Below are 72,089 nucleotides of genomic sequence, written 5' to 3' on the forward strand. Positions count from 1 at the left end.
TTAGCATATAATGGGATTTTGTAGCACCTTTGAAACCAAGGGCCTTATCATTTGAGAAAATAAAGCCAAAACAGATCGATAGAATTACAGCTTTCTCCTTACCTTTCCACATGCTGTTAAAGTACTTCCATTCTCTTCCTGAGGGAGACAGTCATAGAAATGTGTCATGCTTGGAAAATCCGTTTGGCAAAAGGCACACTTTTACAACCATCTCCCTCAGGAAGGAGACCAAAAATGCCATGACAGCATGTTGGAGAGGCAAGGAGAAAGCCACAACTCTGCCAATCCATTTCGGCTTTCTTTTTTCATGTAATACAGCCCTAAGGATGCATTTGCCCTGTAGAAATAATGCAGTTTGATACCATTTTAACTGCCATGGCTCAATCCTACAGACTCCTGGGATTTGTAGTTTGAGGCACCAGCAGTCTTTGGCAGAAAAGATTAAAGACTTTGTAAAAACGAGGATTCCATAGACTGGAACTACAGCACTTAAAGTGGTGTCAAACTACATTATTTCTACAGTATGAATGAACCTTAACTGGGTGAAAGAAGTTGTAGCATAAGCTTTCATAGACTTAGATCCAAAACACACTGCTAAAATAATCCAATTTGAGACCGCTTTAACTGCCCTGGCTCAGTGCTAAGGAATCCTGGCAATTGTAATTTAATGTGGCCCCCAGAGCTCTCTGACAGAGAAGGCTAAATGTTTCACAAAACTGTTGTTCCTAGAATTTCCTATCATTAAGCTAAGGTAGCCAAAACGATCTCAAAGTGGATTATTTCTGCACAAAAGGGCCTTTCTGGGCTGGTGCGCAGGTAAGGCATTTATTAAACCAGAAAGCAAACCAGACATTCAGTGTAAACTTTGGTTTACTTTATTAAATGAGAAACTAAACCAATGGTTTGCCCCAAAAAACCTGGCAAAATTCGAGCCAGCACATCCTAAAGGGAGTGGGAAATCTTTTAAATTTGTTTATCTTGTTCAGAAAAAGGAGATGAAGAGGTACCCTACTGGAGCTGCATATGGACTGCAAGTTGAACTTTGCCTAAGAGATTTCCCTGTGTTTATTCCACTGCCAGGTTGTTTCTATGAGACTCGGATGTCTGGACAATTTCAGTTCATGGTGGTAGTCACTTCTGGCTGTTGTACCCTAAAGCAAATGACAACAGTTGAACAGTAAGTTACATTCAATTTTTCAGTACATTAAGGGTGAGGAATGGGTGGCCCTCCAGTTTGTTTGACTGCTGCTTCCATCTGCCCTGACATTGCCAATAGGAAGAGATGATGAGATTTGCAATCAAACACATCCCCCATCTCTGCAGTACACATGACTTAGTTGGAGCCAGACCTAGACTTAGAATTTTAGAATGGAATGGAAGGGGCCAGGAATGAGTTAGGAACGAATAGGGGATGTATTTTACCACACACACAAGTCCCTCACTTGTTCTGTTCCGTTCCCCATCCGTTCCCCATGCGTTCCAGAGGGGGCAATTTTTTGAGAACTGTTCAAAACAGTTCTCAAAAATCGCCCCCTCTGGGGACGGATTGGGAATGGAAGAGAGGGGAACGGAACAAATGAGGGACGTGTGTGCAGTAAAATGCGTCCCCCACTCGTTCCGTTCCCTTCCTGGCTCCTTTGGGACCGTTCTCATCACGTCCCAGGAGCCCTATGAGATAAAATTCATACTTAGAGTAGGCCCACTGAAATCATGGGGCTTATATTAGTCTTGACTAACTTAAATCCCATTGATTTGGATGAATCTACAATTAAGTAATGAGGTCATACTGATTTCAGTGAGTCTGTGTTAAATAGGATGAACACTGAATCCAACCCTGTATGTGAAGTGGTGGAGCAAAGTGTGTCTCTCATTATTAATGGTGGTGGTGGTGGTTTTATTTCATTATATGGAGAGGCGCTTTCAGAGAATGGTGCTGAGGGATTCCTATCTGACCACTTAGGCATTGGCTTGTGGAGTCCCTCAGGATTCAGTTTTGTCTACTATGATATTTAATATCTATGTGAAACTGCTGCCTAGATGAGGTCAAACAAATTAAGGCTTACTCCAGACAGGATAGAGGTGTTCCTGGTCAGCCAAAACATGATCCAAGAACAGGAATTCATCCTATTTAGATGGGGTAACACTCCCCCAAAAATGCAGATTCGAAGGTTGGAGGTTCTCCTGGATTTACCTGAATAAACAACTTGCAAAGATCTTCTCCTGCACTAGTCCTGCAAATTATCTGCCAGTTCTTGAACTGGACTGCAAAATCAGTTCCAGATTTTCCAACCCCAAAGCTATGATTATTGTGGAGTAGTTTTAGTTCATTTTACCTCCCTTTTGTAAGAAAGTGTCGTGGGATTTTTTAAATTCCTTCTATTGCATGGAAAGAATAACTAGAGGGAGCACTGATAAGATAGGGAGAAGATCATTTACTTCAAGATTTACATATTAGTTTCCTGCTAATCTTTACAGTAATCCTTTGGCTCTTAGCGTTATCTCGATAACAATCTTGACATAATTAGTAACTCCATAGTTTTGCCCAACAAACAGTGCATACCATTTCATTTTATTGACCCCAGATCCAATCACTTGATAGAACTATTTTGATCAATCAGAGTCTGCGAAGGAATTGATTATTTTATTGCCATACCATTAAGGCCTTCAGATCTAATGTTTTTTATGTATTGACATGCGTAACAGTACATGCCTACGTACTGGCTCTCTGGATTTTGCTTCACAAAACAAAATTGGGGGTCTAGCAGTAGCTTGAAAAAGTTGTGGAGTGCTGAGAGTTAAGGGGAGAGGTGTCATCTTTAAATACCATTTGGTACTGTCCTAGCTCTTTGTCCCAGGATTCATTACTATGTGTAGTTTGATCCCTGCAAACTCACTAGTGATTCATTCAAGCCACAGTCTCCACCTCTGTACCTGCTTTAGCTGCAAGCCTCATGGCCAAAACATCTGGCCCCTTTGTGGGTCTTCCCCTACATTTTTGTACCATCCAGACTAAGGGTTGGGAAACATGTATCCCTCGAGATGTTGTTGAACCATAACTATCAGCAACCCTGACCAGCACACAGCTAATGGGGGAATGCTGGGAACTGCAGTCCAACAACACCTTGACACCCCTGACCTTAAAGGAAGAAGAGTTCTGGAGAACTCAGAAGCTTACACTTTTTTTTTTTTTTTTTTTTTTTTTTTTGGTATTTTGGTTGGTTCTAATAAATCCATTGCCTAACTGCAGATTATGCCCCCTCCCCTTTTTATGGGCAATCTTTAATTTTGTTTCTTTTGAGTGTATACAGAGCTTGAAAAAAGCAATATTTTTGGATTAAGGTAGCAACAATTCTTGGGACACAGTAAAGACAAAAGGCCCGATATCTTACATCAGCGGCTACAATGTGTGATCTTATAATGACATAGCTATGTTGCTGACACAATATGCAACCATGCTATGAAATTGCAACAATGCACAATGAGGCAATGTGCAAGATGTCCCATTAAGAAAGGGGGGTCCCATTGTGCATCAGGACATGTTGTGCACCCGAACGCAATTCACAGTGATGCAAGTTGTGCAGTGGGATATACTGAACAATGGGATACATTGTTGTTCTCAGGACCATTCTGCAACAGCCATGTTGCAGACTCTCCTTGTCCAATGGTCCTTATTATATAGCTGCATGTTTTCTCTCCTCCTAAAAATATGAACATTGTGCAATAGTGTGATTCAACTTTACATGGTTGTAACTTGGTTTACAATGGCATAACTTCTCAACCGGATGTCATCCTTACAAGTTTTATTCAGCATCACCTTTTGTGGATTACTGCATTCCAGGAAATGCCATACTGCAGAAGAGCTTAAGCCAAATAAAACTTGTCAACATGTTCATTGACAGAAAGCTTCCATCAACAAGCCCATCTGACAATTAAAGTGTTATTCTATTTTGGGGAACCAAAGTCTCTGTTGTTTTAGCTGAAGTAGTTTAACATGGGCATAGACTGAGGATCAACATGAGTCAGGTTGATCTGCACAGTTCCATGTCCTCTCTCTGTCCTGGCAGTTTTCAAGCCTGTAGAGGGGGCACTACTGCTTACTGGTGGGGAAGAGACAGACAAGGGAATCAGTTCTGATGATGAAGATGCATCTGGTTTGGTCTGTGGTGGGAATGATAAGGAAGGCACACCCACAAATAAAGTGCCTCTCCTTATCTATGCACTGCAGATCAAATCAGGTGCATCTTCATTGTCAGATTTATTTATTTATTTATTTATTTATTTATTTATTTATTTATTTATGGTATTTATACCCCGCCCTTCAGCCCTAAAGGCTCTCAATTATTACTATTTTTAATTAGATGGTTTCCTGCCCTCAGGCTTACAATCTAAAAAGACATGACACAAAAGGAGAAGGGGATGGTGCTGGGGAAGGGGATCAAGTCCAGTAGTTATTCTCTCCCTCTGAGGGAGAGACCATAGCAGATGGACTGGAGGGAGGGCCCTTCTTCTTGCTCTGGCTACACCTGATGGAGTTGGGCCTGCCTTTTCACTCCCTCCAGGCTGGATGGTGTCAGATGGCACGGAGGGAGGACTTGCCTCCATTCTTCATCACTTACCAGTGTGAGCAGCAGGAGGGATCTTCTGAGGTCTTAAAAGCTGCTAGGAAGGAGCTTTTGGATAATGCACAAAAACTACAAATTAAATATCTCCATGTGACACAATTAAAAATGAGCATCTGCACACTTAAGTCATACCTTCATGTATAGATATCAAGTAGGGTTGCCAAATCTCAGAGCCTTGCCTGACTCTCAGGACTTGGACCCTTTTCTTCATTCTTCAGAGCAAGAAGAAGGAAGCTCAACTTGAGGGGATGTCTTAAATTGTGTATATTTTCCTTTTTTTTTAACTTGTGTTTTTTTTTAATTGAATGACATACCCTGAGCAACTGTCCTTGATACTTAATATATCGTGGTTAATGACATCAGGGCCTACCCTCTGTGACATCCTTTGGGTCCCTTATTAGCTCTCAGAGTTTTATCCTGAAATCCTAGAGCTTGGAATAGTACTAACTTGGCAACATTGTATGTAGCTTAACAAGGTTCCATTCCTAGTCCACAGAAGTAATTTTTCCAAGCTCTGATTCTGCAGTCCAAACAGCTTGGTATCTTACCCCCTTAGAATGAAATACCATGGTGGCTATAGCTCCAAAGAACCAGAAAGATCTTAGGGCTCTTTCACACATCATAGCACTATGATTCCACTTCAACTGCCTTGGCTGCATTTTATGGAATTCTGGGACTTCCAGTTTGGGGAGGCAGTAGAGCTTTCCAACTGAAATTTCTAGATGCTTTCCCCTAAACAGCAGATACCAGGATTGTCAGATGCATCCATGACAGTTAAAGCCCAGAAGAAACACAAAGAGTATATCTATACTGCTTGCTTATTGCATTTAGTTACCACTACAGTTGTCATGACTCTGTCCTACAAAATCCTGTGACATGAAGTTTGATGAGGTAATTGAATTCTCTGCTACTGAATTCTGGTGCACATCCCTGAACTGTAGCACTAAGTAACCAAGCACCAAATTTCAAATCCAAGGATTCCATTGTACAGAGCCATGACAGTTAAAATGATATCAAACTGCTGTAAGTGTAGTGCAGATACAGTCCATGAGTCACAAATTCCACCACCTGAGCAACCCTAGTCCAGAGCATTGTTGCACCAAAGGGAATTGTGGTTGGTAAAATAATATTGATTTGTCATAGGAACCCTACCTAGGTATGCGTATACATCTTCAAATCCCAAACTGTTTCCACAGCAACCCAGTTGTTGTCAATGTAACAAAGGAGATATATTGCAGAGTCTTTCCATCCTTCAGACACTTGATTACATGTTATCTGCCAGAGGGTAGATTTTTTTAAAAGAAAGAAAGAAACACAGAGAAATATTTTATACTGACTGTCACAGGAATGAAGAAGGAATATTTTTTACAGCAATAAGGCTGGGAATAGATGGACTCAAACTGGGAACTTTAATGCAAACACTTCCAGTCTCCATAGAATAACATCTGATTGTTAAGATCTCAAAAAGGCCCTTTGCAATTAGAGAACCAGTTTGTAAAATGATGCACAATATTTTTATTGATCCCCCACGCCTGGTATTTCTTATAAAGTGGAAGGTACTAACATGATCCAAGCTGACAACCAGATAAGAAAGAAAGATTAACTGATAAAATATTGAGGCTTAATTGTGCTCCATGTTTGACTGTTTTATGATGCTGTCTTGACTTGACCTTCCCTTTGAGACAGTGATATAAAACCAAGTAAATATAATTATCATCCTAAACACAGTTTTGCTGTGTTTAGGATGCACCGAGTAATCAGAAATACCATCTTCAGTCTAGCATTCCATTTTTAGCTGTAACCAGTCTGAGGGCCTCAGGAAACCAAAAAGCTTGGTAAACATGATTGTGAGTACAAGTCCCACAATCTGCCAGCCAGGATGGTTTCCAGCCAATTCAGCTAGTAGATTCTTCCAGCCACTGGATGCTGGAGGCTGTGGTCCAAAAACATTTCCCAGGATTTCAGTTGCATGTTTTGAAAGCAATCCCCACCTACAACAGATGGTTTGCTGAGGCATATGATCACTGAAATCTGGATGCCCATTTTAACTAGCATACCCTTTTCTGGGTTATGTGGGGGCAGATATAAACAAATATTGCCCTGAAACCAAGAATTGGGTTGCAACCACCAGTCCTGGATGGGATCACACTCTCCTCCAGTGACTGTGTTTGCAGTCTGGGGGTGCTCCTTGACTCGTCGCTCTTGATGACAAATCAGGTGAATGTGACGGTCAGGAGCGCCTGTTATCAGCTTCGGCTGATACGCCAGCTGCGCCCTTTTCTGGAAATAAGGGATCTCGAGACTGTTGTGCATGTGCTGGTAACCTCACGCCTTGACTTCTGTAATGCGCTCTACATGGGGCTACCCTTGTGCCTGGTTCAGAAACTACAGCTGGTTCAAAATATGGCAGCCAGGCTTGTGTCAGGAACATCTAGAAGGGACCACATCACTCTGGTTCTGAGGTCCCTACACTGGCTGCCTATTGGTTTCCGGGCCCAGTACAAGGTGTTGGTTATTACCTTTAAAGCCCTAAATGGCTTGGGTCCAAGCTATCTCAGAGACCGCCTCTTCTCATACAATCCTCCCCACGCTCTCCGGTCCTCTGGGAGGAACTTGTTGCAGCCTCAAAAATTGAGGCTTGTGGCGACCTCCTGGAGGGCTTTTTCTGCTGTCGCCCCCAGGCTCTGGAACGACCTGCCGGATGAGATCCGTCAATTAACATCTTTGGACAGCTTCAAAAAGGTTGTCAAGATGGATCTCTTCAGGCAGGCCTTCCCAGACTAAAATATCCCGGCCTCAGGATCTTAGGATCTCCCCCCTCCTCATTAATGTCTCCAAAGCCCCCTTTTCTTTTCTTTAGAACTGAAGTTGCAGTGGTTTATCGGTTGGTGTTATTTTGTTTAATTTATTGTTGTTTTAACTAGTTATTGTGGTTTTAAATTTAGACATGCAGTTTAATAACTTTTTAAGGGGGAGGTAAATATATTGTTTTTATGCTGTATGTTATTTTAATGTTGTAAACCGCCCATATTGGTTCGCCACAGGGCGGTATATAAATAAATTATTATTATTATTATTATTATTATTATTATTATTATATTGCAAACACAATGGAGAGAGTGTGCAGTTTGACACCGCTTTAACTGCCATGGTTCCATACTATGTAATTCCAGGATTTCTAGTTCTGTGAGATATTTCACCTTCTCTATCAGAGAGCTCTGGTCTGGTGTCACAACAAACTACAAATCCCAGAATTCCATAGCATGGAGCCATGCCAATTAAAGTGGTGTTAAACTGCATTATTTCTTCAGTGCAGATTAGACCTAAATCACAGTTTTCATTTTAGAGATAGTGAGAGCACAGCAATCCAATAAATTATATGTTAAATTCAACACATAGCCAGTCTCTCAGTGATTCCATACATCCAGTAAGATGCCAGTGCAGGACTTATATAGCAACTTTAGAGGCAAAGCCCTAAATAAAAGAAACAAAATAGGTGGAAATGCATTTTAGAAATTCCACTGTCTAGAAAGCATTTATCCTTTTGCCTCCACATCCCCCATACATGAATGAAAATCCTACTACTTTATTCAAGGTGGAAAAGGCCTACTCTATATTCCTGACAACTGTAGCAGCCCTTTTTCCAACTCTCCTTCTCTTTTTGCACTATTAAGAAAAGCCCCTTCTTTGGGGTTTCTGTAATTCATAGGGGATACACTAGCATAGCTTTTTCCCATTTTTTACACTTTTTACACATTCATAGGGGTTACACTAGCATACACTAGCATAGCTTTTTAAGATATGCTTCCATCCCATACGCAAGGCTGATGCAGCACCTTTCCTTGACAGGACTATGGGATACATTTTGTATTCTATGGATGAGGGTTCTTTTCAATCAGGGTGGCTTCTTCTAAATCAGGGTAGGTAATCACATAACCTTCCAGATGTCATTGGATGTCATATTTCAGCATCGTAAAACCAATACCAAGGAGTGCTGAGAAAATGTAGTGAAACAACGTTTGGAAGGCTCTGTGATTCCCATGATGTTTGAAGAATGGATTCAGATTCCTATTGGAGCTAAGACAAATTAGAAGGCATGGGGAGCTTAATGCAGTATGGAGCACTTTCTATTAACTAGATTTAGATTTTTTTGTGGGGAGAGGGGCATGTAGGAGAAGAGAGACAGCAAGCAAAGCTTCCCAATCCATGATCACATGGCCTCTGAAGAAGAGTTTTTTTCAGCTTTTCTGGTACTTAAAAATAAATCTGTCTAATTGACTGGAAGCAGAACATCACTTTCATGGTGCTCTTTCATCCTTGAAATTTATTTTTTTAAGCTTGTGAGTGGGAGTACATTTTCATCTGCCTCATAGGACTTTTTCACACAGGAAGAATGTATCACCATCCCAAAAGAAAAGAAAGTGGGAACAATTTGGAATGCATGCAATTACGTACTACCTCATCACACACAAAGACGAAAATAACATCCATCCAAAGGAGAAAGCAGTGCCAATGTGAATGAGTTTATTACATGAGTACATACCAATCGACTTTCTATTGCGAATTTACATGTCTGCGCCTACACAGGGAGAACAGGATTGCATCTGGAAGATTTTGCAGTACTGGTCCCAAGGAGCCACCCCTGAGTTAGAGATGGACAGAAATAAGGAGAAGCAGGATACATGTTCAGCCTTCTCTAATTCCTTCAGAAAGAGCTTTTTTTCCTCTGGGCAGCCAGGGAGTGGGAAGAAAAGTCGCAGGAGGGAAAATCGCAGCAAAGGATCTTGGGGTCTGCTTCTAACATTTCGTGGCAGTGAATTTCTGACTTTCTGCATGGGTTAATGCTGCGTTAATGCTCAATTAGCCTGATGTTGTCTGAAAACAATCCCCCTTTTGCAGGATATTCCCTTATTTAAACCCCGTTTAGCCACAGGATTTGGGTGCTTCCCTCCCATGTGATAAAGTCCATAGACAGAGAATGGGAGAGAGGGAAAGAGAAAACAAGGAGAGAGAAAGAAACAGTCTGCTATTCCAACCAGGAGGTTAGAGCAACTAGTGGCCATGCATTTCAGCTTGGAACATCACAGCCTCTTTTATTTGTCCCTGTTTGGCAATGAGCTACCATCACCTTTGGACAAAAGGGAGAATTTTGAATTTATAGACTAAAAATATTTAATGCCACATGGCCTCAATTTAGAGGATAACACCTGGACCTTACCACACAGGGGCTTCCTGGAACAGAATGAGAACAGAATGGAAGGGGCCAGGAACGAGTGGGGGGAGCTTTTTACTGTACACAGAAGTCCCTCACTTGTTCAGACCAGTTCTCAAAAATCTCCTCCTCTGGGACAGACTGGGAAGGAAACGGAACAGAACGAGTGAGGGACTTCTGTGTGCAGTAAAATGTGTCCCCCACTCATTCCCACTCCTTCCTGGCCCTTTCCGTTCCATTCTCATTCCGTTCTGGGGAGCCTGTGTGGTAAGGTCCACCAACATCCACTACGAATGCTGTTAACACTGATGTTTATCACACTATGCTCTTAAAGCGGTACTATTCCAGTGTGACTCCTCTAGCTGCCTCCTGTTGCATGCTGGGATTGGCAGTTTTAAGGAGGGGTATTTAGAATTCTCAGGCAGAGAAGTTCAGCTCCTTAAAACTGCCAATCCCAGCATGCAACAGGAGGCTGCTAGAGGAGTCACACTGGAATAGTACCTCTTTAAGAGCATAGTGTGATAAACATCACTGTGTTCTAAACTGCCACCTAGTATACAGCCCAGTTTCATCCCTGGCAATTGAAGAAGGTGGAAGCCAAAACGTTTTGTTCTTGATATTTATTTTTAAGTTCTGTTTTTTTACTGATTCAGTACATAAATACATCTCCAGTGTTTAACTCCATCCTTCTAGAATCCAGCATAAACCCGGGAGAAGTGCTGTTGGTTGGTTTTTTGGTTTTTTTTAACTTTCACAGACTGATTTTTTCTGTTCTTCTGGTCATTTTCAATAAAATAATATTAAAGACTTTATACATTGTTTATGCTTCCCTATGTGCACTAATACAAGTGTGTGTGTGTGTGTGTGTGTGTGTGTCTTCCAGTTACCTGTCAACTTATGGTGACTCTATGAACTTCATAGGGTTTTTACAGTTAATTAATAATGGCCAGCATCCTGTTACTGACATATGCAAGGGCACCTTATGCTTGCCTATGTATTTTTGTTATTGTTGTTAGGGAGTCTGATATTTTCTTCCTTCCTTCTCAACATCCAAAGCCCCCAAACTCACTGTTACACTGCAATAACCCCTCTCTATTAACTGTTACACTGCTGGGGGAGAGCAGAGAGGGCTGGAGATACATTCCTATAAACAAAGTGTACTGCTGCAGCTGCACTGAAAAAATAGTCCAGTTTGACACCACTTTAACTGCCATGGCTCAGTGCTATAGAATTCTGGGATTTGTAGATTTGTAAGATATTTAGCTTTCTCTGTCAGAGAGCTTTAGTGCACAACAAACTACTAATTCATAGGATGAAGCCATGGCATATAAAGTGGTGTCAAACTGGATTATTTCTGCAGATGCAGCCTTAGAAAATACAATTTACCAATTTCATCATGTTTAAGAAAAGAAAAGAAAATAGAACAGTAGTATCCATCTAAAATCAGGCAAAAAGAACACTGGATCATGCCATTGATATGAAATTTACATACACTCTAACAGGCCCAATTCAGCAGAGACAGTCCTGTTGTACCATTTTTTCGGGTGTCGCAGTTTCTGCCTCTTCTTCCCACCTTCCCCTTTTGTTCTCAACTTACTTCAGCTGCTGCCAACTATGTTGAAAGTGCAAAAATAGTTAAAAAAAATAACTCAGCATGGGATAAAGGAAAAGTGAGGTTGACATCTTGGTCTTCCCAGTAGACTCAGGCAAAAGCAAACTGCTGCAGTATCTCTTACTTGTGTGTTCGCCCTCATTAATAAATTTTGCCATCTTGATCATATTCTGATGCTGTTTGGCCACACATGTCCCAATTTTTATCTGTGTGAAATGTTGGAGAGTACGAATTTAGGACTGAAGCATCTATGTGCATGAATAAAATCAGCAGTCTATAAGCCAACTAGAAAAAGAGAAGACATTCTGATAGTTTTCACATGGCACTAAGGAAATCCCCATTCACTGTGACCACAGATTTATGTCCATTTCCCTTCCTGTCTGGTTCTTCCAAAAAGGGAATGACTGATCTGGGGGGAAAAAATCAAACCAAAGTAAGCAGCATAGATAGATGGTCCCAGCAGAAAAATTGTTTCAGACAGACATATTATAAACCTTTTCCTTACATACAGAAAGCCCGGATGTCTTGCTTATTGCAGATTTGCCGCCATCTCAAAGGTTGAAAGACTCCCACCATTAAAAAATGAATAAATCCAAAACCTAAGACAAAATGATGGAAATAAATAAACTGGAATAGGGTTTCCCCCACTTACTCATCAGTCACTTTCTTTCCTTACTGATTTCCCAGCCTCTCCCCTCCTGAAATGGTGTGATACATCCTAAAAGACAGCTGTAATTGTAGTTTAAATGGTTTTAATTCTATGCATAGTGTAATTGCTTGGAATAAAACTTTTTGTTAGTATAGTATGTTATTACTTGGACTCATTCCCACTACCTTTTATTTGGTTTGACCTGGTTCAAACGACCCTGGTTCCCACTTATATCAATTCGCTGAAGCGATTCGGTGAGGGGGAGTATGCATCAGACCCATTTAACCCGTGTCTTTTTTACATTGATTTTTTCCACATCGTTTTCAGCAAATCGATTCAACCCAAGTGTGAACTACAAGCGGATCAGAATCGATTCAAATTTGCCCTTCGGCCATCTGGAGCCAAATGATTTTGAATCAATTCATTCGTAAATGCAAACCACAAGTGGGTTATTTTAATGCCAGAAAATTCCAGAAAATGTGATTATGACAAATGTAGTGGGAACCACGCTCTGATGTCAAATCAATCTATCAATTCGAATCACACACAATTTTAGCGGCCAGCATTTAATAAGAATCTCTAGGTCCTCTAGTATGACACTATGGTCAACATCCAGCAGAGTTGCACTGTAGGACCTGAGATTCCTAGAGACAACATAGTAATCCAATTTGTGAATAATCAAATCCGCAAAAGTCAAAGCTGCAAATGTGGAGGGCAAGCTGTATAAATTGCATTGAGTCCCAGCTTGGAAGAAAGGCAATAAAGGGATGGATGGATGAAACTCCCCAGTCTAATCATTCTCCACTTCCTCCACCCCACACACACACACACACACACACACCCCTCCCAAATATTCAGATATTATGTTTTGAAATAGAAGGCAGAAGTCAAAATCTCATGCCATCATATTTTATTGTTTCTGTTCTGTTAGTCATGATAATAAATATGTGTTCTGAGTAGTGATTAACAACATCCTTCTGGGATCTAGAACAGACTTGTCTGAAATAATGTGTAATCTTTAAAAAATTCTTTCCTTCTCTTTCTCTCAATTTATATACTATCCAATTGTCAAATACTCTTTGGGCAATTTATATACATATTAAAAACAAATCACCAGTGAGTCTATAGCAAACCTGCTTGCTATATAGTTATGGTCATAATAATTAAGGTTTTTTCCTCCTCTTCTGCTCATGGATGAGATGATTTACTAGCCATTTCTTTGTCCCATATAAACTGGAGAAAAAAATCAATTACACATTGTGCTTGTATAATGTTCAATTATCCTTCATTCTTTGTCATTGTATAAAAAAACTAACAGTGTTTTGAGATCTATAGCGAGAAGGAACCTTTCAGGGAAGTAAATGATAAAGAATAAGAAGATGAAGAAGTGACTGATGGAGGGAAAATTTCCGTTTAAGTTGAAACTCCAGGATTTTCTGGTGTGTACTCACAAATTCCCCCTTTTCTCAGCCCTCTGGTTAGAAGAGATAGGGGAGAAATTAACTGGTACAGAAAACATATGAGCACTGATAAATCAAGCATAAATGACTGGCACAACAGAGGCAGTATCACTGTGATATGGCCAGAGGCAAGGAAAGCCCCCTGTTTGAGTTCCTTAAGGTATGCACCTATTCTTGGAGGGCAGGACTTCCTCTGGAAAGCACCCAACTCTACAGTGGTGGCTGGTAAACTCCAGGGCTGCTGGGGCAGTTGTGTGTGAGAGCAGATTAAACCTCTCAACCTCGTTTTCATGCACAATGTACACTGTTCCTGTATGCCTACCCTTTTATGGGTGAGGAGTATGCATGCATGCAGCATCTGCGTGAACCTTTTTCTCCAAGTGAATGATCATATCCATTCTTTCTCCCTCAAGGAAACGTTTGCACTTACCCAGTCCTGTACTGAACTTCATTCCTGACTTGACATTTTACAAAGAGACAACAGATACCCAACTTCCAGCAAGGGGTCTGCCCTAAAGGCGGTGTGTGTGTCTATTTATTTAATACATATTTGGGAGAGGAGAGAGGGAGGGAGAATTAGGATAATAATAGCAATGAATAATGAATAAAAACAACAACATTTATTTAGGGTGCGGTACAGACTGCTCAAAGGGGCGGCCTGCACCCACTGCTTTTCTCGCTGGATTGGGGCCAGGGCAGCCTCACCGGCAGCCCTACAGCCTTAATCCGCCGTTTTTCTGGATGATGGAGAAGCAGCAAAATGCCGTTTCACTGTGGTGCAGAAAAGGGGTGTCCTTGGGGCTTCATGCTTTGGCAGGAAACCCAGAGCTAGGAAGCTGCCTTCCAGTGAGCCGGAATACAATGGTCCCTCCACATTTGCTGGGTTTAGGGACATAGGACCCCCGTGAAAGTTGAAAAACTGCAAATAAAACCCACTACTTTTTTAACTGGCAAGAACACTTCTCTAGGAATCTCTAGGTCTCCCAGCAAAACTCTGTGGTCAACATCTGCTAGAATTTGACCACAGAATCATGCTGGATGACCTACAAATGCCTAGAAAAGTGTTTTCTGTAGGAATCTCTAGGTCGTCCGGTGCAACTCTGTGTTCAATTTTCTGCAAAATTTCTCTGGAGGACGTAGCATTTCCTAGAGAGAACATATTAATCAAATCCGCAAATAATCAAAGCCATAAAAGTCAAAGCCGCACATGTGGAGGGCTGACTGTAGTATGAAATGTGTATGTACAAGCTATGCCCTGTATGCTCTGATGTAAGATTTCAGTCACTTATTGTTCCACTATCACTAAATTTATTTTCTAGTTCACTATTTTTACTAGCTAGAGAATTCTGGGATTTGTGCTTTCCCAATGTGATCTTTTTTCCCAAATTGTAGAAAAGTGTTTCCATGCTGTGAGTGTTTTTAAATAGAATGATAGAATCATAGAATCGTAGAGTTGGAAGAGACCACAAGGGCCATCCAGTCCAACCCCTGCCATGCAGGAAATCACAATCAAAGCATCCCCGACAGATGGCCATCCAGCCTCTGCTTGAAGACCTCCAAGGAAGGAGACTCCACTACACTCCGGGGGAGTGTGTTCCACTGTCGAACAGCCCTTACTGTCATCATGCTGTGCAAATATATCACTGAATCATGCTGTGCAAGCATATCACTGAAAATATTCCACTGATAAAGCACCATGACGCTGTTCCTGTAAAAAATGCAGAAGTTTGGGGGTGGGAAAAGGAAACTGCTACCTTCAAAACTGGTGATGCATCCCAAAGTACAGGAATACTGGAAAAATGCATATTTTCAAGGATTACTTAAATGATAAGAGGCAAACAATAAGGACAACAGACTTGCTCAAATTTTATTACTCCAGCTGAGCTCATTTCCATGATGCACATTATTTTGTTGTTGCTTAACCTCCTATCTGAGAAAACATCAGCTCCTTTATCTCTTGCATTATGAGTGTGTTACATGTGATCTGGCCAAAAGGGGCCATCTGCAACTGGGGAAGGCCAAATTAAGCAGCAGATGTGCCTTCCATTGACAAGGGAGCCTGCAGCTTTAAGTAATAATAGATCAAAGAATGCAAAGGAAATAGCAACTGTCGATTCAGGTTGTGGCTTTCATGCCTTCACCGTAGAAACAGCTAACTAATCTATATCTTGGAGATGGTTCACTTGGAGTGTGTACTGAGAAAAATTTTATGTGGTTTTTGTTTTGTAAGAATTTGAATCACACAGATGAGTCTATAATCAGTTTGTGTGCCTGTATCTCTATAATTTACCAGCAAGTTGGACACTGGGGTAGTCAGAACGTGCAAACAATTAGTTTTTATTGTATTCCTTCAAGTCATTTCTGACTTATGGCAATACTAAAGCAAACCTATCATGGGGTTTTCTTGGCAAGTTAGGGTTTGTTGTTGTTGTTGTTTGCTATTGCCATCCTCTGAGATGGGGAGATTGTGATTTATCTAAGGTCACCCAATTGGTTTCCATGGCTGATCAGGAATTCACACTCTTCTCTCCAGTCATAATCCAACACTCAAACCACTACACCATGCTGGAGCTCTTACTTGTAATTAATTCAGTTTACTGGGATCTGAAATGTAATTCCATTACAATATAACGTATTGTAAGAAGGGATAAAGCCACTCAGCTTGCAGTGTAACTGCAACTTATAAATTCACTTAGGCGGGCTACAGACCGCTGAAAAGCGGCGGCCTGCACCCGCCCCTTTCCCAGCTGGATTAGGGCCTCAGCAGCCAGAGCGGCAGCCACTGAGGCCCCAATCTGCCGCTTTCCAGGCTGCGGGGAAGCGGCAAAAGGCCCCTTTCCCGCAGCCTGGATGGGGTGTCCTTGGGGCTTCAAGCCCCAAGGACACCCCGTGGCAGCAGAGAGGAGGAGAAAGGGGCCACTTGGCTGAAGGCTGTGCCGTCTGAAGGCGCAGCCGTCTGAAGGCTGCGCCCAGTGACGCAAACGGAAAAGGAGCTCTGTTTCAGAGCTCCTTTTGCGGCTGGGGAAGGGGCGCACTATTCACCCTGGCACGGGTCATGTCCATACTGCCCCGTATAGAGGCGACTCGGTCGTGACGTCGTAATGGCAGCGGCCGTGTGGAACGGCCGCCACCATTTTGTGCGCGCTCTGTGCGTGCTAGGGTTGGGGGCGTCCAGAAAGGACGCCCCTTTCTAACCCTAGCACGCATGGAGCACGCACTTTAAGGCCCGTCTGTAACGGGCCATAGGTAGTTATAGGAATGTGCCTCACTAAATGAACCAGAGGAACATCACATAATTCCTATGCTGGTTTATACTCTGCTTGAGGCTGTTGAATGAATGAAAAAAAATCAGCTAAATTATTTTTAAGATACTAAAAGTATCTCTTTCAATTACTATTGAAAATGGGAAATAACTACTTTGTAAAATTTGTAACTATAACAGAAATTAATTAAATTGGCAGGGGTGGTCTCTGGAATGATAACTAACTAATGTATTCTTATCTATTATTTGGCTATGTGTTAGTGTTATAATTACAGGTTGAGTCTCCCTTATCTGAAATGATTGGGATGAGAGGTATTTTGGATTTTTGATATTTTTTGGATTTTGGAATACCTGTTTTAATATATATTTACATAATAAGATATTCTGGAGATGGAATGCAAGTCTAAACATGAAATTAATTGATGTTTCATATACACATACATATAGCCTAAAGGTAATTTTATACAATATTTTTAAAATAAGTTTGTGCATGAAACAAGGTTTGTATATATTGAACAGAAAGCAAAGATGACACTGTCTCAGCTACCGATGAAAAAAGTTTTGGTTTTTGGAATATTTCGTATTTTGGAATTCCAGATAATGAATAAGAGAGACTCAGCCTGTAATTGGTTTAAAAAAATAATTTTCCAGGCTCTGGAAGTATTATCTTTGACCTCCACAGTGGCTATTTTGCTTGGTTGTTGCTGCTGTTTCCTTCCCTTACTTTAGGAGAACAGGACACAGTGGAATATTCATACACCTAGGTCTTTCTACTGGAACAATTCAAAAGGTTGTTTATGGCCTATAGAGGCTTATATTGCTCATGTTCAAGTTTTCTGAGGGACTTGCATTCTCTTGTATGAGCCTGTCTGTGTTTTGAGATCTTCTGGGGAGGCCTATCTCACTGTTCTACCACCTTTCCAGGTACGCCTAGTGGCAACACAGGAGAGAACCTTCCTGATGGCTTCTCCCAGGCCCTAGAACTTCCTTCCTAGAGAGGTTTGACTAGTACCCTCCTTGCTATCATTCTGGTGAGAAGTGAAAACTTTTTTATTTCATCAGGCCTTTGAAGACTGGATGCTCAAAGGGAACAGGCTTTGCATCATGTGCACTATTATCTATTGGTTGTTTTCTTTTTAATAGTATGGGTGGCATACTGTGGAGCAATACTAAACTTGAACATTCATAATTGTTCGGTATTAATGCCTACAATCTATGGCACTGTTGCCACAATCGCAAATGTCCCCCCAAATGTACCTTAAAAACTATAGCTATCCCATGTGATAAAGGTCTGTTCTGCTGCTGTTCAGAGCACTGCAGAATGATGTTTGCAGCCCCTTCCTACCAACAAGCTGTCGTGCTGCAAGCAAAGGCAGTATCTTTGCCACAACTCCTCACTACAAAAGGAATATTGCTATCTCTTCATTACTTCCACCACATTATTTGTACCATGTTATTTCCTGCTCTGAAAAGGTAGGTGATTTTCTTTCCCCATGGTGGCTTATTATGTATCCAAATTTAAAAGAAATTGACCATAAATGGTGGACTTCTATGAACTTCTATGAACTTTTGAAGCTGGAGGCAGAATGGCTTTTCCCCTTAGGGGTACAGGTTTTTTATTTATATTTTTTAAAACATATAGACACTTGTGTGTCCTTGGGATCCACTGGGGGTTCTCGAATCAAGTCCAGCAGATACCAAGGACACACACGTGTCTATATGTTTAAAAAAAATCTCATGCAAAAAAAAAAAAATCCTCACACTTATTTCTGCGCAGAAATATTTCCTGAAACATTTGAAAATGTGTGAGCATTGGGCAAGAAATTTTGCAGAAATATTTATTTTCTCAGCAGAGAGGAGAAAGGAGTAGAGATCATTCATCCTCGCTTGTGAGAACAGAACTAATTATTTATATCCCTACTATTATTCATATAACAGTATAATGCTGTAAAATTCTCTCCCTATAGTATTACTCTGTTAGTCATTCATAGTGTTTCAAAATTAGACTTTTGTTATGCAAGCATACATGATTTTACAAAGGTTCCAGAGGTGTATTGTCAGCACACAATTATAGCACTTTGGTATCAATTTAACTGTCTTGTTTTCATCCTATGGAATCCTGGGATATGTAGTTTGGTGAGGTACTTAAATATCTCTGCTAGAAGGTTCTCTTAGTATAGTATTCAGGAGTGAACTTGAGTAGTGTCCTCAGTATTTGGTCTTCCAGATACTTTTGACTTCATCTCCCAGAAGTTCTAGTCAGTATGGCCAATATTCAAGAATTCTGGGAGCTTAAGTCTCAAACACAGAATATAGACCCAATGGACAACTCCTAGGATCCTAAGAGATGGAGCCATGATAATCAAAGTAGTATTAAGCTGGGGCATAAAACTGTGGATGCTCCTCAAATGACATTCCATTTGTAATGCTCTTGTGCTTGCCTGTGGGAAGATAGTAAGGAGGGTGCCAGTCTAGCCTCTCTGCTAAGGGAGTTCCAAAGTCTGGGAGCACCTACAGAGAAGGCCTTCTCCCATGTTCCCATCAAATGTACTTTTAAGATAGTCGGACAAAGTGAAAGGTCTCTCCAGAAGGTTTCAAAACACATGCAGAAATTTTGCCTTATGAGAAGAAGATTGGGGTTGAGAATCCCACGTTTTCCTATTAAGGTATGGTTCCTCCCCCAAGTTGGACAAATGAAGAAGCAGGCAACCTATCACTTCATCATCTCACCATTTGCAGAGTGTGTAACACACCATTCCTGAGTAAGCTTACTTGTAAGACTTCCAAGTAGGTCTTTTCAGGATCACACCTTCAGTGAGCTTTTCTGGTAAACTGTCAGGAAGCAGATGGAACACATTAAAAGCTCAAAACTAGATACACATTGCTGTTTCCATGTGAGATGTCAATGGAAAACAAAATATCTGGATCCATGGGGGGGGGGGGGCACATTGTTATGGGGTAAGGGAAGAAGAGCAGATCAAAGGAGATTTCTGTCCTCTTTCATCTTCCTTCTCCCAGTTCCAACACATGCCTCCTCCTGGCTCTATGGAGCCATCTGTCTCTACATATAGTCAGAAGCTGACCTTCAACCAAATGACCACCAGGTGAGGAGCATGTCTGCTGCTATCCCTCTGGTTTTTGTTTTTTTTAAAATTAAAATATCTACCTTTTTTTGTATTGGCTTTGTAGCCCATTTCAGAACTTTGCCAATACATCATACACACACGTGATTTATCCCTCTTTATGTAAAATATTGAACATTTCCATATGTATTTGAGCTGGATGGATCTGGAAGCCTATCCAAGCATTAACACAACATTTGCCAAACAGGTCAAGGGTTGTCAGTTTTACAAGCGAAGAACAGTTTACACTGTTTCTTTCTTCAGCTGTTGAGTAGATAGTTCAGCAGACAGTCTGCAATAGCCTCCACCTAACCATGGCATTCTGGCAACAAGAAAACCAGCAGCCTCAGCTGCTCCCCTGCAAAATCAGGTCAGCATGGCTGCCCTTCCAAGCCCTAGGCCTGTTACAGACTGCCAGAATAAAGCTGCTTCGAGTCTCTTTGGAGGTATGCTATTTAAATGATGCATGGGTCCTAAGAGTCCAGAGGTCGCGCCAAAGCCACACTCCATTCCTAAGCACTGGAGTGCAGCTTTGGTGCAGCTTCCGGATTCTTAGGACCCATGCATCATTTAAATAGCATACCTCCAAAGAGACTCGAAGCAGCTTTATTTTGGCAGTCTGTAACAGGCCTTAGTCTTCTTCTGATTTCTTAACTTCAGTCTCCATCTTGATTAATGATTTAGTCAAGGTATGGGAAATCTTTAACTATTTCACTGTCTTTATCATCTACTTTACAGTTACATAAATCATTTGTGATATTATTTTTGTTTTCCTAGTAGTTCAAGATTTCCCATACCTTGACTTGGAACTGTATCTGCATTTTGCTTTGGAAAGCCATGTCTTTGTGTTCCCCACTGGCTACCACTGGAAACTGATTGACTGATTAATTGGTAGATTGGTAGGTTTGAATCCCGCCTTGAATCCCATTTTGGGAGAAAAATGGAATATAAATCCAATAAATAAATAAATAAATAAATAAATAAATGGGTTTCTACCTACTTTTCTACACATACAAAGCAGAAGTAACACACTTTTGTGTCATTCTGGTTTCTCCTCATAAAGGTATTACCTAGAGACAAGGGTTGGACAGAGTGGCTATGTTGGCGGGATTCTGGAGTGTTGCCTCACACCGCATACATTTTCCAAGCTCTGCTTCTTCTACATTGTTTTTCCCAACAGCTACATTTGCAAGCAGCATTAAAGATCTAATGATCACTAGGGTGGTGTCCATATGGAGGAAAATAAATATATCCTACCCTATATGTTCAGATGATGTATGGGACCAAACTGAGTGGGGGAAAAGAGACCAATCTGGAGATAAAAAAATCCTTCCGCTTCAGATCAGGTCAGAAAATTTGGAGAATCCCCTGCATATGCAGACTGCATGCTGGTGTGGGGACAGGAGGAGGACTGTTGTCCAGCGGGTGAGTTGCTGACCTCTTCCTTCCTGTAACTTCCAACATCTCACCACAGCACTTTCACTTCCAAGTTTGTGTGGTTCCTCCAGTGTCATTCCTTTGCAGACATGCAAATTGATCACACAACATTATGTACACATTAGCACAACAGTACCATCAGTCCAGTGCACTAAAACTCAATAAGACGGGCTGTGGGAAAAGAGGGACAGTGCTATTGGTATCATCCTGTTCTGGGTGCCAGTTGTGCAGACAGCCCATGGATCCAAAAGCCTTAAGGGTAAGCTGGGCAGACATAGCCAAAGATATATATATATATATATATATATATATATATATCTTAGTTATTATCCAAGTAGGCCAACAAGAAAGGGTGGGTTAACTTGTTTCATTTTGTTCTTATTAGTCCTTCAATAGGCATTATTGCCTTTTCAGACCTTCTCAGATTCTATCCTGCCAGGACATGATTTTACTGGTAGACAAGTATAATAGCATCCAGTTGGCAACTGTAATTATCATGTGAAGGGCTATTGTGTGTGTATTTTAACCGTGAGTGCTTCCAGAGAAATTTACTTTCACTTTATGACCTGCCTTTTTGAATCTTCTTCACATGAGTGGCTGAAGGCCTCCGAAACCCTATGGACCATTTTGACCATATACACAGTAATTTCCTTCACCCAAATGGCTGGCACACCCTCTTCGTTCTCTCTTGATGAGGATTTCTCTCCCAGCTTCAGACAATTGTACACTTTCATATTTTGGAGGCAGCCAAGTTTCTTCTGCAGATTACGTCACTTTCTTTTCAGCAAAACACATCTGCTTCCACTTTCACAGTCTCTGTGCTTTTGCTTTGCCTGACTATATAAAAAAAGGGTGGGGGCTTTCCTTGATAAGCCTTCTTCAAAGCATTATATGGCTTCCATTCACCATCTCCTCCCTATTCAATCCCTTTTCCCAAAGCATTCCTTGTGATTGATGGCTTTCAAATTGCACACCCCACCTTTTATTATATCTTACTAGGGTCTGAGTTTTCAGTTCCATTCCTCCCTTCTTATAAACTAAGCCAGGATGACTCTCAGCTCGTCCTTATACTCTGGTGCAGAGCTTTGAAATGTTACATTTTTGGCCTCTTGACTCTCAGAATCTCCTAGCCAGCATGGGTTTCTTTCTTTCTTTATTATAATTATTGACCTTTATTTATAAAGCGCTGTAAATTTACACAGCACTGTACATACAGTCTTTTTAATTAGACAGTTCCCTGCCCTCAGGCTTACAATCTAAAAAGACACCACACAAAAGGAGAAGGGAGTAGTGGTGGGGAAGGGGATGAGGTCCAGGAGTTCCTCTCTACCTCCAAGGCCTGGACCAAGGCAGGTGGACTGGAGGGAGGGCTTGGCTTCATAATGGATGGTTAATCTTTATCCAGGGAGGCAAGCAACAATTATGCAAGGCCTGGGAACGCTTCTCTGAACAGGATGGTCTTCAACTCCGTTTTGAAGCTGGTTAAAGAAGTGATGGCTCTTGTTCGGGGGGAAGAAGGTTCCAGGAGTGAGGGGCAGTGAGTGAAAAGGGGCGAATCCGAGATGGGGCAGAGGAAATCCTGGGCTGGGACAGTAGACCTTGACTACCAGAACGGAGGGCCCTAGTGGGAAGGTGAGGAAAAAGATAAGTAAGGAGGGGCCAGCCCATGGAGGGCTTTAAATGTGGACAGCAGGAGCTTATACTGAATGCGGAAAGGGAGGGGGAGCCAGTGAAGGGATGCCAGCAAAGGAGAGATGTGGGCGGATGTGATAATGCATGCAGCTGAATGCTGGACAGAAATTAAAGGACAGAGGTGAGAAAGAGGAAGCCCTGCCAGAAGGATGTTACAGTAATCAAGTCGTGAGATCACTAAGGCATGAACCAGGATCTTAGCAGTAGAGTCGGAGAGAAATGGTCGGATTTTGGCAATATTGTACAAAAAGAATCTACAAGCCTTGGCTGTGGTCTGAATCTGAGGGATACACGACAGAGAAGAGTTAAAGATAAAACCAAGACTCCAGGCTTGCTGGACTGGTTGAATAGAAATGTTGTCCACAGAGACAAAAAAGGAGTGTGGAAGGGTGGACTTAGGAGGAAAGACAAGAAGCTCCATCTTGGACATGTTGAGCTTCAAATGCCGATGGCGCATCCACTGTGAGATAGCTATGAGACAAGACGAAACTTGCTGTTCAAGCCTTGGAGAAAGGTCAGGGGTGGAAAGATACAACTGGGTGTCGTCGGCGTACAGATGGTAGGAAAAACCAAAAGAGCTAATGAGTTTACCTAAGGACAGTGTGTAGAGAGAAAACAGAAGGGGACCCAGAACAGAGCCCTGGGGAACTCCAACAGATAAGGGAACAGGAGATGAAGTCTGACCGCCAGCAACCACTGCAAAAGATCTGCCAGACAAGTAAGATCTAAACCAGTCAAGAACAGAGTCTGAGAACCCAAGGTCAGAAAGTATATCCACTAGAAGACAGTGATCAACGGTGTCAAAGGCTGCAGACAGATCAAGAAGGTTGAAAACAGATTAAAGGCCATTAGCCTTGGCCCGTAAAAGGTCATTCGAGATCTTAGTCAGAGCTGTCTCTGTGGAATGCCTTGGGCGGAAACCAGAATGAAAGGGATCAAGAATGGAGTTGGCTTCAAGAAACTTGAGACAGCGAGAATAAACAACCTGTTCCAAAACCTTAGAAAGAAAGGGAAGAAGAGAAATCGGACGATAGCTAGACAGAGAGGAGGGGTCAAGAGAAGGTTTTTTCAGAATTGGGGAAATGAGAGCATGTTTGAAGTCTGATGGGAAGGAGCCTGTAGAGAGAGAGAGATTGAAGATATGGAGAAGCGAGGGCAGAAAAGAAGGAGCGATAGAGATTAGAAGAGGAGTAGGAACTGGGTCCAGAGAGCAAGTTGCAGGTTTGGAAGAGTTCAGAAATGAAGAGAGTTCATCCAAAGAGGAAGGAGGAAACACAGAAAAAATTTTTAGGCGAGGGCGATAGAAGATTATGAGCAGAAGAAGAATCGGGAGGGACTATCTCAGAGCGAATAGTGGTAATCTTAGAGATGAAATAATTAGCAAAGTCATTAGAAGAGAATGATGAAGAGACAGGAGGAGAGGGAGGTTTAAGCAAAGTGTTGAAGGTGGAGAACAATCGCTGCGGGCGCCTCTCATTGGCAGAGATCAATGATTTGTAATAATTTTGTTTTGCCATAGAGAGGGCGTGTGAGAAGGACGAAAGAATAAATTTGAAGTGGATTGAGTCAGCCCACTGTTTGGACTTTCTCCAAAGACGTTCAGCCGCTCTAGAGCAGGACCGGAGAAACTTAATGACGGGGTTAAGCCAGGCCTGAGGCCTAGGCTTAGAGGAAGAAGTGCGTACAGATACAGGGGCAAAATGGTCAAGGGTCAAGGAAAGAGTGGAGTTAAATAAAGACATTGCTGAGTCAGCAGAATCCCCAAGATTTAGGCAAGAGAGAGATGAATCCAGGGTCTGACCAAGATAGTTAGAGTCAACAGACTGAAGGTTATGAAAATGGCGTTGAACAGTATGACGAGGAGGTGGAGTATAAGTGAGAGCAAAGGACATTAAATGATGATCAGATAGTGGAAAGTCAAGTGTCAGGTAGTCAGAAATGGCGCAGTTTGCAGCAAGAACTAGGTCAAGACAGTGACCGTGAGAATGAGTTGAAGAGTTGGAATGTGGTTGGAGGCCAAAAGAAGCTAGGAGAGAGTTGAAGCGAGACATTGTAGGGTTATTGGAATCATCAACGTGGATATTAAAGTCACCTAGGATCAAAGCGGGGGCAGAATCTGAAAGAAAGAATGTCAGCCATGATTCGAAGTCAGAGAGGAATTGGGTGGCAGGACCAGGAGGGCGATAGATAACTGCAACCCGGAGATGTAGAGGAGAAAAGAGTCTAATAGGATGAAACTCAAAAGAAGAGAAATGATAGCTGGGGGGAAAAGATAGAATGTGGAACTGGCAGGAGTTAGATAGTAAGATACCAACCCTTCTTCCTCGACCCTCAGGCCGGCTTGTGTGGGTGAAGGAGAGACCACCAAAAGAAAGGGCAGCAGAGGTAGCAGTATCATGGACTGGGAGCCAGGTTTCTGTGAGAGCGAAGAGGTTAAAGGATTTGGAGAGAACAAGGTCATGAATTGCTGCTGCTTTAGGGGCAGCAGAGCGACAGTTCCAGAGGGAACAGAGGAATGGAAGCAGGGAGAAAAGGGAGAGGCCAAATGGGGATCAGGTTAGGAGAAATGTGAGGAGCCATGGGAAGGATGGGATTCACTACCCAGTGATCAACAGGAGAAGGTGTGACAATGGGAGAGACAGGAGAGAAAAAAAGAAAGAGGTGTAGCTGGCTCTCTTTCTGAGGTGTTAAAGCAGTTAGAGGCTGTTGCCAGCTCAGGCCGTCTGAGGAAGAGACCAAAGCAAGCAGGAGGTGGGCCTGAGGGAGCAGAAAGTCTTACTTGCTCTTACTACCTGTGGAAGAGTCCAGTGCAAGCAGGAAGTTCTTTCAAGGCAGCACAGGTCTTACTTGCCTTTCTTCCTGTGGGAATTCGGGGGCAGCAGGAAAGGTCTTTGCAGGCAATGGAGGTCTTACTTGCCTTTCTTCCCTACTCCCTCTCAGGAGGATGGAGGACAGGGCGCCTCTTTCAAGGAAGGCCAGTTGGAGCTGGCTTCTCCTACTCCCTCTCAGGATGATGGAGGATGGAGGGCAGGGTGCCTCTTTCAAGGAAGGCCGGTTGGAGATGGCTTCTCCTACTCCCTCTCAGGATGATGGAGGATGGAGGGCAGGGCGCCTCTTTCAAGGAAGGCCGGTTGTAGCTGGCTTCTCCTACTTCCTCTCAGGATGATGGAGGATGAAAGACACTGGTGGGTGCAGGGATGCCAGCCGCACTGGCTGACACTCTGAGTAGGGTGATGCCATTGTTCCCAAACATCGAAGGAGTGGGGTGAGGTGCAGCTCAGTGGGTGGAAAAAGGAGATGCTCACTTGCAGTCAGTGTCAAAAAGTGAGGTAAGCATCTCCTTCGCCATCCACTGGGCCTCAAAGGTGTGTGTGGGGGGGGGGGGGAGGGGGTAAGTGAGGTTTGATGGGTGGAGAAAGGAGATGCTCACCTCACTTGCAGTCACCATCAGCAAGGATCTAGACACTGCCAATTCTGCCAAGAAAACCCTGTAATAGGCTTGCCATAAGAAAAAAATGATGTTAAGACACACAACAACAAGGGATTCAAACATATAGCCATGTCAGTCAGGAAAATCAGTATGCAAAGGGATCTTGTAGCCCCTTTGAGACTAACTGAAAGACCAAATTCTTTCTATCAGTCTCAAAGGTGCTACCAGATCCCTTTGCATAACAACAAGAGGTGTAACTATATTGGCAATGGAGGGGGCATTGCCTCCCCAAATATGATTTCCCCTCCCCACAAAGAAATTGTCCTTCTGTCCACAAATTTCTAGCATTCAGTTGAGTAATTAGAAATAGAGTTTAGGTATCCAAAGAAATGATGGAGGGTGCAGGCACAGTTACCAAGGGAATGTGAACAGAACAAATATGAGGTCTAGGCATGAAGGATTGTCCATGTCTTATTCTCTCCAAGCCTAAACATTCGGGGACTGGAGGAAAATTTCAGAGAGAGGCAGAATTCGTACTTGGGGGCTTATTCCTCCATTTTGTCCCAGCTGTAGCCACACCTCTGAGGTGGTTGGAAGCCTTAGGGGGGAAATGGTGGAGAATTCTATGGAGTTCCTGATGGCTCCAGTCCAAGAGCAACTCCTATGCCTACAATATGCCCAAACTATTGTCTAATCTGAATTACTCCAGATTCAATCAAACACCAGTTAAAGAGTCATCTGTCAATTCAATGCTAGCTAAGTGAAATATTGTTTTTTAGTTGTTGTTGTTATTTGGAAAGCTTTATAATTCCACCTTTCCCTACTGTTTTTCCCCATTTGAGCCTGCTGATATGGTTTCTTATTATTCTTGGGAAGGGCTGAAGAGGCATATTGATGTCATTGCTGTGACATGTTGCGGCTGCAGCTTAGGCAAGAGTAGCATTTATATTCTTTTCAAACAATTGGCTCTAGCACGAGGGACTTTCTGTGGTCCTTCCACTAAAGCATAATAGTATCAGTTCCAGCATACCGAAAACATCTGCCAAGGAACCAAAACTTGAATTAATCAAATCTCCTTCAGTATTCCCATGAAATTTTCTCAGAAAAAAAAAATATCACTATGGGTTGTGCTTCCTTTTTGTTAGACAAATCCTTTTAAGTCACAAGACAGAGGTGCTCAGCTCTACTGTGACTTTGTAAAACAACCTTTTAAAACACACCAAGGCCCTTGCTTGGATTACTATATTCTTTAAGCCAGAAGTGAGGAAAGTGTGTTCCAGGGCTGTTTTTTTGCCCCCAAACCGGATGTTTTGGTACATCCCACACCAAGTGACTTCTTGTTTTTTTCCAACAGGCCCCAGACCTCTCCTAGCCTACAATGCTCCAGAAGGTAAAACTGTGGTAAAATATGCTAGGGGCATTGATGGAGGAAAACTTAATATTTCTGTTTGGGAGGGTGTGGCCCTCCAAGATCCATGATGTAGCACAGTTTTCCAGGCTGGTGATACCATGAGCTAGACGAAAACAACTAGCTCAGGTGACACATGCTGGAGGGAGGACAGCAATGGAAGTCCACCAGCTAGGGGCATCACTAAAGGGATGTGTGTGTGGTGGGGTGCAGATCACAGTAGGTGAAAGCCAAGAGTGGGGTGAACACCTGATGGAGTGATCACTCATTGTCCTTCTTAAATCCATCCATCACCCCTGCCTCTGAAAAAGGGAGGAGAGTGCCCCCATTGCAGAGTGGTGTCCTTCCCTCTCTTCCCTCCTTGAAAGGAAGGGTAGAGTAGTCCACTGGCTTGCCCACTGACTTGGCCATCTGCCAGCCCAGCTGCCTGGGTCTTTCTGGGTTTGACCAGGCAGGCAACTAATGCAGAGGGAGAGAAGTGGCAGATCTCTCCACTGCCTCACCTGCCCTCACATCCAGCTGCCCAGGCAGGCAGATGGGAAAGGCAGAGGGAGGGAAGGGAGACAGGGCTGTCTGCAGCTTCACTTGCCCAACTGCCCACCCAACCATCCTGCTTGCTCTTTACACAGTTGGGCAGGCAAGGCAGAGGGAGGGAAAGTGGGGCAAGGCTATGTGCTGCCACCACCCCACACTATGTGATGCCAAGCCTAGTGATATCCTCCCATTAGCTGTTTCTTCCTGAGCCCTCTGGCCATTCCATTATCTTTGTGGGCAGAGTTATGGATGCTACACACAAACACCCTGAACCTCATAAACTGGCCAGTTGCACTTGAATGTGATGGAAGACCATTACTGGTTATGTCATCAGTTGACTTCACATTGCCAAGGTAGAGGTCCGTTCCACTTGCCAGTCCAGTTGACTTCCATGTATGGAATGGGGTATATGTGTCATCTTGGCCTTTTTCACAGGCAGCAAATGTCTTGACCTGGTCCTGCAATTGGTGCTTGACCGGCATTCCTCTGCTTTTGTTGTTGTTAACCACATTCAAACCAATTCTGACTCACGCTGACCCTGTGCTATCTGCTACTATTTGCAGAAAAGCAGATATACAGAAATGCAAGCCACTCCCTATGTTACTTGCAATAATGATGTCATCCAAACAATGTAATGATGATGTCAACAAATTCATCCACTGATGTCACTGATCCAACATAGTCAATTCAACAGAACAATGTATAAACTCTCATGGGTGGGTTTGCAAAAATTCAGCAAAATGCCCCATGGCTAGAATTATATTTAGATCGGGAGAAATAGCTTAAGATATTTCCACCCTCTTAGTAATGTCTCATTCCACTCTCTCATACTTGGGGTGTATTTGCCAGGCTCTCCCTTCACACACATGTCTGTAGGTCCCTGGTAATCAGCGGTTGATTTATATTCATCTCATCACATCAGCAGATACTTATTTCCATGTAAATCATGATCCACTGATGTAGATTTTCCCCATATTATGTGTACAGTACACCCAGTGATGCAGTGTTAAATTCTAAAATGCAGGCACTCATCACAATAGGCCCCAAGGAATAATCCGAAAAGCCCAGCATCTGCATTGATCTGTAGCAAACAATCCCACTCTAACACTTTTCATCTCCACCAAAATCAATCCTTTTGTACAACAATTGGGCCTTAATTGCCCATTCAAGACCAAACCACCCCTGAACCCTTTGGATTACAAGGAGACTAGCTCACAATTAGAGCGTGGAAAAGAGCTGCTTTTTCCTAGATCCAATACTGGCAGAACACCTCTGCAACTCCCTGTTGTGTGAATGGGTGCACATTTTTCACACTCATGCAATGAGACCCCAAGTTTATGGGGTTTCTGCTGTTGTGTAAAGGCTGGCATTATTGTAAAATGAATAACATATACAAAATAAACAAACAAATGAAAATACCTGACATGTTTTAAATATTTTTTCAACCCTGCTATTTTTCAAAGTCATTTTTTCTAATATTCAAAAGCCTATTATTTATATATTTATTTTGGTTGATATGTTACACCCTTCAGTGTGCAAACTAAATCCTTAGCATTTTTGTGGAAATAGTCTGCACTGAAATCAGAATGGAAATCAGCTATTGCCTTCCAGAAATTATTTGATTTCAACTATGTTTTTGGATTTCAACTCCCATCATAGAATCATAGAATCATAGAATCATAGAGTTGGAAGAGACCACTAGGGCCATCCAGTCCAACCCCCTGCCATGCAGGAAATCCAAATCAAAGCATCAGTCCTAGCCCATATAGCCAATATTTAGGAGTTGTAGTTAACAACACCATGAGGCCCCATTTCCCCACCTCTGACTTGAGACAGGCTTGTATATCAAAACATTTAAAAATAAAAAGTATTTTTGGGGATGATTGACTGTGCATCATGTATCCTGTTTAGCACAATAATGATGTCTGAAAATGTCACTTTATTTATTTACCTTCATTTGTTGAATATCCTTGTGCCAACAACTAACACACAATTTTGTACTGTGTAGCCATCTGCTACACAGACCGGACAGACTTTTGGTTTGTTTTCCAAAACAGGCGCACAGAATATGGGTTTACGTTTAATTCCAACATCCTTAAGACCTGAATGCTACTACAAAAGATTAACACACAGGGAAAAAAGCATTAACGAATTGTATTTATAACATGTCCTCCTATCATTCTTGAAATGTCATCTAAGCATCATGCTAGTAGACGCTTTAAAAGCATGAATGGTTTGGTGAATGTGACTTGTTTGTGCATTTGCAGAACTCTGAAAAGCAAGTACAATTCCACGATGATATAAAGACATTTCACCAATCCATCCAGGTATTCCCCCCAGTGCAGTTCTGCTGAAATGCTTCCTTTGTCACACAGGAGAGTTAAGTATGTGGCGATAGATTCACTGGTTTTTAACCCCCTTTCAATTACAACAAAATATCTTTTGAAGGTCATGAATTACAGCAAAAAAAGTAAACGCCAAAACACCAAACAGTCAAAACCGACACTTGTACCACTACATTAGAAGTGCAAAACCACACAAAGATAACTTGCTAACCTTGTGATATTTCATGGGGTCATTCTCGTCCCATCTGTGCAGGTGTGATACTTCCCAAGAATGATTAGCAAATGCTAAAGGCTGTCAACATGTGGAAAGCAAATTCACTATTTTCCATTCTTGAATTGTTAATGAAGTGTCATTGTGTTCTGTGTGTGAAAAGTAAGTTTTTGAAATCACTTTTATATCGTTCTTGCCAATTCCAGTTTACTAGTGCTATAATGACATTTACAACCCCCATGTGAAAATCTTCACAGTTGGCCCTCCATATTTGTGGCTTTGACTTTTGTGGATTTGATTATTTGGTGAATGGATTAATATGTTCTCTCTAGGAATCATTAAATCCTGCAGCACAACTCTGCCAGCAGTGGACCAAATAGTTGTGCTGCAGAACCTAAAAGTATTGTAAATTTTTGTATTTTTATTATTCCTAGAGAAAACACTTCTCTAGGCATTTGTAGGTCATCCAGATTGATTCTGTGATCAAGCGCTGGCAGATGTCGATCACAAGGTTGCAATGGAGGATCTGGAGATTCCTAGAGAGATGTTCTCTCGGGTGTACAGAATAGTGTTTTTTTATTTGTGGTTTTTCCACATTCACAGGGGTTCTTCACCCCTAACCCCAACAAATGTGGGGACACCAGTGTATATCTTCATCAAATGTTTGATGCTTGTGCATGCAGCTCTGGACAGGTTGCTTCTTTCCTCTACATATATACTTTACAATTCCTACTCAGTTAAACATGTTTTATAGCTGGGGAAAAAGTGGAAGAAAAACAGCATCAATGAACTGTCAACCTGTCCACCAGGAATCTTCTGTTCTGGGCAGTTTATGAGGACTTGAAAGGACTTCCACTCTGCCCTTTGCTATGTATGTTTGTCTTTTCTATCACTTTCATCTCTTCTCCCTAAATCCCAAACTGTCCCGCTTGTCCTTGATGTTTTTAATTTGTACTTCTTTATTAGTCAAACGTGGGGTTTTTTGCTTTATTTCTTTGTATACCTTGTCTTTAAAAAATGGACTGTGGGTCATTACAGCATGAATCACAGCTATTTCATTCATAAAAAGTACAGATATATCACTTAAGAAAACCTTCACATTACCAAATGAAAAGAAAGAGGGAAATCTCTTTCCCTCTGTTGCTCTCTCTGTGTTATTGAGCTTTTCCTAATATGAAACACATGACAGATAAAGTGTGCCTTCACCCTTATCTTGTGTTTGGCTTCCAAAAATTTATTAATGATGATCTACGGCAGTGCTATATTATGTTTGTATAGTACCAACAGAGAGAAATGTGCAGCCCAGACCATACTAAAAGTGACACAACCCTTGCCCCAGAGTTTTTCAGCTGTATTATACAAATAACAATGAAGAAAGGGACTAGTAGCAGTGGGAAGGGATTTAGTAAGGATGGAGTAGGCTACTACTGACATTTTTTTGAAATTAAAGTTTTTCAACAATGTATAACAGTATGCTTAACAAAGGAAAAACAAAATAATGAAACATGGATGTGATTTTGTTATAAAACCAGTACATATATTAATGAGTAAACAATGAAACATCTAAAATTATTGTGCTGTTATTATTAGGACATTTGTCAAGATATCTTTCCAAAATCCTGAGTGCTGCAATGGAGGTTTCACATGTTGTAAGTTGTTATTGACATATTTGATTGCGGGAACCATTTCTCATGAAACAACAATCAGTTCCCAGATCCATTTGATTGTATGACATTATTAGCAAGCATTCCCATCAGTCATATGTTCGATAGCTTCCTCCACTACTTTTCTAAAACAAAATCACCTGTCTTCCAGTTCCTGGCAATATACAGTCTAGCACTAGCTATCAAAAAAGCAATAAGTTCATTGAATCATATAATCGTAGAGTTGGAAGAGACCCCAAGGGCCATCCAGTCCAACCCCTGCCATGCAGGAACTCTCAATCAAATCATCCCCAGCAGATGGCCATCCAGCCTCTGTTTAAAGACATCCAAGGAAGGAGACTGCACCGCCCTCCGAGGGAGCATCTTCCAAACAGTTCTTTGTGTTTGAATGGTTTACTGTCAGCCAAAAATAAGAAGGGCTGGGCAGAATTTTATGTTTTGTACGGTAATTTGGGAGACAATATCTATAAACAGGAACCAAATATCTTAATTCTATCTACTACTGACTCTTAAACATTTTTAAGGCAGCATTTACATGGACTGTGGGCATGGATGTGTCATCAAACCCATTCAAGCACAATTCCTTTAAAACATAAGCACTTTTAAAATAGATCCAGTGGCAGTTATTGATGTTTATGTTAGCAGGCCATTGAATTCAGTCCAGGGTTTTGTTCAGATTTTAAAAAATGCTATCCAAGGTTTAGATCTATTCTCCAAATAGACTCAACACCTTGGATACCTCCTTTAAAGTTTGGAATAAAACCTAGTGTGGATTCGCCACCCCACTGACAAAAAAAAATCATCCACATTTTCCAAATTTGAAAGGCTAGAAGGGAGGGGAGCTGCACCTTCTTCTAAGTGAAAATTCACTTTTTATTTCAATGAATTCTATTAATGGAAGAGACCATAAGGGCCATTCAGTCCAATGACCTGCCATGCAGGAAGACATAATCAGAGAACTCTCAACGGTTGGCCATCTGTTTAAAAACCTTCAAAGAAGGAGACTCTACCAATCTCCAGGGCAGTATATTCCACTGGTGAATAGCTCTTACTATCAGGAAGTTCTTCCTAATGTTGGATCAAATCTCTTTTCCTGTAGCTTGAATACATAGCTCCATGTCCTAGTCTTTGGAGCAGCAAAAAACAAGCTTGCTCCATCTTCAATATGATACTCTTTCAAATATTTAAACTTGACTATCATGTCACTTCTTAATCTTCACTTCTCCAGGCTAAACATACCCACTTCCCCAAGCTACTCCTCATTGGACATGGTTTCCAGATCTTTCACCATTTTGGTCACTCTCCTCAGGATACACTCCAGCTTGTCAACATCCTTCTTGAATTGTGGTGCTCAGAACTGGACACAGTCTCCCAGGTGAGTTATTGTGGTGCCCAGGTTTTGAAAAATTATGCCCAAGATCCAGATTAGAGGCATAGTTATGTCATTGTAGCTACACTGCATCATCTGATCTGATCCCTGAAACCCACCTTAAAAGCCTGTCAGCTTTAGCAAATGCTGAAGTTCTGTGGTGATGGCAGGCAAGGTGCTAAAGGACATACATACAAACAAAATCCTGGGACCACAGGCAACTATAGGCTTGAACAACTGTTTATACCACAAAATCAGGGATAAATAGTAAAGCCAGAAATCACCAGTAACTACTGAAAGTTCAGTCGAATCTTATCTTCACCAGATGCTTTTGGTGTCTGCATCAATCAGAGATTTAAGGAGATTGTAAACCACAACTGGGAATCCATGGCAGAGAAGGCATCTCTCATATCATCCCACAGGATATTGCTCCCAATGGTGGCACAGGGAAGGGCCCCTCTGAACTGGACTCAAGAACAAACTTGAAATGAGTGCAGTTTTTTGACTGGTGTACCATTTTTTGTAAAACAGACACCGGATAACAATCTGACAGTCTCGTTTTGCATTAGCTCACACATATTCAAGCCCCATTGGCTTGAATGGTCACACATTCCTGCACACACCATTTTAGCCCATGGAGCTCACCAATCCATGAATAATCGAGACCGCGGACTTCAATTCCATGAAAACACAGAGGCGACTGTACATACAAATACTATAGAAAACAAAAACATGGTCCTTTTCTGAATTTGCACAAAATGTTAGGAAAAGGGTTTCTTTTCAATGTTTGCAAAATATACTCAAGAGGAGGCTTTTAAAGGGAGATTGTTATGATATCAGACTCCTGTTGATGAAGACTAGCAAGATTTATTAACTGGAGAAGGTTCTACTGCACAGTGAGTTAAAGGGGTAAATGAAGTCATTGTTAGCAGGTCATTTATGCCTACAAAAAACAGTTCAGCTCCCTTGCCACCAACGAAGAGCACCATATGAACAGAATCTGGGATTAATTAGCAGAGTGTGAACTCCAAAATAGATTGGAGGGAAGGGCTCTCTAAAATCCCCCCTTACCTTCTTTGCTCAGATTGCAGCATACTCATAGCCATCACATTGATTCTTATGTCATAACACTGATTCTGAAGACAGCTCTTCCCCAGGTTTCATGCTACCTAAAGTACTTTGAAGTAGAGATTGAATTCTGGGATCTTATGTCTTGAAAACCAATGGCTCAGCCTTTCATGAAAGATGTGACATGAGACTATCAGGCCTGTTCTGGTAAATGCCAAGGGAATGCTGCATTTTTTGGGAGAATACACAAGGTTGATAGCCTATTCAAGACTGCAAAAATGCCCATGATTCTGACATAAAAATGTTGTCACCTGGTAGTGCTACTTAGGAGGCAACTGTGATCCTTAACAATGAGTGGAGATTCAGACACACCTACCCACCTCCACTACACTTGCATTTTGTACTCAGTTTGCATCAATTGAAGTAAACTGAAGACAAAGCAAAAAGGTAAGAGGGAAGATAGAAACTGGGACATTTTAAAAGCAGCTGGGAAAGTGGAACAGCAGAGGATTAATTGAGTCTATCCCAACCAAACTGCGGCAGTTGGAGTGTATGAAATAAATGTTCAGTCCCAGTTTATTCATGGGCTATTTTTAATCTTTAAAAATTCTAAATGGCTTAAATGTGCGTTACCTATAATATAGAAATTTCTTCTTGTTAATTGATTGATTGATTGATTATTTAATGTTTCACCTTTCTTCTGGAATGGGACCCAAGTCAGCTCACAGATAAAAATTTGTTTAAAACTTACCAATATAATTTTAACAACAATTAAAATCATTTCATTTAAACAGTATAAAATTACATTAAAAATACTAATGTTAACAACATGTTTTATACTATAGATGCTGTAATCACTTGAAGGCCATCCAGAGACTTTGCAATATAGCACAGCTTTACAAATACAGCAAATACATACATACATAAATATATACCAGGGTATTTAGAAACATATGTGTAAGTGCCTTCAAGTAGCCTGTTGACTTATAACAAAACCATGAATTTCACAGGATTTTCTTACTCAAGGAATACTCAGAGGTTAGAAAATAAACTGAGGCAACGGTAGCTATGTGGCTCTTATATCAATTGCTCTTGTTCTTTTTTACAAGAAGAGAAGCCTGCTGTCCATTCTGCTCCATTCAGAAGCCTCTTCCTAGAGATAGTAATATGCAATTGCTGAGTAGGAACATGTGAGGAAGGAAATGGGAATCCCCTGAGGCCCACCCAGCTCCTGTGCTTGGCAGATTAAGGCCCTGTCCAAGCTGATCCATGAAGAATTGAACTCAAACAACTCGACTTCACAAACTGTCAGGATCACCAAAGCTGTAAGACAGTTAGAAAACACCATGATGGATGTCACAGGAAATTGTTCCACTGGAACTGGTTGGCAGGTCTTGCTTTAGACATACAACAGTGAGGTTGTCAGGTAAATTAAGGAAAACAAAAACAAAGTTAAAAGAGGACATTCTTTTACAAGAGAATGTACGCTAAACACAAGGAGAATGTACTCTAAACAAAGCACTACTTGGGGATATTTCTCACTCAATTTCCTCAAAACATTTCCCCCTAGTATAAAGGCTAAAGGAGAAAGCTGATTAGAAAAGTCAATGGTCCATCCACTTCTAGTTGTTAACTAAGTTGCTTCATGTGGTTCTGAAAAATATATTCAAAGAGCTGAGGTGAGGAAGGTATGATCTCTATACCTTGGAATCAGAACTGTTTTACATACATTGTGTGCACCACAGTATGGACCTGTGATGGAGGTTGTTTCCCACACTACTTAATTATTGTACTGTGATGCCACTTTAACTGTCATGGCTCCATCCTATGGATCCTGGAATGTATAGCAATGAGGTATTTAGAATTATCTGCCAGAGAGCTGTAGTGCCTGAACAAATTCTAGGATTCCACAGGATACAGCTATGGCAGTTAAAGTCGTATGAAAGTGCCATGACTATGATGTTTATCACACTATACTCTTAAAGTGCTACAATTCCACTTTGACTCCTCTAGCTGCCTCCTGTTGCATTCTGGGATTCGCAGTTTTAAGGAGGGGTATTTAGAATTCTCAGGCAGAGAACTTCTCTGCCTGAGAATTCTAAATACTCCTCCTTAAAACTGCCAATCCCAGAATGCAACAGGAAGCAGCTAGAGGAGTCAAAGTGGAATTGTAGCACTTTAAGAGTATAGTGTGATAAACATCTATGTAATATGAAAGTGAATGAAGTTTTCCATGTGCAAACACTTGTGTCCATGTGTTGTCTCATGATATGTCCTAAGTATGACAGCCTCAACTTAGTCATTTTGGCTTCTAGGGATTTGCTTGTGGGTTCACAACTCCCCATTTCCTACTGGCTAAGCAGATTCCAAAAGGAAAGTAAGAAGTACAGTTTGTGTGTGTCTTGCTTGCATCTATTGTTTCACAATTCTGCAACTAAAAACATTCATACACAATGGCTGCAGCAAAATGATCATCTGTGGAAGTTTATAAAAACTGTATTCATTGTCCAAGAAGTTGCAGCTGTCCCCCTTCCCTTGGGTGCATCTGTGTTGTGGTCTTTCTCTGCCAAGTCTCAACCCAGATTGCATTTTAATGGCTCAGGGTGGGAAAGCCTTTCAAACAGTATTTTGCGCAACCAAGTACTGACATAGGGAAGGCTGTGATCAGGTCTCCTAAAGTAACCTTGGGAGGATCCTGCCAACATTATTTCCAAGATAATATACTCCAATGGGAGATGTCTTCAGCAGATATTACATGTCACACTGCATTTGCTGTACTATATAATAGATTGTATCAGTTAATGCACCTTGTATTCAGCTCATATAGCACAGTATCTGGTTTCTTATAAAGACCAACAGCTGACACTCAAGAGAAGGTTCAGGGCTTCTATACCAGACATGTGAAAAGCAACAAGCTCTTAATCTAAAGCAAATTTCAGCAGAAGTTAAATGTTTCTTTAAAAACTAAAACAAAAAGAACCATTGATTTCAGGTAATGAGTAGTACAGACGAATGACAAGCACATGAATTTAAAAGTATGTCCCATCAGCAGTAGAACAGGCACTGAAAACCCAGATTCTTTTCACTACAAGTCCCATACACCAAGACTTTGAAGAATGACTTAGGAATCTGAGTATGTTTAGCTTGGAGAAGAGGAGAGGTGTCATGATAGCCATCTTTAAATATCTGAAGTGAGGTCATGAAGAAGTTGGAATAAGCTTGTTTTCTCCTGCTCCAGAGACTAGAATGAAGACCAATGGATTCAAATTACATGAAAGGAGATTCTACAGTGCACCCTTGTTTTATGCGGGGGATCCGTTCCAGACCCCCCTCCCCCCATGTAAAACAAAAAGAATGTATTCTCGAGCCCCATTACAAGTAATGGGGCTCGTGTTCGCGGCAGTGCATTGCGGCAGTGGCGCCGCACACACGCCACGGGCGTATGCACCATTGTTTCTTCCAGTGCATGGCACGGGAAGAAGCAACATTGCTTTCAGCATATGCTGAAAGCAGCATATAATGCGCCTGCATATGATGCGGGCACACTGTATATAAATATTAGAAATAACTTCTTTAATGTAAGAACTGTCTGGTATCAGATTGCCTCAGAAGAGGATGGACTCTCCATTTTTGAGGGCCATTAAACAAAGGTTGAATGGACATCTTTCAAGAGTGCTTGTGTATTCTTGCATGGCAGGGAGTTGAATTAGATGGGCCTTCTGGTCCCATCTCTATGATTCTATTATCATTGGCCATGCTGGTTGGTGCTTCTTGGAATTGTGGCCCAAAGCATTAGGAGGTGTCATGCCCAGCCTGGTTAAGGACTGAGGGGAGGACTCTGAGCCTGAGCTGGAGCCCCAACTTGAACCTGAACCTGGCCCTAGTCCTGCCCTGAAAGCTCCAGCAGAGTCCCCAAAAGACCACCTCAAAAGACCAGATCAAAAAGCTGCATTAATATTTCTCGATTCAGAGAAAGCATTTGATAATGTAAACTGGGCCTTTATGTTAGAAGTTTTGCAAAAAATGGAATTAGGAGAAAATTTTATCAGTTGGATATCGGCAATTTATCAAAACCAATACGCAAAAATTTTAATAAATGGGAATACAACAGAGACATGCAACATACAAAAAGGCACGAGACAAGGCTGTCCTCTCTCCCCACTGTTATACATCACAGTCTCCAAGATATTAAACAATTTGATAAGAAGAGAAGAAAACATCACAGGAATAAGAATTAAAAATAATGAATATAAAATAAAATCTTATGCTGATGATATGGTGATAACGCTGACAGACCCAATGGAAAGTATTGACATATTATTAAAAACAATAAAAGAATATGGAAGACTAGTTGGTCTAAAAATTAACGAGAACAAGACAAAAATGCTAACTATGAACATGACAAAGGATGAAAAAGAAAAACTGGCCCAGATCTCAAATTTCGAAATTCAGAAAAAAGTCAAATATTTAGGAATTAATATCACAACAAAGAATTCGGATCTATACAAAAACAACTACGAAACAACATGGAAGGAAATAAAGCAAGATTTGCAAAGATGGTCAAAATTAAACCTATCATGGATTGGAAGAATATCAACAGTAAAAATGAATGTTACATCTAAATTGTTATTCTTGTTTCAAACTCTCCCTATAATCACAAATGATACCCCCTTTAAAACATGGAGAAAAGACCTGACTGCTTTTATATGGAACAGAAAAAAACCGTGTATCAGGCTAAAAATTATACAAGACACAAAAGAGCAAGGAGGTCTCAATTTTCCAAATTTCAAACTCTACTATTATGCATGCTGCTTAGATTGGATTAGTGATTGGGTTACATTAAAAGAAGAAAAATTATTACAATTGGAAGGATATGGCTTAACATATGGCTGGCATGCATATTTAATCTATGATAAACTTAAAGTCAACAAAGAATTTAAAAATCATTTTGTTAGAAAATCTTTGATTCGAATTTGGCTCAAATATAAACCACGTTTAATATCAAAAATCCCAAGATGGACGTCTGTGAATGAAGCCTTCTTCAGAAGAGAATGTATGGTAAAAAAAACAAATGGATAACATATAAGGATCTTCTAATTAAAGAAGTAAGTAGATACAGGTTAAAAACTCCATAAAGTTTTTAATAAAACAAGAGAGCATTAATTATAATTGGTTCCTGTACAGACAAATTAATGAGAGATATAAAATGGATGAAAAGACAAATCAAATTGAAAAAGAAGAAACAGAGGTGGAAAAACTCATGTATCAAGGCACACAACATTGAATATCAAAGCTATACAAATTAATTCTAAAACTTGAGATGGAGGGGGAAACAATTAAACAATATATGATCAGCTGGGCACAAGATATTGGGAAACCAATCCTACTTGAAGAATGGGAAAGAAATTGGAATAAAAGAATAAATTATACGCTTAGTTACGATATAAAGGAATCATATTACAAAATCCAATACAGATGGTATCTCACACCTGAAAAATTAGCAAAAATCTACAAAAATGCAAAAGTCATCTGTTGGAACTGTCAAAAAAATTGAGGTACAATGAAACACATGTGGTGGGAATGCCACAGAGCAAAAACATTCTGGTCTACTATACATAAAGAAATGCAAAAAATTGTTGGTATCAGGATCAATTTTGAGCCAACATTATTATTATTGAGTATGACAAGTAAAGAGTTAGAAGCCAAAGCAGGGGAAATAATATTTTATCTAACCTCAGCCGCCCGATCAGTATTAGCAAAAAAATGGAAAAATAAGGAAGAACCTACTAAGGAAGAATGGATTTAAAAAATCTATGAATTAATGGAAATGGACAAATTGACAATATTACTGAAAGATGGCAATATGGAGCAATTTAACAAGGACTGGTCTTTAGTAATAAAATATTTACTTAAAGAAAAAGGAGAAAAAAGTATAATTGCCTTTAAAGGTTAGAAAAAGTAAGCTAAAACTTGGTTTCCCTTATAGATACACTTATATCATTAACTGTAAATACAATTATGTGAATATTCTATATTGGAGATATAAGATTAGGGGCTTGTGTTAAACATAAGGAATCAAAAGAAGATATATGATTGTAATTAACAATATGGAACAGAAAGGTGGAAAAACAAAAAGGGGAAATCAGAAAGTCAAAAGCTTTTGTCTTTATTTAAATATAATATCCAAAGTAAAGGAGGGGAAGTATATTTTAGTTATATGTTTAGAAATAAGTATGTATGTCTATAATGTTGTCGGTTGTCTTTTTATGTATTTGAATTAAAAAAAAAAAAATTTAAAGACCACCTCAGAAGAGACTCAGCAACCAAACCTCCGGGCAGCAGAGCTTCCAGGCACAGGAGACAAGGAGGAGGAGGAGGCCGACATACCTACTTCAGCCAGAGGAGGTCTGAAAGGGCATGCCTCCAGCAATCAAGGAGCATTTATGAGAAATGCCAGCTAATCACAAAACAGCTGAGCTCATGAGAGTGGTTTATATAAACAGGGGGAGGATGCCATGCCAGGATGTCAAAGACTATCTGACTTTGCTGGTGATAGCACGCTTGTTCCATTTTGTCTTTTTGGCTTGGAGACTGTTGATTCTTGGACTGTGTGATCATGTTGCTTCTTTGGAACCCTTACCCTTGGACCACTTGACTATGCTCTTGATTTGAACCCTTTGACTTGATACCATGGACCTTTGGAACTGGACTTTGCCTTTACTTTTGCTTTAACTTCACAAGCTCCATGAGGTGTTATTTTGCTTAGACTGTGGCCACCAGCATTTGGCAGCTTTCCTGGACAGGAGGGCACTACAAGGCTGCCTATCCCTGTGACAGGGTTTACATTTCAATAGCTGTACACTGCAGATCAATTTGCCTTAGCATCACCATACATCAGAAAGAGTTTGAAGGCACACAACAACAACAACAGCAGCAACAGCAACAACACAGTAGGACTAGAACCAGGATGGTGTATTCGTTTGAGTGTTCCACTAGGACTCTAGGAAGTCAGGGTTCAAATCCATATTTCAGTCATAGAAATCTACTGGTGACCCTGGGCAAGTCATGCTCTTTCAGCCTAAAATGAAGATAAAGGCAAACCTCCTTTCAATACCTCTTGCCAAGAAAACAATATTATAGGACTGCCAGAAGTCAGAGTCAATTTGAAGGCACATTAACAACAACAAACACAGTAGGATTGTGACTGTTAAGTAGTTGCTTAATTTTTCACTGAAATCAATGGGTCCAGGTTCTGTCTCTAAGATGTTCTCTGGGGTGTGAGTCTGCCCAGGCCTTGAGATCATCCTTCAGTCCTGTCATTTTTTGAGGTACAGTTGCTGGAGTGGTAAGGAAAGGGCTTCATGATGCTTGCTTCCAGGCTCTGAAACCTCCTTCCAAAGGAGGCTATGCTGGCATTTGTGCTGTTTTATTGTCAGCTGCTTCAAATCCCATTTCTTAAAGAAGGGTGGATTATAGCTTGAAAAAACAAAACAAAACAAAAATTTGCTTCTCTGAGGTCTTATCTAGATATTACAGACAACACATGGATCCTTCCCAAATACATGTTCCATTTTCTTCTTTTCCTCCCTTTGCCGGTAAGCTTTCACTAGTAATGCAAAACATGTGATATGAGGACATCATAATAATACTTAACATTTGGATAGCACTCTCCAGTTTTCAAAGCACTTTATATGCATTATCAAGTTGTACAGTAATCCCTTACAATATGAATGAGCAACTGTAGACCTCCATATGGAGGGTTGGGGTTTGGGGTTTTTGGTTTTTTGGTTTTTTTATATGGTGTTCCCATAATCCTTCATCATTAACTGTGCTGGTTAAGGATGGATGGGAGCTGTAGCCCCATACCTGCCCTCCAATGAGCCATAAAATAAATCTTCATTATAATCTTTCCTATTGCAGATGAGGGACAAGGGAGGACAACAGCCAGAAAGATAAAAGGTATCTATCTATACCACATTTTGCATGAATTCATTCTTAAAATCACATCATCCTCATTCTACATCACTCTTCAAAATGTATGAAATGTCCATTACTTGGGGCTTTAAAAAAAAATGGTTGCAGCTAAAAGAAAATATCCACTGGCATCCTGCTAGTGAACTACAATACCATGCATAGCCATGTTAGTCTGGAAAATCTATATGCAAAAGGATCTTGTAGTACTTTTGAGGTTAACTGAAAGATAGAAGTTGGTAGCATGAGCTTTTGTAGACTTGTAAACAACAGCATACATCCAACTTATACTATAACAATACACTTTTTTGGTAATGGCAAAGAAGTCAGAATTATTCACTAACTTCACAATTATTAAAATCCCTCGCCCCTTACCCCAACACAGCCATTTCCATGTTCTTGGAAAGTGGGAGGATTATTGGAGATATATCCAACTGTTTTCCAGTAGCTGAATGTACTGTAAAGCTATCATCTCCAATGACTTCCTGAGGACTATTGTGGGTACCTAGTAAAGTGCATCCAGCTACAGGAAAATGGCTGGACACATCTCCACTAATCCACTCTTTAATGTCATGGAAATCACCATATTGGGAAGTAGCATTGCTTAAATAGTGGATCTGACGTAGTAAAAGAAGTAGACATAGTTATGGAGATGTAGCTACATGCCAGAAGTACATTTCCCAATGTAGAGTCCAGAAATTGTTGTATGAACTTCCCTAGAACCACTTTTTTTGTTGTTTAAATGTTTTAAGCAAATATATAAGTACAGTATAACATGCTTTCTTTTTTACTTGCCAAAGAAAGTTAAGTGGAGGCGGAAAGAATATTTTGAAAATGGCTGAAAAAAAATCAGTTTTGAGTGTTGAGAAGAATCTTCTGATGAGAAGAATCCCGGATTGACAAGAATCTTTGCAATTTTCTATGCAGAAAATATTACTTTCATGCAGATATATTACCTCCTAGGCAGAAAATGTTATGTTCTCTGCAAAACAACCGCATGAAAATTTTGCATAGAAGTCCCAAATTTCAAATTCTCATATTTCATGGAGGGAAGAAAATAATGAAAATTACTAATTCCTTCCTTCATTGGGCCTGTATGCGGGAGCAATTGTGACCAATGTTTGTGATGTAAGATTATGCTATATCTGTTTAGTTATTTATTTAAATTTTTGTTTTGGTTTGGTTTTTTTATTGCCTACCAGCCCACAAAGGTTCCCGAGGCAATGAACAAATACACAGTCAATAATAATAATGATAATAATAATAATAATAATAATAATAATAATAAATTATTTATATTTTCCCACCTCTCCCAGGTGGATCAAGGTGGAATTACACCATAATATAAAATATAATACAGTTAAAATACAATAATACAAACAAGTTCATAAAATGCAAAAATAGCAATTAATATAACAATAAAAAACAGAGTTTCACAAGCAACAGTGGGGCAGAATGCTCTCTCATCCTGTACAGGGAAGTAGATCTATATTTCACAGGAGATCAGGTGGATATGCTCACCGGAAGAGCTCCATCTTAACTGCCCTCCTGAAGGTTTCCAGGGAGGTGGTAAGATGGATCTCTTCTGGGAAACCATTCCACAATCTTGGGGCAGCTATACTGAACACTCTTTGGGAAGTTGAAGTAAATTTAGTTGTTGTTAGCTCTAGCAAATTCTTCCCCATTGTTCTAAGTGCGGGGCGGATTATATAGGGAGATGCGTCCCCATAAATAACTCTGGCCCAGACCATATAGGGCTTTAAAGGTAATAACCGAAACCTTGTATTGCACCCGGAAGCAAATTGAGATTCAGTGAAGATCTTTCAAAATTGGTGTTATATGGTCAAACCTCGAGGATCCAGTGACCAATCTGGCTGCCATGTTCTGCACTAGTTGCAGCTTCCGAACTTGATACAAGGGTAGCCCCATGTAGAACACATTACAGAAATCAAGACGAGAGATTACCAGAGTATGTACCACAGCTTCAAGGTCCTTTCGGTCCAGGTAGGGACGCAGTTGGCATATCAACTAAAGTTGGTACCAAGCACTTCTGGCCCTCGCATCCACTTGAGGTGACAACTGTAGAGACAGATCCAGAAGTACTCCCAAACTGCGAACTTCATCCTTCGGTGGAAGTGTGACCCTATCCAGGACAGGTTGACAAATTTCCTTCCCCAGACCTAAGGATCCTATGGCAAGTACCTCCGTTTTCTCTGGATTCAACCTGAGTTTGTTTTCCCTCATCCAGCCCATTACCGACTCAAGGCAGGGCTTCAGGGGAAAGCTGCTGTCCTTAGTCACTGTATCAGCATACTCCATGTCTCCAGATGATCTCTGCCAGTGGTTTCATATAAATGTTAAACAGCATAGGGGACAGAATGGCACCTTGAGGGACACCAGATGTCAGCTCTCTCCTGGAAGAGCAACTGTCCCCCAGCCATACCATCTGGAATCAACCCAAGAGGTAGGAATGGAGCCACTGGAGCACAGTGCCCCCAATACCCAACTCCCTCAGGGGTTCCAGAAAGATACCATGGTCAATGGTATCGAATGCCACTGAGATGTCCAAGATGTCCAGTTAAAACAGTTCAAAGATAAATGAAACATTAAAAATACCACATTCAAATACTCTTTAAAAACTTTGTAAAGCAACCTAAAAGTAGTCCTAAAATGCAGTTTTAAAACAGGTAAAATGGTTAATCTGTAATGCAGGATTTCAAAGGTTGTATTTTTAATGCAGTCTGCAGTCTAGTCCTCATTTGTCTACCAAGTGGAGGTGTGTTTTGTTTTTTGTTTTTTATTAAACAGGCAACGATATTTAAATGTGTAACTCCAGACATTGAGCATGAAGTGGTACAACTCAATCAAAAGCATTAATGTTTGATTCAACTAATGTGGCCTCAGTCCACACTATTATCCATGTGACAACCCCCTGTTATATTGCATCTGTAGGGGGTTTGAGTGTTGGACTGTGGCTGTGGAGACCATGGTTACATGGCCTGCTTGACTGTGAAATCCAGTGGATGACCTGGGGCAAGTCACATGCTCTCAGCCTCAAGAAAAGGCAATAGAAAACCTCCTCTAAACAAATCTTACCAAGAAAATCCCATGATAGGTTTTCCTTCCAACCATAAGTTGGAAATGACTTAAAGGCACACAACAACAACAACAACAACAACAAGCATCTCCCCTCATTAGCTGTATGATTTGTCTTCAGGCCATCATCTGAGGTGATAACAGTAGAAAGGAAGAGGATACTCTGCAGGTCCTTTTCCTATGTTTGGGAGGTGAGCCAAGGTCCCCTGTCTTTCCTCCTGATATCTGTAGCAAACTTGCAAATGATTTATAGCTTTCCTGGCTGCCCTGGGCATGAAGGGAAAGGTTACTTATTCTCATGTAGCCATTGCCACATGGTTAAAAACAAAACCATGTGGATACTGTGACCAGACCCAGGAGCACCCTGAATCACAATGGTCAGGAGCAGCCATCTGCATCTTTTGGCCTGGTCACTTACTCCTATGCAGTCTGGAGAGGGATATAGCAGCCAGTTTCCTTGCATTAAAAAAAATACAAACAATAAAGGCAAAGCTTGGGAAGCTCCCAAGTTGTCCAGATGCAGCTGTCCTAAGAGGAGAATTGTGTGTTGCTTGCGTGAATAGAGGGTTTTTCCTTTTCCAGCAATAGTGGGCAACTGTGGACCTCCAGATGTTGTTGGACTGTAGCTCCCAACATCTCTCATCATTATCTATGCTGGGTAGAGGAGATTGAAGTTGCAGTCTCTGGAAGTGGGCTCTGGTTGCCCACTTCGGCTCTAAATACAAATTGTTGTTGTTGTTGTTGTTGTTTGAAATATATAATATTTAAAAAGAAAATGAAGACAAAACCTTGGAGTCCCAGCGTCCCAACTTTTTCAGCATCGTAAAATGGTAGCTTGCTTCTGCTAAATCAGCAAACGAGATGTAAATAATATGGTAATGTAAGTGAAAATCAATATATTGCCCAGTAATCATGTGAGTGTGTTACATATGAATATGTTCACCTACAAAAGTAGTTTGACACTTTTGTCAGATACTGAAAATTTGTATTCAGTTCAAGCTTGGAGAGACATAGTTGTGTATTGCACTTACAGGTACACATGACACAATATGCATTGTGCACACATGTTTGGTTGCACATTTGGTTGTTCAATGTCACCAAAGATTAAGGAGATGGTGCTGTGCATCCCCCGTGTAACTCTCTGTGTATAAAATTACTCTCCCTCTTTTTGATGTAGGTTCTCAGTCACTGTATATAGATTTAACAAAAGTAACATAATCAATGTAATTACAAAATAAGAAATGCAGATAACATTAAAAGAGAACATGACAATAAATGTCAAGTATAATAACAGAAAATAATAAACAACAGGAAAATGAGTGAGAATTGAATAATTAAATAATATCATGAAACTGGACTAATAAGAAGTTGGTTGTACATCTGCTTCCAGTATGACCTGGCAAGGATTGTAATCAGACATGGAAGGTAACAGAAAAGGGACTCAGATCATTTAGACTCAGAATAGGCTTCAGGCAGAACAAGGCTTGCAGCAGGAAAGCAGAGACATGGCAAGGTTTAGCTGCTTGATGGAACTTTACACTACATCGCCTAATGCAGGATCTTGGCCATGGATGTATCTGCCCCTGTTTTTATGCATGACACTTATGCATTCAGTGTGGAGAGTGAGGCTGGTGAATCTGTTGTGGGTTTTAGTTTGAATTTTCAAACAGCTAACCATAGTGCTGAAACTAATTTTGGGGAAGATTTCAGCACCCTGGATAGCAATTTTAATGTTGAGAATAAACCCTGGAGTGGATTCACTGCACCACAGACATGGAAGCAACTGGATGAGATATGTTTGTCCAAGACCACTTAGTCTGACTTGCAGAAGCCTTCGAGGTCTTGGACAGAAAGCTTGTTCCTCATTTGAAATAACAGGGACTGAGCCATGAACATTTGTGAAACTGTGAACAATTTTTACTCCAAGAATGAATCTGGAGGAAGCTACAGGCTAGATATGGGTTCCAGCTTTTCTTGTCAACAGACAAACTTAACATCTGTAATGCTGTGGAGAAAAGAGGTACAAAACATTGTCAAGATGCATGCTAGCTGGAGTGTTCCCCCTGGGTTTAGTGGTTTAGGAACTTTGTGGCAGAGATAAGGATGGAAGCTCTGTTCTCCACACCTATCCCTGGGGGTTAAAAACATTCAGGATTCAAACTGAAGATGTTTCCATGCTGGAAGCTTTCAGAAGCTTATTGACCCACCCCAAAGGCATCAAAGGCACATGTCTGTGCCTGAGAAGCATTAACATCTCAGCGTCACTATTAATTTTCCCTTGCAATGCTCTCTTCTTTCTGTGTCAGAAGAGCAGAGGAAAAGCTTCCAAGTCCTCCCTTAGCAGAGCAGAGAGCCTAGGAGGAGGCAATGTTGTGACTCAGCTCCATAGCAACTCTGAGCTGATTATGTGAGTGGTGCAAGATATTACACATGTTAGGCAATGACTGGACAACATGACTGTACATTCAATATGCTGAAGGATCCAAGGACAATAATGACTTTCCCACAACTGTTTTTGCACATGCCAAAGCATCACAGTTGATTGCAATATGTGTATGGAGATACTCAGCATTTTCTATTTCTCACTTTTTAAGATTAAATACAAGGAAAAGGGGGAAAATACAATCAAAACCGTGCAGGAACCTCAGCAGGCAATTTTATGTTTTCCGTGCACTGCAGCTTCATTCCCTAGAGCTGTATGAATTTCATGGTTCTGTGCACAGAAAAAACAGAGAAATTGAACTGACATTGAACACATACTCTCCAACATTTCACAGATGGAAACCAGGACATGTGTGTGGATAAGCACTATCAGACTGTGGCAATAGTTATTAATAAGGAAGAATGCACAAGCTAGGAGAGGTTCCAGAAGTTTGTTTTTGCCTGAGCCTGCTGGGAGAGGGAAAATTCCACCCCCACTTCCTTTCCCCTCTGATAGGTTTTATACTTTGAAGTCATAGAATCATAGAGTTGGAAGAGACCGCAAGGGCCATCCAGTCCAACTGCCATACAGGAAATCACAATCAAAGCATCCCTGACAGATGGCCATCCAACCTCTGTTTAAAGACCTCCAAAGAAGGAGACTCCACTACACTCCGAGGAAGAGTGTTCCACTGTCAAACAGCTCTCGCTGTCAGGAAGTTCCTCCTAATATTCAGGTGGAATCGCTTTTCCTGTAGCTTGCATCCATTGTTCTGGGCCCTAGTCTCTGGAGCAGCAGAAAAAAAGTTTGCTCCCTCCTCAATATGACATCTCTTCAAATATTTAAACAAGGCTTTCATATCACCTCTTAACCTTTTGTTCTCCAGACTAAACATCCCCAGCTCCCTAAGTCGTTCCTCAGAGGACATGGTTTCCAGAGCCTTCACCATTTTAGTCGCCCTCTTTTGGACACACTCCAGTTTCTCAACATCCTTGTTGAATTGTGATGCCCAGAACTGAACATAAAATTCCAGGTGGGGCCTGACCAGAGCAGAATACAGTGGCAATATTACTTCCCTTGATCTAGACACTATACTTCTATTGATGCAGCCTAAAATTGCATTGTCCTTGTAGGTGCTGCATCACACTGTTCACTCATGTTCAACTTGTGATCTACTTGGACTCCTAGATCCCTTTCACACATAGTACCTTACATTTCAGTTTGCAGCAACTGAAGTAAGCAGAGGACAAAGAAGGAAAGCGGGAGGGGGAGAAAGGAGCTTGAACATTTTTGAAACAGCTGAAAAAGTGGGATGGCAAAGGATTAAATGAGACAATTCCTACCAAATAGGAGGGTATGAGGCCATGGATTTCACTACTGAAACAACTACCATTTGTAATGTTTGAAAAGCTAGCTAAGAGTGTTCAGGAATCATATTAGATGGTCCAGAAAGACAATGTACATTTTAGCCTTTCCAACATGCATATCACAATGTCATCCCATACTAACAATTTCATGAGTCATGAAAGAATAGTTTGTATATTCATCTTGATAGTACACTTTTCTACTAATGTTGAAATTATAACTTGGCAGAGAATACAGCTTTTCTATTATGTTCCCAGACAAGCACACATACTTTGACTGCTTTTGCCTAAGATAACAGCATTCATCCTGAATAAAAGCTCAAGAAAGTTTGATGACTAAGTATAACCTTCTGGTTGGTCTTATTACAGATATATGATGCCATTTTAATTGTATTCTAATGGATTCACATGATTGCAAACATTTTTTAAAAATATAACCGTTAATTTTTAAAGCTTTATTTTGCTGGGCTTTTCCTTGGCAAAGGTGAAATGATCTCCCCAATGTTTATTTGCATGTTCATACTCAATAGAGAAACTTGCTGGGTGGCATATCTGCTCTTGATCCAGAGCAGAATGTCAGATTTATAGCATACTTAACAAATAACTGTGTGCTCTATGAAGGAGATACTTAGGCTGCTGCCACACTGCAGAATTAATGCAGTTTGATACTGCTTTAACTGTCATTGATTTAGGAAATGTATACAGGGTACCAGTGTTGGCCATATAGCAAAAGTAGTAACATCCAAAGTCCACAAAACAGTGATACCTTTATTGGACCAACTCTACTGGCTTCTTCATCAGGCAATGATGTTTAAAACCATACAAAACAGGAAAAAATGATGATGGCCTGCATTTTGTCAACACATTGTTGGTGTTGTTCTGAGTCAGGCTGGTATGGAGGAGTATCCATGCAGACAAGCCACTTCCTCCTTCTGGCCATGTGGATATTGGGAGACAAAATACCTTAAAATTCAGGAAATAAAATTTAAATTCTGGATATTTTCTGAAGACACCACATTTTAGCTGCAACAAGGGATTCCTAAAGAGGAAGCTAGTGGACTGAGACTTTACTATTTGAAATTTCGACCTCCAACAAAGGTAAAAAAATAAAATAAAGAATGGAACTGCATTGGCCATATTTTCCCTAAAAAGAACCTTAATTCTTTTTTCCTAATGCAAAAGCATAGAGACTTTGTGAGAAATTCAGTGTTCTCTGCCTAACAAAGGGGTTTGTCGCTTCACAAAGGATGAAGACATCCTGGATCTCAAAGGAAGTATCTTTTTGTGCTGCTAATGGAATTTAGCTACACTATTTAGCAACACTAGCGAATCAGGGTATGCAATCTCTGGCATTGCTATTTAAATAGCTAGGAAGCTGGTAATACAAAAGGTAGCTGTTGAAGCAGAAGGATAAAGGAAGGTAATATTCCAGTCTTAAAATGGTGCCAAACTGCTTAAATTCCGCATTGTGGGTACACCCTGTGAGAGCTCATTCACACATGTAAGTTTTCCCTTGGTTAGTGGCAGTTGTTGGCTTCTATTCAGTAAGGCAATGAACCCCCAACTGGATTTCCTCTGAACCCCAACAGTGCTATCCAAGGTACTCAAAATATACCCCAAATAGATTCGACTCCTTGGAAACCTCCTTAAAATTTTGACTAAAAAACATAATGCTACAACCAACAAGCAACTAATGTTGTTGTTAACTGCCCCTGAGTTGGCCTTGACTCACAGCGACTCTATGAATAGGAGACCTCCAAGCCCCCTGTCCTCAACCTTTCTATTCAGGTCCTGCAGGCTCATGGCTGGTGGCCTCCTTAATCGAATCTATCCATCTGGTACATGGCCTTCAGTCTCTCTCTACTGCCCTCCATCTTTCCTAGCATTATGGTCTTTTCTATGACAACTTCAATTTAGCCATCTTGACTCTCAGGAAGAGGTAAGGCTTGATTTGTTCTAGGACCCATTTGTTTGTCTTTTTGGCCATCCATGGTATCCTCAGCACTCTTCTCCTGTATCACATTTCAAATGAGTTTATTTTCTTTCCATTAGCTTTCTTGACTGTCCAGCTCTCATATACTGGTAGAATTCAAAGATATAGTTGTGTTAGTTTGTAGAAGCAGTATGTAGAGACATCTTGTAGTACCTTTGGCCAATTTCTTTCTTCAGTTAGTCTCAAAGGTACATTTATACATGATGATGGAAAATATGATGGCTTGGACAATCCTAACTTTAGTATCCAGCCTGATATCTTTGCATTTTGAGATCTTGTCTAGTTCTTTCATGGCTTTCAATTAATATATGTGCATCTAAAGTAGCTTATACAAAGACCAGGACTTTCTGATTTATTTTAAAAAAATGGGTGATAGTTGATATTTTATTAAATCTCTTAGAGCTTAACTTTTATTTTTCTCAAGCAGATATCTGAAAGAAAGAACTTTATTGAAATGCCCTTGCCCAAAGGAATATCTGTTGCTAAAACACCCAGCTTTAATTATGACTGGATGATGTCTCTGTGATATACAGCCCTGTAGGGGAAAGGGAGTGAGAAGCAGGATGACATATGTAACGGGTTAAAATAAGTTGTTTTAGGTGGACTCCCTACAACCTAGGGAGTCTTTTGTCGATGTTTTGACTACAAGGGAGAACATCTGTTGTTATTCAGCCCTGTGCTATAGCAGTCTATGCTTCCATGCAGACACAGTCATAAACCTCTGAATAGATATTGTTGCTTAGAGAGTCTGTCAAGAGGCCTGGGGGTGAAGGAGAATACCACCATCTTATTTGTTATTTATGGCATTCCTGGCAGGGACCACCACCCTGTTTCCATTTGCAGGCCCTATCCTGTTAAAAATCATGCAATAACTAAAGCAACAGCAGTCATTGCCTCCACAAGAGTACATAAGTTAGCCTCTTGCCAAAATGCTACTATTAAAACTGATACTAATAATTATGAGTCATGTAGCATTTTATGATGTGACCTGTAATCCTATATTCCCTCGCCTAGGAGTAGGTCCCATTGAACTCAGTGGGACTTATTTCTGCGTAGACATGTATAGAATTCCACTTTCATATGTTTCCCCATGCAAAAGCTTTTAGCAACAAGACCCTCTTTCGTCATATGAATAGGATAAATTGCAAAAGTATTGAATATGACATATACACATTGGTTGGGGGGGGGGGAGACATGATTGTACAAGTCAAAATGAAACAATAAAGTACCATATGTTAAAAAATGTTACCTTGCATCAAAGATGGTCATATTACAATTGGCCCTCCATATCCACAGACTATTTATGCACAAATTCAACCATCCATGGGCTTGAAAATATTTTTTTAAATGTTAATTCCAAAAAGCAATCCTTGATTTTGCTATTTTATATGCCATTGCATTTAATGGGATGTGAGCATCCACGGAGGATCCTGGAAACAAACCCTAGCGAATACCAAGGGCCTACTGTATTCAGAGCATGGGGAGCGGGACGGTGTTTGTTTGTTTTGTTGTTTGGACTACAGCTCCCAGAATGCCACCACCAATATGGTGGCTGACTAAAAGATTTGCAGATTTGTTATCCAAAAGCAGGAGCCTTGAAGGCATATGCACACACAACTGAAAGAGGCAATATTGCCGTCCTCCGATATTATTGGATAGGCTTCACACAGTTTTCTCTTGTTTCCTGTCTAGCTTTGCAGATTAAATTGGCCAGATGTGGAATGAACAAATGGGTGGGAGAACTGGAAAAAAAACTCATAATATGATATCAAGATTACAGAAACACTAAAGAAAAGACTCTTGAAGAGAAAAATGCCTTGTTAAATTTAATTATCCTGGATATTTTTTATACCTCCATCAAGGACCCTGCCCTGAAAACAACATGCACAGATTGACTGATAATTATTTAAGAATGTTATCTCCAAAAGAAATGGTGAGGATTTCAATTCAGTTCATTTTTAGCAAGAATTTACCAAGAAAGTCAGATTGTTTCATAGTTGGGATGGAAAGAACATAAGATCTTATTTTATTTTTTTAAGTGAGAGGAACTGACAAATTTATCTATTGAGAGAGGGCAGTTTGGCTGCTTAGCTCTTCAAAGTCTGGCAGTGAATCCTGGCATATTCAGTAATGTTTTTAGTAGTGAATTAAAAAAACCATTTTGGCAATGTTTGTGAGATTTGATACTTGATTTAAAAAGGCTCCTTGTCTTTAACACTTATATGACAAGTACCTATATGACAGGTATGTACATGATTCCAGCCTTAAAACCTCAGAAAATAAGTATGCAACTATTTAAACATTTTTTCCACACCAGACAATTAATACACAGAAAGAGCAGACAGATATATCTCATTTAACTAATGAGATGTGTTCCTGGGCATTAGTTTTTTAACAGAAACTTTAGTATAACATGGAAAGAACAGGGATACATTCCTACACCAAAAAGAAAGAGAGAGAAGTACTTCATCATGTTTTAGCAAATATTCAAAACTAACAATATGCACTCTTGAAATGAATAAACCTTGCACAAGCGATCAAAATGTTCTGAAACTTTCAGAGACCACCTAGAAGCTTATTCTAAAATGCATCCAGGGATTAATTTATTTTTTTACCACTTTGTATTTTTCTTCTGATTTTTATTTTGGTAACCAAGCTAACAGATCTATACTTTAAAAAGCAAAAAGAAAAAGAAAAATACATGCTGGGGGTATCTAGTGAGAAGGTCTTTCTGCTTTTCCCCATCTTTTCTATTTTGTTGTTCACACATGCTCACCAAAGAGCTCACTAAAGGACGCAGCTGCTGTTTACCTTGCCTGTTGTAAACAAGCACCTATAGCTACTGTATGATCGGTTAGAGCAGAATCCTATTCTTCCCCAGCTCAATCTTTATTGCATTGTCTGCTATAGACATGTTGCTGCACTGGCACTGAAGGTCTGTGTCTCTCCAGCTCTTGTTCACCATCCTCTCAGTGCCAATGATGCTAAACAAAATCTTCAAAACCTTCCAGCTAGACTGAAGATGACCAAAAGAGAGGGAAGAGTGGGCATAAAAAGAGGCTTTGTGAACTGAAGTGTTCCTGTATTCCTTTTGTTACTAGTATAGGGAGTATATTAAAGCCATAACCCTATACATGCTTACCTGACATTAAGGAGATTGGCTGGAATCCTATTGGTTAGTACCATCTAGAATAAATTCATTCAGTTAATTGTTGAATGGTGAATCAACACAAAGGTAAATCTAACTGATTCAATAGTGCCACTCTACTTGGGACTAAGAACAGGATTTGGGGCATTGAATTCAGTGGGACTTATTTCCATGTAAATGCCCATAGAATCAGGCTGCCAATCAGACAGTCAGAGATGAGAAACACTATTTTGTGATTCCAGACTACCTCTAACCACTTAGTTGTTAACTGCCCTCAAGTCAGTCTCAACTCATGGCAACCCTAAGTATGAGACCTCTTCAAGCCCTTCTGTCCTCCACTGCTATGTTTAGGTCTTGTAGATTCAGGGCCATGACCCCCCTGATTGAGTCTATCCATCTGGTGTGTGGCCTTCCTCTCTTTCTTCTGGCTTCAATCTTACCTAGCATTATTGTCTTTTCCAATGATTCATGCCTTCTCATAATGTGTCCAAAGTATGACAGCCTCAGTTTAATCATCCTGAGTTCCATGGTGTTTCTGGCTTGATCTGTTCAAGGACCCATTGGTTTGTCTTTTTGGCTCTCCGTAGTATTCTCAGCACTCTTCTCCAGCACCACAACAAGGATAATGGAACTCTTTCTCCGCCAAAGAAAGGCACAGGACCTTGCTTATCAAATGATGTCTTCCACTATAATTTGTAATTTGGGATACCAAACAAGAGAAAACCAACTACTCTGAGTGGTGATGAAGCCCTTGGCAGATTCCTAGGGATACTATATTTATTATTATTGTTGTTGTTGTTATTGATTTATACCCTTTTTTCATTCTGAAATTAGGATGCAAGCTTGCTTACAACATAATCAAAAAGACCAAAATAAAAGCACAATAAATTACCATTGCTGAACTGAGACTTAATTTATATCAGTAAAACACCAACTAAATTGGTGCACTTACATGGGATTAAATATCCCTGAACTCAATAGAACTTCCTTCTGAGCAGACTGCACAGGTCTGCCTAGTAGTTAAGGAATACAGGTTAGGAGAAAGATGTTCATCTCTTAAATGATAGGTCTATCAATATTATAAAATGTCAAATAAAAAGTGAACTGGTTATATATGCATAATCAAGTAGAGAGGTGTGAATTTTAAATGTATAATGTTATTTTATTGTTATTTTTGTTTTCTGTAACCCACCTCGATCCATAGGGAGAGGCAGGATGTAAATAATAATAATAATAATAAATTGTTTTAATAAATCTATAGTAATAACAAATGAGAAGTAAAATATTAAGATGTACACCCATTTTCTTCTAAATTTAACATTTAACAGTTATTGAAGGCTTGGCAGAGTAGAAAAGTCTTTGCCTACCGGAAGGACAACAAGAAAGGGGATTGCCTAACCTCCTTGAGAAGGAAGTTCCAAAATCTGGGAGCAATCACCAAGAAGGCCTTCTCTCATGTATGTGCAAGACATACCTTTCTAGGTGATGGGACTGAAAGAAAAACCTCTCCTGAACTCAAAGTTTGGGCTTACGTATATGGGAGAATGCAGTCTCCCCTGAATTTTCTATGAAGATCACCAGTAACTCTAACTTTAGCCAAGTCACTGCTTGTGCAGCTGCAGCTCATGCTGGTCTAGAGCACTTGGACAGGTGGGCTGCCGAGTTGTAGCAGATAACACATTCAAATTACAGACAAAAAGGCTATTGCCAGCAGTTCAGCAATGTCTTTACAATATACACGAGAAGGTCAATAATATTGGCATAAAGGCAATAAACAAAAGTGCACTGAGGCTGGGTTTGTTTTTGCAAGATTATCTCCAATGCAGATTTTCTATGACCGCATCCAATGCTTTTGTTTATTTGTGTAACCAACTTCCCTTGTAAAGCTTCAGCAGATAAAAAAAGGCAGAGAGCTCTTCCAGATGTGTAAAGAAAGGCAGTACTTTGGTCAGATTTTATAAATCATGGTCCTAGCTCTCTCCCTCCCCCCCATCCTTAGAGAGAGAGAGAGAACCTGAGCAACTTTAACCCGCTAACTCATTGTTTAGAATGCTTGGAGTTCCCTTTGTAAACCAAGGAAAAGAGATATGGATAAGAGAAAAACCCTCTCCATTATGCAATTTAACTTCTTGTGTCTAATCAGTACCAGCAATTTGCAAATCATTAGCACTGTAAATCAATAACTGGGTCCCCCGAAAGAGGACCAGTGTGTGGATTACATGAAGGGTTGGGTATTTGGGTCAATGCAATAAAATTATCAAGTCATAATTTTACAAAGCACAGATCCTCTGCAGCTACTTTATTTGTCTAACAAAATGCTTGGATTAATTCAGTAGGTTAGATCCAGATTGGCACTACAGTACTAATCTGAAGATGTGCCAGTTGTAAGGGATTCAAATTTCTTAGGGATGTTGCTGTTCTCTTGGCAGAAATGCCCCTCTGTTGGTAGATCCCTCTTTTGCCAGCTGAACTCAATGATCTGCCAATACAGCAGTCTGATAATAATCCTGCTTTGCTGGCTGAGATCTGTCACCAGAAGAACCAAAAAGGAAGTGCAGAGAACAGATGGAGTGAAGGAGCAGTCAAGTAATGTCAAGTCCAGACTACCTCCAGCACATGGACACAGCTATAATATTGGTACAAAGTTTGATCAGGAATTGAGTAGTTTAAGTCAGTGCTTCTCAAACTATCTGATGAGGCGGATTCCCCCAACACCACCTTCTGCAATGGGCTAGGGAATAGTTGGTTGTTAACTGTCCTTGAGTCAACCTTGGCTTACAGTGACCCTGTGGATGAGACATTTCCAAGACCCTCTGTTCTCCACTGTTCTGCTTAGATCCTGTAAATTCATACCCATGACCTCCCTAATTGAGTCTATCCATCTAAAGTGCTGTCTTCCTCTCTTTCTGCTTTCCTCCACCTTTCTTACCATTATATTTTCTAATGATTTATGTCTTCTCATGATGTGGCCAAAGCACGACAGCCTCAGTTTGATCATCTTGGCTGCCAAGGAGATTTTAGGCTTGTTCTATTCAAGAATTATATTTTTAGATTAATTTGGGGGACTAGGTTATTTTTTGTTTTACATAGCATTGTGTTTAAGGATACTGGTATTATGTGTTTTGTATTTTTTTGCATGTTATGATTTAAGTGTGTGTGTGTTTGTGTTCCCACTGTAAGCATACCATAGAATTGCACTGGAGGACATAGAAAATGCCTAGAGAGAACATATTTTTTCAGACATGGATAAGTGAAACTGTGTTTACCAGTCCCGTGGATTCAAGGGTCATAGTGTAATGGACAACTGTCCCTAAAATCTCATGCATGGGAGCAAAAAGTAGTATTTCATTTTAAAAAACATTGGATAGCTAATAATTTATTTCCGCCAGGCCTTCCCGGAATAAAATACTCAGCCACGAATAAGACTTCCTATATAGTGAACTCTGCCCATGATGATTATTTTTTGGATTAGTTGGTTTTTAATATGTAGTTTTTAATCTTATACTGTTTAATCTTGTTTTAAGGGGTGGGTACTATGTATATATGGTTGTATTTTAACTTGTTGTACGCTGCTTTGATTGCTTGACAAAAAGCGGGAAACAAATAAAAATTTATTTCTTTTATTATAATTACTGCGAAAACCTTTTTAAAAGAGAAATCAGAATAATTCCACCGCCCAGAATAATCATCTACAAAGCATTTGTTCCTTAAAAGTACATCTGACCAATGCCTCTGTGATTTGACCTCTCTCCCTAGATCCCTTTAAAATACTCTGTGCTGTTTTCCCTTTCAGAAAGGCCCTTTTCATGCAAACTCCCCAGAGTCCTTTCTTCTCCTCTTGTCTTTGAGACAAGACCACTGATGCTGAATTGACATGGTTAGACCAAAGTAGACTGGAAAAAGGCAGTGGCAGGAAACTGTGGATTTAGCAAAAGCTTACAGGAAAGCCAAATGGCTGATGTGCCTGTGCTTTTTGCGTAGTTCATTAACAGGTTTTAATTTGATTTTAAATTTAATTACTTGCATAATCAAACAAAGGCTTTGGCATCTTGCAAAGTCTTGCAAAATATCAGGGTTAAAAAGATTTAAAACATCCCAAAGAGAATACAAAGAGGCATATTTTGGGAAAGTGGACATAGCACTTCCTAACTGCAGGACGCCTTGTGTTTTAAATAAATTGACAGAAGGGGAACTGTAAATGATTTTTAAAAATCCAGTTGTTTAATCTCTGCTGGTATTGTTAGAATGGGGGGTGAGAAAGGAAGCAGCCACAACATCAACAGTTTGAGGGGAAGGTTAGGGGATGTCTACACCTATATAAAGTCATACATGGTTGATTTGCATAGGAAACAGACTTTTCTGTGCAGAAAACAGGAATTTCTGTACAGGAATTAATATTTCTGCCTTTAAATATTTTTCATGCACAAATTTTTTCTCCCTGAACAGAAAATGCTCTTTTCTGTGCAAAACAACCATGTGTGATTTTTGCAAGAATATGTCCCAAATTGCAAATAACCTTCAAAAACTGTGTGGTTTTGAAAGACTTTCAAACCTGAGGAAGCGGGGGGGGGGGGTGTTTGAAGACTGCCAGGAGGTGCAGTAGGGAAAAGGGGTTCAGCCTGATTGAGACTCAGACCCTCAGAGCAGGGAACTGAGTATAAGAAGCGACAAAGAAGTTCAGTGTTAAGGAGTGAAAGACTCCTGAAGAGATTCACAGCCAGAAATGCTGGGGTTAACAACTAAGATAGCTGGGTGTGATTAGACTGCTGAGGCAGGAGTTGGTTGAGGTTTATGGTGCCCTGAGAGGTGAAGAGCCACTGAGGCTAGGTTAGACTGCTGTGAGGGGTGGATAGAAAGGGTTTTAGATATCCAAGAAATTGATGAAGAGTGCTCTTAATTAAATTGTTGTAGTGTCCTGTGGGAGATGCTTTCTTAATTGTCCTGTGGGAAACGCTTTCTAAACAGATACAATTCAGCCAAAGTTAGTCATATGTAAGTTCATTTGAAAGCAGCTAGAAAAGTTGCAGACTACTTGATTATGGCTATCAGTAAAAGATAAATTGTGTCCATTAAAAATCCATGCTGACATATACTGCGAATTCAAGTACGGGTATAACTGGGAGGGAGATGAGGGCAGTTGGGTACTCAGTCAAGGACCAGATCAGGTTAGGTGGGCGGGGGGGGGGGGCGGTGCGGTGTTGCCTTGATCTATAAGAACACCCTTTCCTTAACCAGGAACCCTGTCCGGAAAATGGATCACATTGAGTGTATTTACCTAACCCTGAAGGCCAGAGACAGTCTGGGGATTCTGTTGGTCTACCGGCCACCCCATGCGCTAACAGACTCCCTGGCCGAGCTGACGCAGCTGGTATCGGAACTGGTGTTGGAGTCCCCAAGGCTTCTTGTCCTGGGGGACCTCAACATCCCTTTCAAGGCTAGTCAAAATCCAACTGGTGCAGCTCGGGAGTTCATGACTACCATGACTGCCATGGGCCTGTCTCAATTGGTTTCAGGGCCCACACATTGTGCTGGTAATACCCTCGATGTGATCTTTAGTACGGACATGGACACTCCGTGGGCAGAGATCTCCAATATCTCTGCCCTGTCATGGACGGACCATTTCCTGGTTGAGGCTCGAATCAAGGCTTCTACCTTAAGCCCCCCCCCCCCCCGGGGGTGGAGGACCAATTAGGATGGTCCACCCTTGAAGGTTGATGGAACCCAAAAGGTTCCAAGAAGCCCTAGAGGGGTATATGGCTGGAACTGACGGCGATTCTGTTGATGCCCTGACAAACATCTGGGACACTGATCTCTCCAGGGCTATACACAGCATCGCTCCCAAGCGTCCTTTCTGGCCTGCTTCCAAAAAACAACCCTGGTATACGGAACACCTCAGGGAAAGGAAGTGGGCTGTGCAACGACTAGAGCGCAACTGGCGAAGACACCAGCACTTAGCCGACAAGGCACTCCTAGAGTCACTTTTGAAGGCCTACGGAGTGGCAATAAGTGCAGCTAAACATTCTTTTTATGCTGCACATATTGTGTCCACGGAGTCACGTCCGGCAGAGCTGTTCAGGGTAGTGAGGGAGCTAACACATCTGTCCCCCTCCCTGAACCCTATTTTAGAGCCATCTAAAGCCTGCTGTGACAAATTTAACAACTTCTTTGCAGATAAAATCTCTCGGATAAGGGCTGGTCTCGACACCAGTATTTCTTCAGAATCTGTAAGAGAGGTATCCAGAGCTTCCGTGGACCCTGTTATACTGGATCACTTTGAGTTTGTTAGTACCGAGGAAGTGGACAACATTCTTCGAAGTGTTAGGAAGACAACATGCTCTCTCGATCCCTGTCCCTCATGGTTGGCAGCTCAGGGGAGGGATGCGGTGCTAACTATGTTGCACCGCATAATTAACACATCTCTAAGAGAGGGACAATTTCAATCTAAATTGAAATTAGCAGTTGTGAAACCCCTGCTAAAAAAACCCTCCTTAGACCCCCTGATTTATAACAACTATCAGCCTGTATCGCTGCTGCCTTTCTTGGGGAAAGTGATCGGGAGAGCGGTTGCTTTCCAGCTTCAATCGATCTTGGATGAAACGGATTTTCTAGACCCATTTCAAACCGGCTTCCGGGCAGGCTATGGAGTTGAGACTGCCATGGTCGCCTTAGTTGATGATCTCCGTCTGGGCATGGACAGAGGAAGCATGTCCCTGTTAGTGCTTTTGGATATCTCAGTGGCTTTCAATACCATTGACCATGGTATCCTTCTGGAACGCCTGAGAGAGTTGGGTATCAGGGGCACTGCGCTCCAGTGGTTCCACTCCTACCTCTCAGGTAGATTCCAGATGGTGCAGCTGTCTAATATGTGTGATAATGCAGAGTGGAGTCTAAAAGTGGGGAGAGGGACTCAGACAGTAGACTGCTTAGGTCTTCCAACAAATCAGTGCTAAAAAGTCTGCATGATGAAAAGTCTGGAAACCAAGCCCTATGAGGAATGGCTAAAGCCTGGAGAAGGGAAGAGTGTGAAGTGACATGATAGCCATTGTTAAATAGCTAAAGGGATGTCATGTACTATATGGAGCAAGCTGCTCCAGGGATCTAATCAGGAACAAATGGAAAAGAGATTCCACCTAAACTTTAGGAAGAACTTTCTGATGGTAAGGGCTGTTAAACAGTAGAACAGACTATCCAAGAAGACAGTGGACTCAGTAGAGGATTTTAAGCAGAAGTTGGACACCAATCTCTGACTGGTGCTTTAGTTGTGGACCCCTTCCAGGCAGAAGGTTTGACTAGACAGCCCTTTGGATTCCTTCCAACTGTACATGTTCAGTGAAATAAATGAGACCTGTTAGTTACCACAAACATAAGTTTAATTGATTTCAGTATATCTAATCTAATTGGGAAGAGCCAGCATGGTATAATGGTTTGAGTGCTGGACAAGGACTCTGGAAGATCAGGGTTCAAATCTTTGCTTGGCCATGGAAAGCCACTGACAGTTCTCGAGCAAGTCATACTCTCACCCTCAGAGGAAGGCAATAGCAAGCCCTCTCTGAACAAATATTGCCAAGAAAATCTTTAATAAACTCACCTTAGGGTCACCATAATCTGGAAATGATTTGAAGGCACACAACAGCATCTAACTGGAACCATCACTGAATTTAGTCCTATGTCCTAAGGCTTTGCTAATGCAAAGGATTCCTGAAATCTTCCCAAATATTTTTCATTCACTGTAAATCTAGAGAACAGAAATGAAAGTGTTTACAGGGCAATATTCAAGGATGGTGAAAGAGAAGATAATAGGCATCTAGGTCCTACTATGCTCCCAATGACAACATTGGAAGTATTAAAGATCCTAGCAACCTCAGCAATTTTGATGGGGTCAATCTTCATTATGGGCATCCATCAAGATTCATCTACTATACTGAAATACTGTTTCAGCTGAAGTAGAAGCATGTCATGTCATCAGAGTTTATGGGAACCCTAGATGAAGTACACCAGTACCACACTACAAAGATGATTTTACATATGCATTGACGTCTGTGAAATTGCGGTCATGTGCCTGTTATTCAGTTGTACCCTCAAGCAGCAGGATAGTAGGATGCCATTAAATCTGTCCTCTTAACATTTATTAATCTTTCCTGTGTTCCTCATTCAATAAGCTATTTCCACTGGAAAGAAAGAAGAGAACTTATAATGTAGCCCATATGGTTGCCTGTGCTATGGACTAGTAACATTTCATAGGTTGTAGTTGTGCAGGTGTCTCTTGCTTACAATAAGGAAACAGAGAAAGATACACAGATAGGCACATATATGTGGAGTGGTATTAGCTAGAACTGACAAAAGGCCAGTTGCCCTTCAAATGTTTTCGACCACAACCCCTATATCCCTTGCACATAAGCCACCCTGGTTTGCTAGTCATTTAATGTAGGGCTGGGAATCGTGAGATTCTCTAGATGTTGATGAACTACAGTGGGCCCACCACATTTGCTGGGGTTGGTGGTGCAGGACCTCCATGAAAGTGGGAAAATCGCAAATAATACTCTTTTTTTTACCGGTGAGAACACCTCTCTAGGAATTTCTAGATCCTCCAGTACAACTGTATGGTCAACATCTGCCAGAAGTTGACAAGAGAATTACATTGGAGGACCTATAAATGCCTAGAGAATTCTTCTCTCTAGGAATCTCTAGTTACTCCAGCATGACTTCTGGTGGAAGCTGACCATAGAGTCATGCTACAGGATTTAGAAATTCCAAGTGAGAACATATTAATCAAATCTGTGAATAATAAAATCCAGAAAATTCAAAGCCACAAATATAGAGAGATGACCGTACAACTTCCAGCATTTCTTACCACTGGCTACGCTGGCTACTACTCATGTAATCCAACAACATGTGAAGATTTTGTACTATTCCTACTCCTGAGTAACAGGAGAGCTATTACATCAGATGCAACGGGCTACATTATTTATTATTTATTAATCATAGCATTTCTAACTCATTCTTCATCCAGACAGCTACCAAGGCAGTATATAACTATAACTGAACAATAACATATTTGATATAATAAAAGCCCCTAATATGGTGTCAAGCCAAAGAAAACTGCAAAAACACTAAAGCAACCTCAGCTAATCCTACAGTGTTTTGGCAAACAAGTACTGTAGGGGTTTTTGTGCATTTTTCGGGCTATGTGGCCATGTTCTAGAAGAGTTTCTTCCTGACGTTTTGCTGGCATCTTCAGAGAATGAAACCTTCGACTTCACAAGTACTGTAGGATTTGTCTGGATTCAGAAACCATTGCAATGTGGACATAATGCACCCATGTTGAGAGTAAAGTTCTCCTGAGCAGTGATGGATGGATCAACTATTTAGAATTAATCCATATTAATGTAATTTGATAGAACTCTAAAATGAAGCAGAACAAAAGAGGAAAGCCCCCTTTTCTCCAAAGCAATTGGTAAGAATAGCTAGGAGCCACCTATATCTGAAATATGTTCATCTACATTTTCCACCTTAACATGTGCTGTTATTATCATAATCTGTTATTGTTGACCATTTCCCTGTTATCTTCAAAACCCCTCAGACTCTTGGCCCCTTCTGTAAGAAGAAATGTTCCTACAGAGAAATTTCAAAGACAACATGACCACTTCAGCCAGAACAGGAACGCTATTGCTTTCGGAAGTCAAAACAATCACACTCCATTGTGTTGTTAAAGCAAATAACCTTAACAAGAAAATAAGCAAATGGGTCAAGAAGTACAATGTGGGATCAAAAGGCAGCTGAGTCTACTTTGAACAGTCAAAGCCTACTAGCAAATACTAAAACACAGTCCTGCTGGTCAGCCTCAGGGAGGCTGCTTCACATGGGCTTTTTCAGTGTATGGGAATCTACTCGATTGTTACTTATCCTGGCTGCATAGTGAAACAAGCAGATCTATAAGGAACTGCATCTGCACTAGACCAAGCTGTTAAGTTGCCTAGGGTCAGCCACCAGAAGATGGGTGGGAACTCTAGGAACAGCCTTTAGTCAGGACCAAAGGACAAACCAGATGGCGGAGTCAAGGAGCAAACCAGAGGTCAGGACCAAAGCACAAGTCAAAACCCAAGACAAAATAACCAAGACTATCTTTAAGGACTCAGCTATAACAAGAGGCCTCCTTTTATTTACCAGCCTGTCCAAGAGACTCTAGTGGTCAACCAGGTGGGTGGAATCAGTCTTGGACCAAAGGAGTCTATACAGAAAAGGATACCCTCAACTGGCAGAGACAGTACCAATTAATCCTCTTGTCATCTCACTTTTAACTATTTTTAAACTGTCCCAGTTTCTCTCTCATCTTCCCACTTTCCGCTTTGTCCCCAGCTTCCTCCCACTGGTGCAAACTGATTTCACAGTGCAAACATAGTTTGCATTCAGATCACCAGTAGGGAGAGGAGATGATGGGGCAGAATCTTGCCCTTCCCAGTAGGCTTGGGAAAAAGAAAACTGCTGCAGCCACCCCTAGCTTGGGAGCTCTTCCTCATTAATAATATTTGCGATCTTGACCAAATTCTGATGTTACTTGGCCCCACGTCCCAGTTTTCACATGTGAAATGTTTGAGGGTATGGAAAGGATGCTGGATAAATTTGACAAAGATCTGGTAGTTCTTGAAACAGTCCTAATCCCTGAGGCCCAGAAATAGTAAAAGACTACAGACCATCTAGAGATACCGTTGTTGTTGTTAAATGCCCTCAGGTTGACTTCAGATCATGGCAACCCTGTAAATGAAAGATCTCCAAGACTCCCTATTCTCCACTGCTCTGCTCCTCCTGCAGATTCACATCCATGTTCTCCCTAATTGAGGCTAGCCAGCTGATGCACACTCTTCCTCTTTCTCCTGCTCTGTACCTTTTGAAGCATTATTGTTTTTTCTAATGAGCCATGCCTTCTCATGATGTGTCCAAAGTATGCCAACCTCAATCTAATCATCTTGGCTTCTAGAGAGATTCCAGGTTCAATCTGCTCAAGGACCCATTTTCTGTCTTTTTGGTTGTCCATAGTATTCTCAGCACTCTTCTTCAACACCACATCTCTAATGAGTTGATTTTCTTTTTATCTGCTTTTTTCACTGTTCAACTTTCACTGCCATGCATAGTGATGGGGAATACCATCGCTTGGACGATTCTAACTTTAGTGTTCAGTTGTATATCTTTACTCTTGGATCTTCTCTAGCTCCTTCATGGCTGCCATTCCCATCCCTAGTTCTTCTTATCTCTTGACTTCAGTCTCTTTTATGAATGATGTTTGATTCCAAGTACTAGAAATCTAGAGAACTGGGAGACCAGTTTCCAGTGGGTTCAGTACTTCATGGCAAAAAAGGAAACAGAGTGTGAGCAAAACACAATCCTGTTAGTGTTGTTGCTTCCATTTCCTCTTGAAAAGACACCCAAGTGTGATTCTTCTACGCGCCTTATCTCACTGACAAAAGAAGTAGGAGACAGCCATGTCTGACAGATGATCCTCTAATCACGAGAGCATCACAAATCAGTATCATGGAAGAATTCAAGCTCTTTCACCACCTGCCCCAATCCCCCACAATCAGCTAATGGGTTATATGTCCAGCAACCACCCACACCAATCTTTCCAATCTATGCCAGCGATGTGGACAGGTTCTTAGGAATGGAAAGAATATTGCAAAATGTTCAGGAATTGTTGAAAAATGCATTTTTAAGTACTGTATCAGGAAACCCTGATGAGGAGATCTTAGATTCTTATGAGAATCTTCACAGTCTGTGACTTATTCTGTTCAAATTTCATTCATTTTTGCACAGAAAATAACATGTTCTGCTTTCTAAACAGAAAATGCTCTTTTGCACGTGCACACACACACATACATACATTGTGCAAATTGTGTACATTTTGCACTGAATATGTCTCCAACCATGAATAGTCTCTGAAAACAGCAGTTTTGGAAAACGTGATTACAGCAGGAAGAAAACTGTTAAAATTACTCATTGCTTCCTTCTCAACCAAAATGAGCAAAACAACAACAACCCCCAAATGCATCCCTATTGGTTTTCCACTGGCCCTACCATCCCGCATCATTGGCTTCGCTGGCTACTGCTGATGAGAGCTGCAATGGAAGTACCTTCTGGAGGGTCTTGTGCTCCTCTTCACCCCTGTATTAGGCATTAACACCCAATAAAACAAAATCATCTTTAGCTATTAAATGTGCAGAAGACTAGAGGAAAGGTCATCTTCTTACTCAATGGCTGGGGCTGTCAGCCAAGATTTTGAGCCAGGATTTGTTCAGTTTTCAACAGCAGAATGACACTGTGTGCCTTCAAATCATTCTCTGGGGCTTTTAATAAAGTTCAGCTGTGGATGTAAATCTACCTTTTGTTGTTGCTTCAAATCCCAACCTAAAATTTACCCATTCCCTCTTCCCTGCATTCTCCTTCCCCATACTACCAAATCTGCCCATTAACCTCCCACCCATTCTTATACAATTATGTACTTTTATTTCTTTCCCATGTCTCATATGTCACCTGTTAAGACAAGTTAAAAAAAACCTACTTACACATGCCTTCATTTAATCTATACCGCCAACTGTCCTGATTTGTCAGAGACAGTCCCAGTTAACGCTCTGTTGTCCCACTTTCTTCAGCTGCTTTGAAAATGTACCAGCTTATCTCTCCTCTTCCCACTTTCAGCCTTCATCCTCAGCTTACCTCAGTTGAAATTTAATTCAATGACTGCAAATTGAGTTCAAAGTGAAAAGGTAATTTGCAATCAATTAAATCAGTGGAGGAAGGATCTCAAAGAAGAGAATACAGCTTTACCCTTCCCTGTTAGTTCAAGCAAACGCAAATTGCTGCAGCTTCCCCTATCTGGTGACTCTGATGTTGCTTGCCCACATGTGTCCAGGTTTGGCCTCTGACTCACTAGTCTAATCTATCCAGTGGAGGATCTAAATGTGGTTCAGCATGCCCCTGTCTCTTAACTCTGTGTCCGTCTTACTTGAAGGAAGAAGGTGCCCCCATGATCTCCAACTTTACAGGTTGCACAGGCATTTGGTGCTGGCATTAAGCAATCCCCTCCTCTGACAGTTAAACTGACTAGACATGATGCTGTTCTTAATAACATGTGGTTATCCACACACCACCCCTGGGATGTTACAGGCTTGAATGAACGGGCAATTTATCACATGATAGTTACCCAGCAGTTATATCATTTGAGGGCTGGGGAATGCAAATTGTAATTTATAAAATATGCAGGACAGCTGAGAAGGTATACTTGTGGCACAGCTATCTAAGCACCACTGGTATAAAGTTGGTCTGGCAATTCCCCATACATGTCATCTATTTTGATTTGGCAGGAACAGTCCCAACTAATCTTCTGTCATCCCACTTTTCAGCTGCTGTCCTAGTGTCTCTCTCCTCCACCAATTTTCCCCCTTTCTCTTCTCTTATTTCAGTTGCTGCAGAGTGAGTTCAAAGTGCAAACATAGTTTGCACTCAGTTAACTCAGAATGGAAATGGGCAGGAAAGAGTAGAATCTTGCAGTTCCCTGTAGACTCAGGCAAAAGCAACTTGCTGCAGCTATTACTATATCATTTCTCTTCTTCCCCTTTTTTAACTGTAGTCCTCTTGACCACACTCTGATGTTGCTTGGCTGCATGTGTCCAAGTTTTTATCTGTGAAATGTTGGAGGGTATGACTCAATGAAAGTGAAGGCGAATATGTGTCCCCTGTCCATTCTCTACTTTGTTCCAAAAGCTACAAGGGAGCCAAGCAGAGGCATCCACCATTTTTCTAGTCCCCTGTCTTAATTCCTGGCTTTCTTTGGTACATCAACATTGCACAAGTACACCACACAAAGAAAAACTGTTGAGCTGAGCCAGAAAGTCCTGGCTCCAAGAGGGAAGGGGAAGTGATGAGTGCCCAGACTTTAAAGCCACAGAACCTACTAAAATCAAGCTTCCTCCTCCTTCAGTGCTGTTCACTCTGACATTAGTCTCACTGCCTGGAGACCCAGAGAAATGCAACAATTTCCTGAGATTTTAGCCAGCACTCTGAAATCTGGCAGGCCTATGTCTAGAGCTGTGGCAGTCCTCACAATCACATCTGTTGTGGTAAGAATTTATAATTCAGAGACACACTTGAAACTCATCCCCTGCAACAAAATGTTATAGTATGGAATGCTGTCTCTCAGACTAGGAGTCAGCTGGATATCACCATTTTCAGGATACTACATTCCTTTCTGTTGGGTTGTCCACACTGGCAAAAAAAAGAAAAAGTGGCTTCAAACCGACTTGAAGCCTGGCAGTTCAGATGATGTATGGTGCCAAACTGGGTAGAAATGGGCACAAAGCTGAACTCTGAAGCCAAAAACTGGAGCAAAAGGAAGTTCTGATACTCAGCTTTAACAGAGAAAATACACATCATTGCACCAGCAAATAAACAGCACAGCACAAGTGCGAGAACAAAGGGAAGCCTAGGTGGTGTATAGAAGTGGTCTGGAGCATGCAACATGGGACCAATGAGATGCAGCCACCAGGACCATTGTTCTCCATATTTTTTTTTTCATTTCAGCATACAGGCACATGAGTAATTAGCTGCAACATCACGCCATCAAACTGTCACATGCCCAATGATGCAAAAGTACAACAAGCATAGCAGGTCCCCAATAATGCAATGGGTGTAACTAAAACATACATGAATCAGACATCCATGGGGTGAAGGATGGGAAAGGGGGGATGTAGGGGTGCACCAATGCACTGTACGGGTTGTGTAGTGCTCATGCAACTGTGTGGCTGGTCAGATGGAGCGTCCAATGGGATGGTAGCTGGGCAAGAAGAGGGAGGTAATTGCTGGTCTCAGGAGGTGTGATCATGCAATTGTGCACATGCATGGGGGGGGGGGGGTGTGGGAAAAATCTCCAAGAGGTGCAACTTGATGCCACATGATGCAGACTGCCCTTCGGTGTTTGGCCCGCCTTCAGAGCAGGCCGTGTGGACAGTAAGGCTTCCATCTGCTTTCATTTCTTTGTCTATTTGCTCAGCCCCTGTCTCTTCTCCCTCCTATTGTGGCCCCCCCTTGTAAAGTTTTTTCCCTCCAACAATTAACATTCCATGATATCAGCCTGCTCTGAGCCCATCATTTCTTCTGAACTCTGGCCATGCCTATTACAGTGCAGAGTCTGGAAAAGTTACATTTCTGGACTCCAGTTCCCATCTAGCATGTCCAGGGGATTTTGGAAGTTATAGTCCTTACTACTGCAAGATAGATAGATAGATAGATAGATAGATAGATAGATAGATAGATAGATAGATAGATAACAGTTTTTAAGCTGTGCTACAGTGCAGGAAGATCTCCCAACTGGGGACAGAGGCTGTGTTTAGCTCTGTCTTTTTCACAGCTAGCTGGGAAACGAGTCTCGTCTCCTTTGAACTGAAATAAAGAGGCAGCATCCCCAACAATGTGTAAGGAGACAGCAGTGGAGATGGGAAAGAAAAAGGGATAATGAGCCCCCTCTCCAAAGCAGGTTAAAGGCAACCTCAAATAGGGAAAGATAAAAAGGACCTAATCTATGTTGTGCAAGACCTTCAAGAGTCCATGTGTCTCTCCTCTCCTTTGTTCCAAAAAAATTCCCATGTAACAATTTTGGGGAGTGGGGGATAGGGCGAATAAAACGCAGCTCCCTATTTCTGTTGCAAAGTTCAACTTCAAGAAAGAGGCCATTTGAGGAACGAATGACCCTTGTAACAGGATAGGCAAGTTGTCTCCCGGCCCTCCAGCCAAAACTCCCCAAAGAAGTGTATTCATCTAGCCAAATGACAGGGAAGCGCTCTCTCGGTGTATGTCCTGATGAGTGGAATGGGTTCAGGAACTGGGCTTGGGAGAGAATGCCTTCAATCTGGAAGAGCAAAGGGGTGTCAAAGGTAAACATGCTTTCTGGGCCCACTGCCAATGCCTTCGGCATTCCAATTACAGGACATGAAAGGCAACCCCAGCCTAGCAGTTGATCCAAGAGAAAGGAACATACAGTTGGCTCATTCCACTGCAACATTTTGTATGTAATCTTTTCTTAGCACTGGAGGTGCTACAACAGAAATCTCCAACAAGCAGAACAATAAAGGAGACTGTGTGTGTATATGCTATGTTTGACTAAAGGAACAGTGAAACAGTTCAATAGTTTGGCTAAAAGAACAGTAAAAGGGTATTATGTGGGTAGGGTGATCTCTAGAAGTAATAAATGTTAACATATATATATGCTTAACAGTCACATGTGCTAAAGAATGAGCGTGGTGTAGTGTAGGACTTGGACTCTGGAGATTGGGATTCAATTCCCCACTCAGCCATGGAAACCCACTGGGTGACCTTTGATGGGTCACATACACTCAGTCCCAGAAAACTCCATGATAGGTTAGCCTTAGGGTCTCCATAAGTCAGAAATGACTTGAACACACACAACAACAATATACGATAATATATTCCTGAGCAGTAATATAAGCTAATAAAATATGTGTAGTAGAGCTTTCTGGTTTCTTTTTTAACACATCATAATTAACAAGTTAATACACAATATAAACAATTTACAAGGCACAACACAATACTGAAATGTAAAGCAGAGAACAATCAGGTATCACTATAATCTTTTGTTGTTAACTGCCCCAAAGTCAGCTTTGAGTTATGGCAACCCCATGAATGACAGACTTTCAAGTCATGCTATCATTAACAGTCCTGCTCAAGTCTTGCAGGTCAGTGTGGACTGTAGCAGCTCAATAGGAATATCATCAGTTCCTGGTGATTTATCCCTCCCAATTTCTCTTAGTGCCACATCCAACTCACTTTCTAGAATTTGTAGTTCATCTTTATATGCTTCTTCATTCCATGTGTTATTCATATTATCATTCATGATATGATAGACTACAAATATTAAAAACTACCTTCTCCAGAATTTTGTTGTGACGCCGGGGCTCATAAAATGAAGATTTTTTTGCAAATACAATAGATTGATGC

Source organism: Sceloporus occidentalis, unplaced genomic scaffold (assembly GCF_023333645.1).
Source record: "Sceloporus occidentalis isolate IW3139 unplaced genomic scaffold, rSceOcc1.0.p SCAF_3, whole genome shotgun sequence".
Lineage (NCBI taxonomy): Eukaryota > Metazoa > Chordata > Lepidosauria > Squamata > Phrynosomatidae > Sceloporus > Sceloporus occidentalis.